The sequence below is a fragment of the Grus americana genome, chromosome Z, assembly GCF_028858705.1.
Source record: "Grus americana isolate bGruAme1 chromosome Z, bGruAme1.mat, whole genome shotgun sequence".
Lineage (NCBI taxonomy): Eukaryota > Metazoa > Chordata > Aves > Gruiformes > Gruidae > Grus > Grus americana.
The window spans coordinates 29,364,465-29,436,553 of NC_072891.1; the positions used below are offsets into that span (position 1 = coordinate 29,364,465).

General features: G+C 39.9%; 1 protein-coding gene across 7 annotated transcripts; it reads left to right on the forward strand.

Annotated features, from left to right (window-relative positions):
- Positions 1-11,930: 11,930 nt before the first annotated feature.
- On the forward strand, positions 11,931-49,750 carry ZNF366 (zinc finger protein 366). 7 transcript variants are annotated; one of them, XM_054810495.1, is made up of 9 exons: positions 11,991-12,072; positions 21,909-23,664; positions 25,031-25,238; positions 28,424-28,493; positions 32,752-34,079; positions 36,218-36,409; positions 42,114-42,288; positions 44,761-47,204; positions 47,275-49,750. In XM_054810495.1, exons 5-8 carry the CDS (start codon positions 32,781-32,783, stop codon positions 45,294-45,296), a joined length of 2,202 nt encoding a protein of 733 aa, XP_054666470.1. In that variant the 5' UTR covers positions 11,991-12,072; positions 21,909-23,664; positions 25,031-25,238; positions 28,424-28,493; positions 32,752-32,780; the 3' UTR covers positions 45,297-47,204; positions 47,275-49,750. The 7 variants fall into 7 exon arrangements, with proteins under 7 accessions (XP_054666469.1, XP_054666468.1, XP_054666471.1 ...); XM_054810496.1 differs by lacking the exon at positions 21,909-23,664 and having other exon boundaries at positions 11,981-12,072; XM_054810498.1 differs by lacking the exon at positions 25,031-25,238.
- The last annotated feature ends 22,339 nt before the right edge of the window (positions 49,751-72,089 follow it).

Here is a 72,089-nt window from a genome sequence, read left to right on the forward strand (position 1 = left end):
CTAGGACTATTTTCTGCAACATACTTACCTGGGGTTTTACCCAAAACACATTAACAAAATTCACTGATTCATTAGGGAATGCACCACAACGCACAATGCCCTACAAGCACATCTTGACAAAATGTAATTGTTTTGCTTTAGCAAACAAGGATATAAAAGGCAAAGACTGCTATACATGAACATGACAGTGTTCACTTAAGGCCATGCTTTTCAAAATGTAGTCATCATAACTATTTATTTAATGTTTACAGAGTGCTTGTTGCTCTGCAATAGCAAATAAAATCATATTTTAATATCTTTGAGCCAACATAAGAAAGAACAGACATGACAGAAAGGAATGAAGATGTTAAAATAACTAATTTGAGTTATTGCTGCTAACTTCCAGTTTTATGGCTATTGTAAAAGAAATAAGTTGTCAAAATGGATTGAGTGGAGAGCTGTATCTTTGTTGGCATGAAATCAGAAGGATTTAAAGCACAGTTTCCAGACTGTGCTGTTCCTGACATACGGCTCAGGCAATGGTCATGCCACGTAGTTGGCACTGGTTTTGGAATACTTACCTGAAATCTACCCCCTCAGAACACCATATAAGTTCTTGAAATAGTACTTAGCTCTCCTAAAACTGTGAGAGAGATGTTGCTAAGGTTGACCCCTACCATCCTCAGGTTGTTTTCTTTTCATTTCCAGGTATCATGTTTAGTCTTCATCTAGACAAAACTAGATGAAAGGTGAATATCCATTTATTCCCCCCCTTTCCTTAAATACATGTAATACAAAATATGATGTAGAATTTAAATCTGTTTTGGCTTGCAAGAAAGCCCATAAGGTTAGCAGGAATCATAAATAAGGAACACATAAGATGTAATATATAAAAAATAGATAAGAAAGCCTTGCTTTATTTGCAGGATCTGAAAATAAAGACCCTGAAAAATTGAGGTCTGACAATATGAGCAGGCAGGGAGGGGAAGTCCCTGCATTTCTATGGGCTGTGCCAAGACACCTAACAGCAAACTAGGAGTAAAGCTCAGGACAGGGATGAATAAAGACCAGTTCACTATAGCATATATATATAGAGAGAGGGTGGGGGTCCCTGGCCGTCCCGGGACCTCTCTTCACTGAAGGCACAGAGGAGCTGTCGACCAGAGAGCTCTGCAGGGCTGCAAGGTGGCCTTTGGATGAGGGGTTAAAACTTCACCTTTCCCCTTTCTTACCCATGCACCTTTCAGAATGTGGTTGATTCATGACTGTGGCTTCCTGACGTGATATTTCAGTGACAGAACCTGGTCAAGGTGCTGCTGCCATCATTCCCACCCTACGTTCACACCACATGGCAAAACTGTGGTTTCTGAGTGACCCGGCAAACAGAGAACATTCCTTTACTTTGGGATGGGTGAATCATTGTGGCAGACGGGACTGTTTACTCACACGGTCTCTACACCTCAGCACTGCCTCTGGGACCCTTCCTGCCCTAAGCGCTGCAGCCCTGTTCTGGCTTTTCATTCCCTCCGCAACCAGCAGCTCGTTCCTGCCCCTCCACAGCCCAGCTGGAAGAACGACGGCCAGCACTGGGGAGCCTGCTAGGAAGGTCACCTGTGTGTGTACAGCAGGTTCTCTCATGCTTTTCCTCATATTCCAGGGGGTCCCAGGGCATGGAGGCATTTCAGGGCCAGATGAAGAGGGAAGTGAGACAGCCATGAGAAAAGTGGGGGTCTTTGTGGGCCCAGCTTCTCCTTTGAACTGTGATCAACCCATGGGATGCTTCATAAGACAATTAGAGCTAATCTGAGGCAGCATTAACACCCAAGAGATGTATTCGCACTGTTTAATTTTAGACATCTAAGTGTGTGCGCTGACTAGTCTTCTGAACAGCTCTGTCTCTCTCTCCATTAGCTCTGCCAGGAGCATCCAGGCTGCCCTCTTCTGCATCATCTCCCACTGTTACAAACCCAAAGTGGCCTAAAGTATCGAGACCACACAGTTGCACAAGCCACAGCTCCACTTTCCTGAGCTAAAGCGCCAGGAGCTGCTAGCATGAAGCAGAACACCCCCAGCATGTCTTCTCCTGATGGACCAGACCCTGCCACGCATGAGGAGGGACCGGGGCTGACAAAGTCTCCCCGTCAGCGAGCACTGCTGAGCATTTGCACCCACATGTTCTCCACGGTGCTCACGTGGACAGACCCCTCTCCTGTGAACAGCCTCGCTTGAGCTTCCTCTGTCTTCCAAGGGAATGGCACAGGGACCCATGAGGCTAGGACTGTTGCACTGAAGGCATACAAAACACAATAAAAAGCTTAGCAAACCACCACTTCTAGTCTTTTCCAAGAATGGCTGATATTTTTATGAAGTGCTTAGCTGCCACTTTATTCTCTAATAGGATGTGATCTGTCTTGGAACTGCAAAGTGCTTCAAATCTTATCCTTTAGTGACATTGCGTTTTATGAAGCCTGTGAAAATGATGAGACATACCAGAGACTGAGGACTGTTTGCGTAGTGGATTACAGGAGCAAATTATTAGTGCTAACACACAAAGGATCTTTGTGTGGTTGATCTCTCCATGTATCTGGTTTAATGACGGATGTTGGCAAAGAAGATGAAAAGAGAATCTATGTTACAGGCAGCCATGGGGGAATGAAAAGAAAAATGTCTTCATAGCCTGTGAGCTGGTTTTTTTTTAGTTTTATTAGTGTATTAAAGAAGTTTTAGGAGTGTGCTATTTGCTAGTTGCAATAAAAATGTTAAAAGTAACAAATAGGTAATTCCAGTCCAAATTTTCCTGCTCCCAAAAACAATAAAATAAAGGATTACAAAACCTGAAGATTATTGAAATATCTTTCAGATGACTGTGCTACCAAAAAGATAATTTTTGCTCTGGATTTTGTAAAAACAAGTAAATGATCCCAAAACTTGATTTATAAGAATGGTATATCTGATTTATCTTATTTTTCTGAACTGAATGATGGCAAACACTGAGCAAATGTGAAATAATGAAAAATATATGGACTTGAAAAAATACTACTGAAATTCAAGAATCAAATTCTTAATCTGCCAATGCAAAAATGGTTAACTGAATTTGCTATGAAAATATCTGACTGTCCCTTGCTAGGGAGCAGGGTTCCTCATTTGCACAGACACGGGGTGGCATTCCTGTGACACCTGAGTACGTGCTACTTTCCACCCTTGACCATGCATGCTAGAGGAGTGATGCAGCCATTGTACGGTGTGGATGCAAGGAATCGGCGTGGCACGGGCAGCTCTCCGTCACAGACTGGGACCCTTCATCCCCTACCCACCCTGCCTAGTGCAGCACAGAGCTCATCAGTGATTCTAGCTGCTGAGGGAAAAAAATCACCTTCTTTGAGTGTTTTTTTCTTAATCCTATGCTGAATCACATTCAGTGTACATTCCTGAAAATGCCATCCTGTGGAAAGATATCTAAATTATGTGCTCTTACAAGCACAGTCCTTCTTCCCCTTGCAAAAATTTGCCTGATCTTAGCTCTACCCTGCCCTTGCAGAATGACTTGATTTGTATCTGATTTAAAGATCAAATTCTGATATTTTTCTTTAGGTACATTGATCCTGCAGATATTCAGATGGTATTGTGGAGACTGGATTTTGATCTTGTTCTCCTTCACTCAGATTTAGGGTATATTCCCTGCTGCTCTAAGTTGCTACGTGACAATTTTCACCCATGGAGAATCTGTTTCCTAGGTTCTGAACCAGAATCAGACCTACCCTAAACAACCTTGCCTTTTATTTCTGTTCTTAGCAGAAACCTCTCATTCTTCTCCTGGGACCTTCCCTCTCCCACATGCGAGACATTTAAAGCTCCAGGTTTTTTCCAGCATGACTCCAGAACTGGGTTTTTTTTCGTAGAGCAAAGAAAATCAAGACATAACCAGAATCAGGCATTCGGTTTCTCATTTGGTTTCATCCTGAAAGCAGACTTTGCATGAAAATCAGCCATTTCAGTAAATACCAGCTAGCTTTTTCAACATACTCTCTGCCTAGGCTCGCAGTTGGAAAAGCCAGGTGTGTTGCTCTGAGTAGTTACTAGCGTGCACACGAACTGGAAGATACTCAGAATAGCACAGAGTTTTTCAGTGAGCTCAATCTCTGTGAAAAGTAGACATCCAGACTGGCCAAGCAGAGATGTATCGTAAGCCTGCATATACATTCCTCTTGCACACAAAATCAAAACTCAGGCTATTGGTTGGGAATATATATGATTTAGGAGATGAAGCCTATATAACAACTCTGAAATTTTAGCACTTTATGTTTTAGCAGTTTAAGTTTAAAATTTTGTTCATCTTAGACTTAAAGACAAAAGTAATAAACAGAAACAATTTTATAAGTAAGTGCTCTAACAATTTTCCATAGAAAGCAATTAATTCAGGAGCCAAAGAAAACTTGGATTTATTGTTATTTCTGCAGTGTAAAATGGGTTTCTAATATCTGTAATTTTATTTTCTTAAAATGTGGAGAAAAACAATGGTTACAAGGAAAACAATTGGTGATGGTTTTTGCAATGCTCTAGCAGCACTGTAAATCAAAAATTACTGAGCAAATCCAAAATACTTTGGTGGACTTCACAGGATTCATGCTGATGTAAGCAATTAAGATTGTCTTCACACTTATATAGGGCAGGCTGGAACCAATCTTACCATGCATTATAAATGGCTTAATCCACATTGTAACTTTACATGTGGAAAATTAACGAAAGCAATATTGCAGTTGAGCATGAGAATTATGTTGCTACCAGTTGCACCCTGTTGTCAGCTATTTACAGTATTGTCTTGAGAGTGCTGATTCACTCCCACAGCCTGAACTGTGTCGTTAAGGTTATTAAGAAAAAGAACAGAGAAGAAACCCACTCCTTATGCTATTGCTATTTGTTAACCATCTGATTTGGAGCCACTTGGGCACATACTGTGCGGATATTACCTCTGTGGATGGGATGGCTGCCAAGCAGAGAACATACAATCTCTCCCCTTCTCATGCGCACTGCCTCGTGAACGAAGGTTGTCGCTTAACGCAAGCTAACAACCTTCGCAATGTAGGTGGTTTCAGACAAAGACAAGAAAGGCAAGCAGCATGTCTGAGGAGGGAATGACAGGCTTGTCTGGTGGCATCCCCACGCTGAGGGATGATTCAGGAGCTCATCTGGGTTTCTTTTCTCTTTCTCCAGCTTATTAATCCAGTCATTGTCAAATGCCTTATGACAAAGCGAAAAGGACAACACCGTATGCAGACTGACTGTTCAGTTCCTGCGTAGCTTTTTCCAAGCTGGCACCTACTGCAACAGCTCGCTGCAGTTTCTGTCCAGGGCACGTGTCTGGGTTCACTTTACTGCTGGGTCTCACTCCTAAGCAGAAAAGCAATATCAGCAGAGTGTGCCAGGGTCAGGGGAGCAGCCTGGGCAGCTGAGGGTGGAGGCTAGAGAACTTCTGCAGCCAAAGATTTTTATTTTCTCTTGATCTGAGACTTCAGTCTTACCTCAAAAAAACACCAACCACAAGAAAGGGAATTATGATCAGATGTTTTTGTCTAGATCTGATAGTGTTTTAGACTGAGAAGGTCTCTTACAAGGACAGTCCAGTGAGGAGGAAATGGTATAGCACCACTAATGATTCTTTAGTGGGCTAATCTATCCCTGTGAAAAGAACCAGTTGTGATACACATTAGTGAGAAAGGAGGAACCAGTCCAATGAAGTTAGGACATTTGGAACTGCATGAAGAAACCTAATAGCAAATTTTGTGAAGGATTTCTTCTTAGAAGGAGACAGCAAAAGGCAGCAAACGGTATGCAGATAGTCACTGTGAACAGTGCTTCTAGCTGCAGTCCATTTCCAATGCTCTACCTCAAGCAGCAAGAGAAAATGTCTAGCATTTCAAGTCTGTGGTTGGCAGGAGACAAAAACACTGCAGAAAATTCAACAGACAATCGTGCAAGCCTAACAGCCCAGAGAGAATACATGTTCTGTAACTGCAGTCTTCAGTTCTGCTCCACATTGTTCTTCCATCCTCGTTTTTAATGACTGTTGCCTAGGACTAAGTGCTGCCAGTCAAAAATCTCCACAGACTTTAAAAAACAAGTAAAGCTGCCCCACAAAATAGCACTGCTCTCAGTCACTGCACACACACGCACTCCTACCACACACACCACACTCCCACCTTCGCCAGAAACATTCAGGACCCATGCAACACTGTTTACTGAGTAATAATTTCTTTGAAGGGATATTCTGGCATTATACATATACAGAATGACCACCAGCAGCGTTGCATCAGGGTACGCTTTTGGTGTACGAACCAAAGTGAGCAGTCCTGATGAGCAAAAGGGAAATGTACAGCCAAAGAAATCCCAGTGGCAAGACTTCTAGGGTAGTCTGAGGTTTTTCCTGTAAATGTTGTGGGTTTGTTTTTTTTTTTTTCCTGTGCTTTAAGTTATAACCAAATGCTTTTCTACAAAACAATAGCAGTCTCAGCAAAAGTGTTTTGTTAAAATAAAAAAACCCAAGGACCAATGCCCAAACCCATTTTAACTTTTCGAAGAACAGAGGAAATCTAACAGACCTACGAGCTCTGCTTTTCTTTTCCCCTAATTATTCTTGGCTAGATGTCTTCACGCTCACTTTTCATTTATTGATAACTGCTCTGAAAACCTGTGAGCTCATGTGTCAATCCATATGCTCTGTCGCATGCAGTCAATTAGTTTACGTTGTCTGACTACTGGCTGTAGCCTTTAATACATGTGGGACCTAACACAATTATCTCCAGTTATGGGGAAGTCTTACAGCAGTCAGCAGGAGCATCAAATGAATGAGGACTGCAGGAGTGTTTGCTCTGCCTCGTATTTCCCAAGTGTCCAGGTACCAAAAAAACCCCCAAATACAGGAAAATCCAAATTCAAACCCAAAATAAAGAAACAAACACCCCCAAGCCGCCACCCAAACACAAGTGGAAGGATTCTTTCTTTCTTTCTTTCTTTCTTTCTTTCTTTCTTTCTTTCTTTCTTTCTTTCTTTCTCTAAAGCACAGAGAGTTTAAAAAAGCCTTAGAGACATGATTTATCATCATTCACACAGGTGTGGAGTACTGATTTTATACAGCCTAGCAGCTATAAATCAGATGTGCACTACTACGTAGCAGCAGTGGTGGGTTTTTACTATATTTATTTTACTCCCAGAAAGGGTCTTTTTGAAGTGCCCACAGCACTTCAGCTGTAGCACAGTCACTGAATACTTTGGAAAAATATCACGAACTAAAGGACAAACGCATATTTCAAAATCATAACTACTATTTACTTCATATAAGACACAGAAGACATTAGCTAAGTGACTGAAATAATTAAAATGAAAATGTCGGCAATTGCAGACTGATTACAAAAATTAGATAAATTCATATTCATTTCAGATTCATCTTGAAATATACTGTCAGGCTTCCAGAAGAAATACTGCCACGTTATCAGAGCTAACAAGGTAATAAAGTTGACTGCACAGGGAAGAATATGCAAACATGTCTTTTCCTGATATTTTCTGAAGAATGACACATTTTACGACATTAGATGCCCAGCCTAAGCCTGTAAACATGTTAAGCAGTCTCAGGTGTTACAGCACACTTAGTGGACATTTCAGTACGCAAACACTCTTAATCAAACAAAATCACCAAGAAAGACCAGAACAAATGCTGGATTAATTTGCCAGTCTAAGTAGAGGGAAAACTGCAGCATTTACTGCTGTCAAATGGCCAGATTTGAGAAAGCACCAAAAAACTTGGTGGATATTTTGGCAACTTTCCACATGTTACAGATCTTCAAATGTGACACCACATTTAAACATACTGACCAAAGCCAAGTTCTTATCCACCTCTGACCTGAATAGGGCTCACATTCCTGCTCACATAGCTTTATGTATGTTGAAAGATGAAAACACATCCTCTTAATCATACCATCTTATTTTAAAATAGCTTTTGATGGTATTGTTTTAATAAAGGTAGTTGTGATGATTGCATACAGGGTACAGGAAAAGCCTGTCTTTAAATGACTGAAGCCAATGTCATTTACCAGAAATTAGTTTGGCCCAGGATGAGTTATAAAGGCCACTTTAAATTATAATAAGGTGTTTATTGCTAGGAAAGCTCCCCTCTTTAATAGAAATTCCCACTTTTTTCTCCCCAAAACAATTGACAAATGTAGTTGGTCTAAAGCTTATAGTCTGCAAATGCTAATAGTTCATTGAAGTGGTGATTAGATATTGCCTGACTCAAAAGTAAAAAATAAGTAGATGACAGAGTAGTAAATCTCACGGTACAAGCACACAGTCGTGAGAATACTCTGATCATACTATGATCATGAAAGACAGGTAGTAGTGTAAAACCTTTGGAATATTTTCTAATGTTCTAATATTTTCTAATATTCTAATATTTTCTGATCTGAGAAACTAAATGAAATACGTGTAGTATGACTGCTATAATGAAAAAACCCCACCATAACTGGACATATATTACTGTGTAATAATGTATGCAGACTTAATGCATAGTGATACAACAAATCGCAATACATAACGAATACTGGTAACTAGGGCCACATTCTCCACATGCTGAGCACAGAAGGGGAGTCCTTCAGACTCAGCTCTGCTTGTCTCTGTCCCATTAGCATTCTGCTAGCAGCTCATTCCTGAATGGTCTACAGTAAACATGCAATGCAGAAGAGAAATCAGGAAAGCACAGCAGAGAGTGACTTATGGAAAACAAATAGTTGTCCTTCATTTTTTTTGTGCCTAAGTGAAAAGTGTATTATTTTTACTCAGTTAAAATGCCACAGATATACTGTAGACTGGAAGGAAGATATTATTTTTATTTTATCACAGATAGTTCAGATGTATATGGTTATTGTCCTAAAGCAATCAAGCAAACCAGTAAATGTCCCTGTTCTTTGCCTTTGTCTCATTTTCTCAGGATGAGGTGGAATACTATGGCTGCTGCAGTTACCTCTGTGTTCTCTCCTACCTGTGCTGATAGAGGCTTGAATTATTTTTGGCATGCTGAACTTGTCTATTTTATTCTTATTTTGAACACACAGGAAGCATCCCTGCTGTCATTGGAAAGAGCCTGTGAAACACAATTTATTCCCTACTGGAGTTAAAAAAAAAAAAAAAGGAAAAGAAAAGAAAAAGAAATCAAGGCCTTAACATCATAGATGCCAGTCTGCTTGAAGATCTGCTCTGATCATACAGACTGGTACTAGAGGAATCTTCTTGGTCCTCAGTACTTACCCTGACTATGACCATAAGACTGTTTTCTTCCTGGCCATTCCTTGCAGGAGAGTATGTACTGGACCTGGGAAGCGCTTACACTTCAAGTTCTTCACTTATCTGCATTGAGGCTGGCACTGTACCTCTCTGAATTTGTATCAGTGGCTTAATTTTCGTAACAGCACAGTGAGAAAAGGTTAAAAAAAAAAAAAAAAAAAGGCTAACACTTCTTCCAGAAGTATGTTCTGACAAACAGATGAACTTGTCCCTTAAAGCTTAAGTAAATATCATAGAGTCATCTGTTGTGACTTGGTTTGCATGACTCTAGATACCAATGATTTTGGCTGTGCTTTTATTTCTCCACAGTCAGTAATTGCATAGGCAATGACCTTGCAAGGTATTTTTCTGACATGAAAAATCACAGTTTCTGTGCCTTTTCTTCCTTGGGTTGTGATTTTCTGGCAGCGGTTGGGAGAAATTGGCAGAAATAAGAGCAAGTCAAGTACTACAGTGACTGCATGCTGGGAAGCAAGATTACTCTGCCTGGCCTTGGATGGGATAACTAAGCAAGTCCTTGAGCACTTGGGTGGTAGAAAGGCTGCTGACAATTGGATCTGAGGTAGGATTAGCAAAGACCTTACATCTCCTGCTCTCCTTGCTGAAGTAGGGGGGTCTCTCAGTCTCCTTTAGTCAGAATAGCAAAGTCTTATAGCCTGTTGAAGATGCCACATGGATGTTCGTGGCCAGCTTCTTAGCTTTGCAGTCCTCAAGAAAGGGGAACCTGTTGAGGAAGCACAGGACACCTGTGACAATTAAATCCTTCATAGAGGACTACATAGATTATCACATACCCTCAGCAACTTATATAAGAGTGATCCTAACTTGGTTGGTAAGGTGTTCAACTAAACTTCTCCAATGTGTTCCCAACGGAGAGAAATCAGGGTCTTACGAGCCTGACACACCTGGCAAATAAATAAATAAAACAAGCTTAAAAAGCCTGGAAGCTACTACCATCTTTAAGAGCTTGAAAAACAATTTTAAAACAAAGTCAGATTTTCTGAGCTGTTAGACTGAGCCCACAGGACAATACACTAATTTGGTGGCTTCCCATGCCTCTTTACTTGCCTTGTGCTTGGTATGCACTAGAGATCTGTTTGATTAAGGAGTATCAGGGACTTTATTTGCAGTATATACACTAAGTGCATTGCATTCTTTTGCTTTTAAAATTCACCCTCCTGTTAAGATTTCACCCATTCCAGAAAATACTGCTGATGTTGTAAGGCCAGAGATCACTCGTAGCACCTGCACTGCTCTGTGAACTACTGGTGTCCATTATCAAAGCTTTCAGTTTCCGAATATTAAAATAAAATCCTCTCCAGCCAAATCATTGCTAGATGCCTTCTGGAAATAGCACCAGGAACTGCATGAAGGAACACAGGTGCCAAAGAGCTCCTTCCTATGTTGGTTTGCAGCTTATCAATTTTCATTGTTGTACAATAAAAGAAATAATAATCTTTATGGCATAGCATATGAACTTGTCCTCCCATTAACACTGGATTTTCAGAAATAACTCAATTTACTTCAGCAGCATTCATCTAGCAATTGCTCCCAGAGCAAAGTCTGGATGCACAGTTTATAGAAGAGGGTAATTTGAAATGGCTTTTTGTTTTGTCTTTCACATAACTCAACCCTGAATTGCTCATCGATGAGCAGCCCCATCTTCAGTACCACATTGCAAGGCTAACTGAAAATGCAGCCCCAGCGACAGTGTGAAGGTGTTTATTGGCAAGAACATTAGAATGAAAAAAAAAAAAACAGTTGGGGAACAAAGGGAGCATCTAATCACTATAAGTGGATTTCAGATGATAGATAAAGTTAGGGGAAAACATACAAGCAAACAAAACCACAGTGGAGCATAACGGACTAAACTTATCCCAACTACAACTCCAGCCACCTGGCCAGTATCTGGTTGTCAAAATATGTTTAATGGGGAAAGAAAGAAACAAAATGTAGTATAAAATCTGACCTAGAACATAGCATATTGGTTTTGTTTGGATAAATCAGGATGCCTTCTATAATGCAATTCTTTGAGATAAATTGTTACTGCAACGCCAGTATCAAACTACTATCCTTGCCATTTTTGTGACCCCTTTCATCCCCTTTTTTATTTCACAGCATTGTATAAATATCCAATGTGCTATTTTCTTGTGATCGCAGTAAAGAGGAGTTTTAGGAATTTTTTTACCTATATCACCGTGGAAACAAGATACGTGTATACATCTATGACTGCTCCTTCTCTAGAGTAAAAGCCTGCATTATCTGTGCAAGCTTATGGCTAACTGTTCTGTATAAGATATGGGAGTCTTACTCCTACCCGCTACTTCGGAAATTCATTTCATGTAATTGCACATAGCAAGCTGTAAAGTAGGTTTTATGAAGCCAATAATGCAGATATAATACTTGAGGAATTCCTTTTGGTTTGGATATATTTATTTTTCCAAACATTTTGTTTGAGAGAAAATGAGATTGCTATCTGCTGTTTCCTTATTTTTTTGCAGGAAAGCAAAGGGTTGTTGACTTCCTCTCCCCTCCCTTCCTTCCTTCTTTCTGAAGGTACTGTACTCATCTGAAAAAAAGAGAACGCAATGATTGTTCCTGTTCTCTTTCTTAAGTCATTTGAAACACTGTCCCTGCTAGTTTTCTAAGTTTACTGCAATCTCTGCACGGGGGGAGGGAGAGAGAGACAGAGACAGACAGAGATTACCAACATGAGAGCAGGTAGAGAGTTTAGGGCAAGACTCCTTCCAGCGTCAACAACTGGTAAGTTAAGTAAAAATGCTTTTATGGTTAACTCTTTAGACGTGCAATATATATGTTTTGTATTAAGAAAAGGCATTAATCAGATACACATTTAACTGATGAAAAGATAATAACCATACGCATTGACAAGCAGTATATTTACGCTATAGATACCTATGGTCTGGTTTTTCAATACTGGTGATAACAGCGTACGGTTTAACCAAATTGGACAAGAAAGTGTTTTCCAGTGAGGCTGATCATATTCATAACATAATCTGCTGTGAGTTTTGCATATACAACTTCTGCTACCAGAATCTTGTTACAGGATTCACATTATCCTGAAGGTTTCAGCAAGATTCACTGGGCCATTGCTGAAATAAAGAGAGAATCTGTGTCATATGCAAATTGATGTATTTCATACATCATGTGCCACTACTGAAGTCTGCTCCAACCCACCAACCTGTGATATAGTGGGAGAAGAATTACTAGGGGTTTTTTTTTCCTCCTTCAAACTGTATTGTGTTTATGATTACACATGTTTATCTCTACTCATCTGTGTATATGATTAGTCTAGGAACAGTGACATTTAAGACATGTTAAGACAGTTCCAGGTTGTCACTTGAAAAAAGAAGTTCAAGTTGTGTAGTGTATAACACCACCGACGCTGATCCCCAGCACCAGTAATAGGGTGGACTCAAATGTTTATTTGTTGTTTGCATTGTTGTAGATACCAATAATATTTTTCATGCTGGGCATAAATGTATCGGAACAATCAGAAGTGGCATGTAAAATGAGTGATTGAATGCAAGAGTATGTTTTAAATATTGGAGGAGAAAAATCCGCCCCCCCCCCCCCCCAAGCTTTTATAAAAGCAGAATGCAGAGGTAGGGGGGAAGAATTAGGACAGGTGTCCATTTCTCTGCAGAAGGAGAGCTTGGTCATCTTCTGATCCCACTATTTCTTCAAGCTGCAGCTCTCTGAAGTGCAGGTCCTCTGCAGGATGCCTGGAGCCTGGACAGAGCGGCTCTAAATGGCAGGCAGGCATCACCCAGGGCCAGCAGGCAGCTCGAGCTGCCCCGCTCCCGCTCCCACTGGGGCACCTGGGCTGTGTTTCCGCCCTGGGACAGCCCTCTGCTCCCACCCCTCGCCCAACCACCTAGTGGAAAGGATTTTCTTCCCCCTCTATCTGGTGTCTTTCTGCAAGTTTTTCCATAGGAAGGAGTGACCTACTCCAAATTCAGCTGGATTTCTGGGTAAGTTGTAGATTCCCTTCGCTTTAGGAGCATCAGACAGGTTCTGCCAAAGGAGCTGGAAATAAATCGTTTCTTGAACTCCATAGCTTAACATTTAGCTGGGTCTAGTTTGGTAGCAATTATTATGTTTAGTTGGTTATACTTAACCCACACAGAATCCTCTCCTAATAGCAAGTAAGTGCCAGATGTTGCCATGAAAATCACTTGCCACATCTTTCACTCAGGATACCTGGGTTTATTTTTTACATGACTAAATACTGATTCAAATTAAATAGACGATTTGGACAGTTATTTTGGCAGTTACATGATAAACATCTAGAAAACCACTTTTTACTTCAAGTGAGAAGTAAAGGAGTCTCCCAAACATTAAAAAAAAATACATAAGCTTTGTATTTGTAGTGGTCTTTTGCTCAAACTGCAGTGTGTTAGTCTGGATTGCAACCACCTTAAGTTTTGATCGGGTTAGTTCAGAAGTTCAGTTTACCATGTAAGTAAGAGCCAGTTGCAGCCTTTAGGTACAGATTTTGTTTCTGAAGATCTAAACATTAATGTATTCTTAATCTGGACCATGTATACGATTCTCTAAGAGGTTGTCTGAAATGCATGAATAAGAATATGTCTGTTAATATTCATAGTAGGTGGCCGAAAGTAGTACATGCTATTTTTAAACCCATTCTCCAATAATGAGCACACGGAAAGAACACTTTAAAGGGAATGCTTAATAATTTGACAGTAAAAAAAATAGACCTTGCATTTTGAACTTCATTCTTAGATTTCACCTATCAGGTTTACTTTTCCTTCAAATAATACATCTTTGCAATCTTTTGGAGTTTGTTTGTTTTCACATTGTATAATTTATTGCTGCGATAACTGTAACATGGTTTAGTATAATGATAATTTGTAACACAGCTAGTATCTTTCTCAAGGTGTCAGGAAGAGGAGATTTTTGGCTGATGTGTTACCCTTATCCCGCATACAAACAGAGAAGTGTATAGTCTGAGGCTGGATTGAGTGCAGATCTATTACTGGCTTATGGCACAAATTAAATGTTTGTGAAATTAATTTTCAGTTATTCACCTCGTTACAAAAAAAAAAAAAAAAAAATTGAAGCAATAAACCAAGAATAACAAAGAGAGAATCTCTGTTTATTTTGCTTAAAGTTATATTGCTTCTGTTGCTAAGACCCTTATTTATGTATATACCGTACATAAGTAAAGGTCAGTCAGCGTATGTATTTTCCCAGAGAATTATTTAAAGCTATTATGTCCATTTGATTTGATCTCAGTTATAATGAAACAAAATATAGACAGATTTTGCTTTTGTTCTGAAAAATAAAAACAAAACTACACCAATGATGGCAAAGATGTTTCAGAAACAAGTTGTAGCCCATGGAAATCCCAAGCTAACATGTCTGATTCAAAAAGCATAGAAACTGATAGAAGTCTGTCTGTAAATGTCAATTGCTTTTTTATATTTAGGACCAGCTTCTTTAATGGCGAAAACTGTTGAGATTGTGAGTTTTGGATGCAGAATAGTAGCACTGAGTTATATTCCTAGTAACATTTTGACATCTCTGATATAGAATTTTGACCAGGAGATTTGTCAGAATCTTTGAATTTTAAGGAGTTTTTATTGGTTTTGCATTCTTTCAAACAAGCACATCAGTAAGAGCCTTACCTTGGGGGTATCTGGATGTAGAGCAGATATTGGTGGACTGAGAGGCATGAAGTGCATCTCACAGGTGAACATATTGGCATGTCTTTTAGATGCCATTTCTAGTAGCACCAGATAGATATGCAGGATTTAGAACGGGAGAAGCACAGGGGGATGAATCATGGTAGCAATCCTCATATACAGAGTCAGAAGAGTATGGATTAACCCAGAAAGCGCTTATATTGTTTCCAACCTTTGATATTGCAACGCCTCGATGATGCAGAAAGACATCAATCTGAATGGACCACTCCACTCAGCCAGACATGTCAGCAGAATACCACCCTGAGAAACAAAAGCAGTAACGACTGCATAAGGTAATAGGGTTTTTCTGTGGCCATGGTTTAAGGACATAAGTCAGGCAAAGGTGTGTAAGGAAAAGTAGCTTCTTATTAGTTTGTAAGAAATGATCCATAGCATCTGAGCACTAATGCGTGTTCCCAGTAGTAATTGATCCAATGAAACAAACCGCTCCTTCAAAAAGACCTTACAAATGCTGTGTAGACTGCAACAGATTGTTGTAAAATTATTGATTTGTTTGATGGACTAATTTTATACCCCAACCAATTTTTTAGAAGTAGACTGTCTGCTAAAACCAAATGAGCATTTTCTTCTTAAATGCAGTAGTTTTCCCCATTCTGGTTTATCATCCCAGAAGATCACTGAAAAAGAAGGAATATCAGCTTGGAGAAGAAAGAATTATAGAGAGATAAGTAACGTGAAGCCTTTAAAAAGAAACAAGTCTGGAAAAAAGATGACTTGGGATTATCCTCTTTCTGCTGAAAAGCTGATATTCTGAAACTGACACCACAGCTCTCCATTGCTGTTAAAATGCAGTGAAATTTTATGGATAACATTCAGATTTTTATCCAATGAAGAGACCTAAGTTAATACTTACTGGCTCTTTAAAACATGTATTGAATTGCATGATGGATGTCTGATTTGTCTTTATACCTATCTGGCAGAGACTAGTCCTTCTTGGCTAGCTTCTAAAATACCAATAATCCAATGAAAAATAGTATTTAATCTTTAGTTTTAATTCCATCTGAATTTAATACCTTTGTGGCTTGCTTTTGTAAAACAAATAGTTTTATACAGGTGTTACCCTGATCTTGATGAGCAAACCACGAAATTTTCCTTCTAAACCAACAACGTTTAATGTATTGTGAAGACTTCTAATGTCACTGGTAGTAATTAAGCTAAGTAATCATATTTTAAAAGAAAATATTTTTGTGCTCTGAAGGTTATGGGAAGAAATTATGTGAATATTTGCCTTTTTTTTTAAACTTTCACTCCTTATTTCTTGCTTTGTATGTTAGAAAGACACATTATTAATTATTTGAATGAAGGATGAAAAAAAAAATTATTCTTACTTTCTATTCCTTCCCTCTTCTACTATGAAAGGTAAAACACCAACACATTATCCTTCTACTTTGTGGGTATGCATGAATTCATGTGATTTAAAAGAAAAATCTTTGGATAAAAAGTGTGTTTCTTGAAAACCTATTTCACCCCTGCCAATATTCATAAAATGTAAACCTGAAACATGCAACTTTGCAGCTGCTTATGCCCATTAGCAGTACTAGAATGCAGAGAACACTGAAAAATACAAATACTCATTGAATCTGAAGGTTCATTTAGTTGCAAAAAGCTACAAGGCAAACCGAGTCTCACACATTGATAACATCACTTTTCACTAATGAATTAGAGAAAAGTGCAACTGATTTGAATTGAAAGCAAGGCTATGAGAAGGGTCATATGTTTTTAGCTGTTATTCTCAGGCAATGCTGTAGTACAAGGAATACTAATGCACAGCAAGCAGGCATTACCCACGCAGCCCTCTGTCTGGAGGCCTGATGAAGAAGAGAAACCACCTAATTTCTTCACATGGAAAGAATTTTGCAGGGTGGTGTTCCCAGGGTGCAGGAGCAGGTGTGGCGGCTCTGGGATGGGAGCACGTGGCTTCGCCTCTTCTCGGGGAGCAGTTTATTCTGACACCAGGCCCTCTCATGAGCCACAAGTGTGTTGGCTGGGAGGGACGAGATGACTTCCAGCCTTCCCTTTCACTGGGTTATTGCTATTCCTGGCTGTCCAAAACCCACTTATGCTTTAAGTCTTCTCTGGTTAGGGTTGCAATGTAACTGTTGGATTCTTTCTGCAGTGATGAAAGACCTTTTGTTTCGTGGAGGGCTCTTCACTGAATCTACTACTAAAGACTTTGTAAATTGGAAAGAATAGGTGCTCTTAACAACACCCAGTACACTAGATTTAAACCAAACTTAAATATACCTGTTCTAAAGATATCCAGGAAGAACACATCGGAGTATAGTTGCTGTTTTGGGTTTAGTCCTCTCTCTGAGGTGCTTTCTAAAGCAAGAAGTGTTTCAGCTCCAGGTAGAAATTATTTGAAAGCATTATTTGAAAAGGCCGTGTCTTTCATTCAGTACTTCCAGGTGTATGACATTTTTCTACCTATCTACATTTTTCTTAAAGTATTTAGAATACATGTGCGATGAAAACAATACCAAGAGGTGAAAAGGAAAGGGATGACCTGTTTTTAGAGCATCTGTCAGCATTTAAGAAACAGCAGAACTTGTTTGAACCATCTGGTAGGCACCAGTCCATGCCGGGTTGGTTCCCCAGTGCAGGTTTCTGAAGCTATGAAGAGTGTCCTGTATTTGTCCAAAACTATTGTTCTGTGATAAGAATTCCAGAAAACTATAGAGGACCTCCTGGAAGAGCAAGCTGACAACAATGTGCTTGTAGGTTTACCAGAAACTAAACCCATCCATTTATAAAAGTGCAGGAAAAAAAAAAAAATTCTGCAGCACCACTGCAAGGAATCACACCAGGACAAATGTTACACTAAACAGTTTTTCTGCATAATGCTGCACTCACAATGTGAAGTCATCAAGGTTTCACAAATAATTTTATACATCTGTAGGTAGCATTTTGTCGGAATGCTATGGAAGCAGTCACATGCATCAGAGGGAAGGTGCTGACCAACACCTCCTTTGCCTCTCCTCTTACCTCTGCCAGAAAAATCAATATACTAATTAAAGCCTTTTGATCCCAGGTACATTAATTTCTTTCTTCATGTCCCACAAAAGGGGAACCCTCCTCTAAGCTTAAGCCACAGGTGAAGAAATGCAGTTGAACAGATTGCACTGGGTTCTGTAGGCAAATGATCAGGACTCGGGATTCGCTCTAATGACTGCAGTGAGGGTTTTCACTAGCTTGTTCACTTGTTTCACAGAAAAAAATGCATGAACAGGCACCCAGTGGAAGACACTGAATGTGGTTCAGACAGTAAGCCAGAACAGGATTCACATGACTATTTATCCTCTGGGTAATGTCCCCCTGCCCATACCACAGCCTTCCTCCCAAAACACAGCAATAATTTCTATAAAATGTTCCAGGGTTTTTTACATGGCACTTGACATTTTTGCAGGGAAAAAGCCCTGCCAAAAATGATTGGGTGTGTGGGTGTGTGTGTGCGCACGCATGTGGATTGGGAAAGTGTTATACTCTGAGAGTTATATACACTGAACTGAGTATCCAGAACAAGCCTTTGGCATCACTAATAGTGAAGGATTAGTACTAGAGAGGTTTTGGAAATGTTAGAATTTCAGATTTCAAACTATATTGAGTTTCTTCTCACTTTTTTTTTTCCTTTGGCAAAAAGTAATTTCTTATTTGTTTGTAGCTCTAGTCTCTGTTCCAGTATCTGCTGATGACATTTGGCTAAGGCTGAGCTGCCGTTCCCACTCCGTATGCTAGTTTATTGAATTCAGTAAAACTGGCAGTTTAAATCTGTTTCAGTTTAAAATAATTAACCTCAAGAATTTTTCCCTCTTAGTTGATTTACATAGAGATTTATTTGCCAATTGATCAAAATCACAGAAGCAATATAAAATTTTTTTAAATTTCAGATTTTCTTTAATTGTGGTAACAAACTAATGCTTATTCTTAAAACTTGCTAGAAGTTAACAAAATAATTAAAACCAATATGCAGTATACATTTGGAGGATCAGAGAGGGAAAGCATTTGCTTTTTTGCTGTTCAATCAAGGAGAAGATTCAAGCTTGGCATTACAGGTAAGGAGCAAAGCCAGAGAGAAAGTTCCTTGCAGGCACTTCATATGATCAGTCAAAACCACTATTTCACACTGGAACTGAAGAACTAAGTACATTTCTTTTTAAACAAAACTGTTTTTAAAAATATGAACCCTCATTTGAATGCAATTGTGAGATGTATATGACGGTGATAATTTTTCTGAACAATAAATACATGTTCAGCATGGTTTCAATGCTTTAGCACAGATTTTATGCTCTGGCAGTCTGGAAAGCAGAGCTCCCTCATCACAGTGCAGGTATATCAAAAGTAGTTTCCTCCATTGTCCCAGCAATTTGACTTAAGAGGCATTTTTAACTCTGTCGCATTGCTCATGATTCTTAGACTTTTCTATTTGGATATCAACAGAATAAACACAGGGGTGTCCTAGGAATGGCACTGGCATCTATAATTCCTTTGCTGTGTTTCCTGTTGAACTTGTGTTCAGAGGGAAATGTCTAAGTCACTAATGAGCCAGCTTAATTGCAAGTGAGTAATAGAGGTTAATAGGGATTAATCAGTCTTTTCAGCCAAGCAGCTTTTCCAGCAAGAAGTCTGCTGAAACTTCAGCTGAAATGAAATTTATTCATCTTTCCTCAATGATTAGGAAAGCATAATCTGGTAATTACTTTTAATGAGCTGAACACCAAGAGAAGTGTTCAGTAGCAGTTATATTTTTCCTAATTCTGTCAGTTTCTGGATGAAAAAAACTCTTCTTTCAGTTCTGGTAGGTTAAATATCTTACTGGAACACACAATACCTACCACTTTAGCAACCTTCAGTTTCACTATGAGTTTTGAATTGTGTGAAACAAAGAATTGAATGCAAAATAAATACAAAAAGCAATGGTCTTTCTGAAGACTAATAATACCCCCCTCCCCCCCATGTTTAATTAAAACTGGACTTTCCTTAAAAAACTAATCTCTTTTGGAGACTTTGTATGAAAACTCTCCCATACAATCCTCTTCTCCTTTGGCCCTCCTCCAAGGGTACGTGCACATTTTACCTGGTATTTCATTATTTTCAAGTACTTGTTGCTTTACACACACAACACCCAGAATTGCTGATGGTGTAGGAGGATGCCAGTGGGCTGGCTTGAAGAACCAAGGCTGGAGGTGGCCCTTAGCTACCCTTTAAGATAACAAAGAGGTGGAAGGAGACCAGACCATCTCTCTGGCCTCCATAGAGGTGATAACGACACTGGGACTACAGTAGGAAGGAAAGCTCAATCTATTTCCTTTTTAAAGGTCATGAAAGCTAGTGAAAGGTTTACTTTCAAAACAACAGCCCAAGCAGGACAGCATGAGGGTTATGGAAGGGCATGCTTTTTTGATCATTCTAATTCTGGGTGTTCTGCATGGCTCTGTTATTTATTTTACAATAATACTACTGCAGAGCTCTGTCTCCACTCTATAGTGTTTAACGGTTGTGCTTTGTAGGCGGAAGATATGTCCAAAGTGTTCTTTCAAGGACTCCATACTTACTCAATGTTACTATTTTACTACCAGATCCTTCCTTATATTTGCATTATTTATTGGATCTTCTGTTCACCCTGTCTCTTACAGTATCTGTATGGTGAGGAAAAAAAATCCTAAACGTGTGTTAGTGTTATTTGATAATTTTCCAGAGGAAAAACTATTTAATACATAGGAGTCCTGTGGTGCCAAAAATGTACTATTTTAATTTGCAGTGGCAGATATGGAAGTAGACAGGAAACAGGGATGGAGTGATAGGACTTCTGCAAACAGTGATTAAAGTGACTCCACATACTTTATAAAGGCAGGGCCAGATCCATGGTTCCAGTCTTTGACATGAGAGCTCCTTATCCAGCTTTAAAAAAGGAAGAAATTTGTCTTATTGGCATCACCTCATAATAGCCAAATCCCAAATTTTGTTCTCAGCTACACCCCAGATTTTCCATAATGATTTCAGTGCAACATGGATGATGTGAGGGAGAGAATTAGGACAGTTACTTAGGATGAATTACTGCCATTGTTTAATTGAGTAATTAACTGAGCTGGCCAACCCATCGTTAATTCCAATAACTAGTGAGGGCAGGATCAAATTGCTTTTCCACTAGGTCTGCTGGCACCAGTTTTGAAGCTCTGTATGTGCTCCCAATGTCACCATCACAGCCAATCTGGTCTTGTCAGCCCTGACCTCTGGGCAGGGTCTGGAAACTCAGTATACCTATGCCCAAATGCTCTCAGGGACCCAGTCCTGTAAGAATATTTATATGAAACTGAATATACACCAATGACATCAGACTTAGTGTGAAATAGAACAGCCTCAAGGTGGGAGACACTGACTCATTTCCCTCCTTCCCCCTGAGGAGTCTGGACCCACATCCCTACCCTCTTAAGGGAGTGCCCTGACTAGACGCTCCGAGGGTAACCCTGCTCTCCTGTGGCTGGAGCCAAGGGGCAGGGAGCGGAGAGAAATCAGACGGGGTAGTCAGGGGCTGCAGACTCCATACCTAGACATATGTCTGGGCTTCCCTCCACGTGTCGCTTCTCCAGGCCTATTGAAAGTTAAAGGCACTTCGCCCTCCTGGGTGATTGCATTTATGGCTTGGCTACTGTGTCAGGCTCCTTTTGGTTCATTCCGCCTCGTAACCCCTCCTCTGCAGTGCCAAAGCTCCAGAAGAAGGGACTGAGGGTCTGGTATGAGTGAGTGTAATTTGTTAAGGGCCATCTTCAGCCTAAACTCAGATCTGTACTTGTTTGCTGGACAACAGCTCTCAGCACTCTGCCTTGCCTTTTTGTTTTCTTTTCAAAACAGGTGAAACTAGTCTGGGGTACCAAAGGACAATTTCTTCTTGACACAAACACAGAAGCACCTTCAAAAGCGGCCCAGTGCCACACACTGAGGCAATAGTTCAGCCCCACATATCTTCCAAGATTCTCTTCAGAATATGAATGTATTTTGCTTTCCTGTTTTTGTGGAAAAAAACCCCCAAACAAAACAGAGCCATGGTACATTTTAAAAAAAAACCCCTAACCAATAAAGACTGCGCAGTTAGACGGTTGTCAGTGAAAATGATCCAGCTTTACAGTGGCAAAAACATTGTTTCTAAAGAGGAGAAATTGAAGCAGGACAAGGTCAGCTGTTCAGGGAGTTGGTGGGGAGATGGAAAGTGGGCATGAGTGAAATAACCTACAGTACAATGGGTTTCAGAGGACTTGAAGGAATAGAAATTGAAGTATTTTGGGGAGACGTAGATTGAGAAAAGTGTAGGTGGGCATCTCTCCTCCTGCACAGTGCACTCTCACTTCCCTGGCTCCTCTCTAAATCGCTGGAGGTACAAAACCCTCCATCAAAGCACTCAAAGACATCTCACTTCCCCAGCACACAGTACCTATCTCTGTACGCCCCTCAGCCCACAGGAAACAGTTGTCTTTCTTTGGATTTTTATGTTAAATAACTTTTATCCACATCCATCCTTCATGGAATAAGAAAAAAATCAGAATACAACATCTTTGGATTAGGAAAGCTCTGAGCCCCAGACAGCTGGAGGCCTGAAGACAATGCTGGAAAGTTGTCATGATACTCTCTCCTGTTTATTATATCCTCCACAAGACCTCAGCTGATATGGCTGGTTTTACATCCTCCGTACCTCACCAGCAGCTCAGTTTCAGGGTACACTTAGCAAATTTCTGTGGAGAGAAAGAGAAAGGCAAGAGGTTGGGCCAGAGCCCATCCTGTGATGGGCAGAGATGGGGCAGGGTCGCGCTGTGGACCAGAGGTAGGGATCTGCCAGCAGACACCTGCTCCCTCTCCCCTTCCTCCCCACTCTGAAGGAGCCTTGAATTCCCTGTTGGTACCAGAGAATCAGGCAGGTAGAAGTGCTCAGCTGAGGACATATAATCTTTGTCCCCTTACACACTTTTAGATTGGATAATTTGCTGTGCCTTGCAGGCTCCCACTGCGTGTAGCTGTGGTTTGGGGTGACTTTGTGTAAACAGCTAACACTTCAGAGCCTGTGGACTTAACATCCACTTTATTATCCAGGTTATCTCTGTGTTGCTGACCATTTTAGCAGATAGAATAGAGAAGCAGAGAGTGAGTGAACCACAGATGGAATAGAGAAGTGAAGAGGGAAGGAAACATAAGAGAAGAACTAAGAAAACTCACAAAGAGGAAGAAAAAAGAAAAAAAAATGAGAAAGGAGGATAAGAAAAAGAGAAATAGAGCCAAAACAGTAGCAAGCCTAAACCGTATTCAAAGGGCACTTCATATGTATACTGAAATGACTAGAAATGGTCCATGAGGCTTAAGTACTGCCAGGGGCATTACCAGTAAGTCCCTGTTGCAGATGTTCAGTGGTTAACCCAGTCATACTGCTCTGTGACCTCCAACTACTGTCTTGTTAGGCAACAGAAAAGTAGTGAGAATAATAGCACAGGTTTTGCTAAACTAAGGACAGAGCACACATAAAAGCAATGAGAGGAATAGCAAAACATTTTGCAAAACTGAGAACATGGCACTAATGCTGGAGAGAAGAAAAGTATCCACAGCTACCTCACTACAGCACCAGGTAAATTTTTTTTTCATCTAATCAGTGCCACCATTGAAAAGCAAATTACGCCATAAACAACTACATAAGCACATCTGATGCCACAAATAGTGCCCCAACTTTGGCAGCGTGGGTGGTGGGACTGCTCTAGACTTTCAGCAGAGGAAATGTCAGAACCTAGTACAACACTTTTAATAACTATCAAAACAAAAAAGGTCTGTAAGTTAAGGAAAAATGAATGTGCATTCATTTTGATACTATTTTAAGCATTTTCTCTGTTACAAGAAATACCAAAGTAACTATACTCCCGTAAAAGTGCTTGTAGTGTCTTGCTCTCTGAAAATTGAGTAGAAGACCAAGTTACACATATATCCAAGACAATTCCAAAAGCCACTCTATAGGCAGTACAGGCAAATTGGTATGTTTCCTAATCTTCTGTATTTCCCAGCTAAAATAAAACAAAGATGATGTAAATTAAAATGTTAAAATTTGGGAATAACAAAGACAATGCAAGGAGGATATTTCTATTGCACAGTTTTCTGAGAGAAGATCCGTTTCTTTGTATTGGTGTCATTTCCCAGACAGTATTAATGCAGCTACACTGCATAGGAAGCCCTTAGAGCATAAAGAATATCTAAAATGATCAAAATTCAAACACGAACAGAGGAAGATGTGACAAAAAAGAGTCAATGAAAGAAAAACAAAAAGATTATTTAATATATAAGATATCTTTGAAAATGTGTCATGTTAAGCTGTTTAAATGTGTCAGATTTTTAAATCAATTTAACTTCTTTGGTGTATGATCATATGATTTCCATTAAGTTTGTCTGCAACGGTTACCATCTGTTAACATATTGTCTCAGGATATAAGTTATTTTTTCCATATGTATACAATATATTTCTCAAAAGTATAAATTTTTTGTCATGGCATAGATGGGTTCATATCTCATTGAACAACAGAACCCATAACAAAGAACAAGGAAAATTGTGAAGGATTAGTTTCAGAGTTCATTGGAAGTCTTTCCACAAGCCTTAGTGAGCTCTGATTATGCCCTTGGAAGAGTTACCAAGGTTATCAGTTTTCCTTTACCAAGCATTCGCTGAGAAAAACCCCCACATTTGTTGATGGAAAGAAGAAGTTTTATCCTGAAGCCTGATACCAGCAGATGAAGGTAATTTCCTAGGGAGAAGTGAAAAGACACGGAGCTCCTCAGTACTATCATACTAATGTAGGAAGAAAAAGCCTGATCTGGTCCACTTCTTGTTTTCAGTCATTCCAGACCATTTTCATGAACAATTGTTTACTTATTTCCAATTCTAATTCTATTAATGATGGTCATCAAAAAGAGAAATAGAAATATTTATTGCAATATCTTTATCTTGACAGTGTTCTCCAATTAAGCAGACATACCTGTCTCATAAAACACATTGGACAAGAAGCCTTATCTCGGAAGACAAGCTGATGGTTAAATCATGGACTTCATTTGACACTAGGTCAACATGCATGTGTGAGAGAGAGAGAAAAGATGTATTTGTAGAAATGGTATTGGAAAAGATTTTACTAAACTCCACAACAGCTATTATTCCCAGCTCAGGTCTGTTTTTTTAATGCTTCCCCAACATTTGTGTCTCTCTAATCAGTATCTGCACTCATTGATTTTGGATACTTTCCCTAACTCCATGTTTATTTTTGCAAGGTAGTCCAAATTTCTTTCTTCTCGCAGTTCCACACTGTGGTAGCAAAAGTTCTTTCTTCATTTAAAATGTAAATAATCTGTTAGGTTAGCTTCCAATAATGTAGCATAGGGACTTCAAGGCTAATTTGGATCTATTAACATATACTTGTTAACATATATATATTCATATATAACAGTCTATATACTTAGCTTGAGTATATTAACATGCAATCACTGTATGTTAATGGCGTCTATTTTTCAAATCTGTGTGCTTGAAATGTGGATATTTATGCCTGGAGAATATGGATGGAAAACACACCTTGCATGGACTTCTCTAAAGAATAAGAGATTAAGGGTGACACTGATTTTAGAGAAGTTCTGGTGTAAGTTTGGACATGGTCTTTCATCTTCTGCCTCCCTCTAATGACTACAGTCACTCAAGCCTAGAGTAAATAAAATACCTTAATTTGAAAAAAAACCTACAGAAATAATCCATTATTGAATAACAATGACAACTTGAGTCTCAATCTAGTGAACCTAGTACTGAAATAACTCTAAAACTTTTAAGCGTATTTAGAACTTCTGCATCATTCACCAAGATAGCACTTCTAAACAAAAATCTGACTGTACGAAAGACAATCAGGTGCACTGATATTACACATATGGAACATTATTATCATCTAGTTCAACTTCTTACTCCAGACAGGCCATAAAACCAGCAAAACAGACAAGATACACTTGAAAATTACAGGTTAAAAACACCCACATGATTGTTTTCCAACTCTCTGAAACTATGAAATTCCCAATAGAAAAGGAAATGAGGAACAGCAACATTATCACACAACTTCACTCACATACTGGAGGCAGCAAGAGAAAGAAAAAAGTGGCTTATCAAGGGTTCATGCTGTCATTGGAAGAAACTAGCAAGGAAAATTGTAAGGAGGGATCAGATGTGTACTAACTGAAAATACTTGGTTACCAGTAATGGATACATTCATCTTTGTACAGATATTCCTGGCATTTTCACAGTTTGACAAATAACTCAACACAGTGTAGATTTGGTAAGGAACACTGCTTTGCTGCTGAAATGAGATGAATACATCAAAGTAAAGCCCCTTTGGTCAGATCCTGAGACTGATGTGAGTTTTGCATAAATAGCAACTGAGAGAAAACTAAGTAAAGAATTTGTTGCTTAGTTCAACAGCTGTATGACTGAATACATTTAAATCCAAAACCTATTTGGAAGTGTGAACTGAACAAAGGACATCCCATTGAACATATTAAGATAACCATAACCATCACTATAATAAGAGTTTACAAAAGTCAGCAATTGAAAAAACCCAACTGGTTAATCAATAAGGCTGAAGCTCTTCAACTGCTCAACTTTAGCTCAAGAAATGTAATAGTGTGTCATTTGTCACTGATCCTCACCATATCCAACACACAAACAGCTGTTAGATTTCATTCTTTCCTTATAGAGGCCAATGTTTCAGGCCCCAGGAGGAGAGCAGAAATTCAGTCTTACAGGGTGTGGTTTCTACAGTCATACATGTTCACTTTAACGTGAAATTCCTCTTCCAGTCAAGAGAAGCTGTTCAGCCTATGCAGCCACCTTTAGACTTCCTACACTTCCCTCTGCTTCATATTCTTCTGAAATAGCAAACACAAGTGCAAATCTAATAGAGTAGTCCATTTCCCTTTGTCTAAGAGTACATATCACTTTCACTCATCTTGGTCTCATTTCTGGTTTTATGGTTGTGCTGCCCAAGAGCAAAATCAGTAGTAGTCAGTGTTTAAGCTTGAAAAACTTCATAACCTCACATTATTATGGCTGGGCTTATTACTAGTCTATAGACAGAAGGTACTTTCAAGCGGGAAGCAGAATCTTGGTTCTAATGAAGTCTAAAGAGGATTTGCTTCTGACTTCAGTACAGAATCTTAACTGGAGACCATTACAGTGCATATGTTTGTAGAGCGAATAGCATGATTTACCTGCTTTTTTAATCCTTTGTCTGTAGAAACATGATGAGTGGAAATGAGAAAGCAAATGGTGATTCATATTCTGTATTAAACTCCCTTCCTCTTTCATGGAAGTTACCAACATTATTAGCTGCTGCATAGATATTCAATTTTGGAAATACTTCAACAGTTATCTGAACTCACTGTAGCCTTTCTTTTCCTTTTTTTGAAAGGGCAAGCAGAGGGCTTATTTATGGTTCTATTTTTCAAAATAGTGTATTTCCAAATATACTTATTTACATAAAGAAAGAAACTGTGAGGATGCTTGTCTCTTCTAAAGAAATTAACTTTTTAATAAGCTCTTTAATTTTTATGTTTAAGTACCAATACAGCATGGAAATCTCTGTCTCAGTGAGCCTTCCAGACCAAGTTTTCAAAACTGAGGAGCCGAAATGCTGTTGATAAAAGCTAGAATTTTAATGTCTATCCAAGTTTAAACTAGCCTCAATGTTTAGAACCACATACCGCTGTGCTACATAGCATTACATTTTAAATACTACATGCTGAAGAAAGAAAGAAGTTTTAAAGTGTTTATATAGGAAACACAACAGGTCCCTAGGAGATATTTAAAATAAAATTTTTTAAGTTCACCCTCCCTTATTTATTGTTGAGTATTAAAATGAGATCAGCTACTCCAAAGTCAGATAGCACAAAATTATTGGGAAACTGTAGTATTAAAAGCTTTAAAGTTCTCTACTGATATTATTTAAAGAAGAAGGGACTACTTCTTAACTATTTCTTGCATGGTGGTCAAATCTGTAGTCTCTTCTACAATTTCCTCAGGACTTAGATTTTTATAGAATTAAGTTCTGGTCAAGGTGAAGATCATGCCTCCGTTCAAATTAGCAAGGGTTTGCTACCTACATGAAAGGAGATAAGAAGAGAAGCTACATTTAATCTTTCCTCAATTAATTTCTACATCATGGGGTTTGGCAGATTGAAGGGGAAAAAAAAAAAGCAGCAAAGTGATCCATATTTAGACTGCAAATCTATATTTTCCTTCCACTTTTGGTGGTTTTTGTTGGATTATGTAGCACCTCTCTGACTGTGCTGGTCTCTGACTGTTCAAACACTTTCCCTCGTAGGCCTGATCCTGTGATGTGAGTAGCCATGGACAGCGGAATAAACCCATATGCTCAGTGAAAGCAGCCGAAGGTTTGTAGTGCAAGGAAATTATTTCTTTCTTGTAATTTCAAGCAGTTCTATGTCCTCTGCCATAACTCCGTGTTCCAGAAAGATTGAAATTTTGCATAAAACAAGCTGTGGAAGAAGGGAGTAACTGGCAGCCAAGAGACAAGAGAGCAATTAGACATAACTCACTGTCACTTCTGTGTATTTTTGGCAGCATTTCAATAATCTAACAAAAGCAGTAAATAACATAGCTGGGTTCTTAATTGCTATGGGCTTTCTGAAGCATTTTATACCCATATTACTGGGAAAGAATCAGATACACAAGATGAAAGTTATTTGAGGGACAGGCCCATACTTTGAAGGGAAGATTTTCGCCTACAGGCATATTTTATGTTCAAATTGTGTGAGTTTAACTTTGCTTAGAACGAATTTTGAAAAAAAAAAAAACCAAAACCAACCCAACACTTTTTCCCTTTTGGAAAGAAGTGGAGTCTTTTTTTTTCTATTCAGAAGATTCCCTTCCCCTTCTCACTTATTAAAAAGTCAAGCTTTTGTACATAAAGAGGCTTCAAGATTTAACTGTTTTTTATTTTGCCTAGGGAGTGACGGTGACAAGGAAACATAGCAGAATGCGTACTCCCGAACAATCCTTCTGATGGAACATACACACGTATATATTACATATAGATGCATACACACAAAAAATATAGTGTGTGTATGTATATATATAATGTGTATATATATGTACACTACTTACAGTCAATGAGCTAGGAACTGAAAATCACATCCTGGTATAATTACTAGATACTTGTCTCAGTTGTAAGCAATTATTTTTTAGCCTTTTCCACTATCACAGGTGTTTTTGAATCATCAGTTTAGAGATCCTACAATTTTTGCTTCAATTACTACTCCTTCTTTGTGCATTGATCCCTTTGTTGAAATTTTCCATTGTAAAGTTTTGTCAATGAGCCTCTGGCTTTACACAGTTTCTCAAAGATAATTCCACAGTCTACCCTGTTAGAAGGAAATAATCTGTTAGCAAGCAGCTTTTTAAGATGCCTTCTCTTGTCCACAGCCTAACTAGGTCACAGAGATGTGCTTTTATCTATCTTTAGAAGCAGGTTTATCCAGCCTGAAGCTTCCTGAAAAAGAAACAGGAGTGTCTTTAGTACTCCAAACACCTTCATGCTCTCCACCCAGCAGTTCCGAGAATGGTGTTATAAATAGCATCAACATGTCACAGGTGACAGGGGGAAAATATGTCTAGTTTTCCAACCTAGCCTCTGCCTGGCTAGATACATGCATGTACAGAAACACACACACATATTCAGATAAGTGCATCCCTCAGGAGGACTACAAGGATGTTGTAAGGTTATGCAGGAAGAAAATTAGAAGGGCCAAAGCCCAGCTAGAACTTAATTTGTCTATTGCTGTAAAAGACAATAAAAAAATGTTTCTATAAATACATTAGTAACAAAAGGAAGACTCTCCATCTCCATCCAAAAAGAATCTCCATCCTTTATTGGATGTGGGGGGAAACACAGTGACAAAGGATGAGGAGAAGGCTGAGGTACTTAATGCATTCTTTGCCACGGTCTTTAGCAGTAAGACCAGTTGTGCTTGGGGTACCCAGCCCCCAGAGCTGGAAGACAGAGATGAGGAGCAGAATGAAGCCCCCATAATCCAAGAGGCAATCATTAGCAACCTGCTACACCACTTAGACACACACAGGTCTATGGGGCTGGGTGGGATCCACCCAAGGGTACTGAGGGAGCTGGAAGAAGTGCTCACCAAGCCACTTTCCATCATTTATCAGCAGTCCTGGCTAACCGGGGAGGTCCCAGTTGACTGGAGGTTAGCAAATGTGACACCCACCTACAAGAAGGGCCAGAAGGAGGATCCGGGGAACTACAGGCCTGTCAGTCTGACCTCAGTGCCAAGGAATGTTATGGAGCAGATCATTGTGAGTGCCATCACACGGCACGTACAGGACAACCAGGGGATCAGGCCCAGTCAGCATGCGTTTATGAAAGGCAGGTCCTGCTTGACTAACCTGATCTCCTTCTATGGCCAGGTGATCCCCTTAGTGGATGAGGGAAAGGCTGTGGGTGTTGTCTACCTGGACTTTAGTAAAGCCTTTGACACCATTTCCCACAGCATTCTCCTGGAGAAACTGACTGCTGACAGCTTGGTTGGGTGTACACTTTGCTGGGTAAAAAACTGTCTGGATGGCCAGGCCCAAAGAGTTGTGGTGAATGGAGTTAAATCCAGTTGGTGGCTGGTCACAAGTGGTGTTCCCTAGGGCTCAGTACTGGCGCCAGTTCTCTTTAATATCTTTATCAGTGATCTGGACGAGGGGATCAAGTGCACCCTCAGTAAGTTTGCAGATGACACCAAGTTGCATGGGAGTGTTGATCTGCTGGAGGGTAGGAAGGGTCTACAGAGGGATCTGGACAGGCTGGATCGATGGGCCAAGGCCAACTGTATGGGGTTCAACAAGACTGAGTGCTGGTCCTGCACTTGGGTCATAACAACCCCATGCAACACTACAGGCTTGGGGACGAGTGGCTGGAAAGCTGCCTGGTGGAAAAGGACCTGGGGGTGTTGGTTGACAGCTGGCTGAACGTGAGCCAGTTGTGTGCCCAGGTGGCCAAGAAGGCCAACGGCATCCTGGCTGTTGTATCAGAAATGGTGTGGCCAGCAGGACCAGGGAAGTGATCGTCCCCCTGTACTCGGCACTGGTGAGGCTGCACCTCGAGTGCTGTGTTCAGTGTTGGGCCCCTCACTACCAGAAAGACATTGAGGTGCTGGAGCGTGTCCAGAGAAGGGCAACGAAGCTGGTGAAGGGTCTGGAGCACAAGTCTGATGAGGAGCGGCTGAGGGAACTGGGGTTGTTTAGCCTGGAGAAAAGGAGGCTGAGGGGAGACCTTATCACTCCCTACAGCTACCTGACAGGAGGTTGTGGCCAGGTGGGTGTTGGTCTCTTCTCCCAAGTAACAAGTGACAGGACGAGAGGAAATGGCCTGAAGTTGCGCCATTGTGGGGAGCTTTAGATTGGATATTAGGAAAAATGTCTTCACCAAAAGGGTTGTCAAGCATTGGAACAGGCTGCCCAAGGAAGTGGTGGAGTCACCATCCCTGGAGGTATTTAAAAGAGGTGTAGATGTGGGGCTTCGGGGTATGGTTTAGTGGTGGACTTGGCAGTGCTGGGTTAACGGTTGGACTCGATGATCTTAAAGGTCTTTTCCAACCTAAATGATTCTACGATTTGATGATTCTAGAGAGCCAAGGCAAAAGGTAGCAGCCTTATTTAAGATGAACCGAAATTCATACACAATATTTCAGATGAACCCCAAATTCAGGAGAAGATCCCCATATGATCAGTGGAACACAACATTTTGCCAGAAGAAAATTATTAATCTGCCTAGTCAAACTGTATCACTAGAGCATTCTCAGGTGTCAATTACTCTGGAGACCTGGGAGGTTGTTGACATTAATTCTATATTTAGTTTTATAGTGGAGATTTTGCCCACCTATTTAGAAACAACCTCCCCCCTAGATTAAGTCTATAAAACTGAATGTAATTTGGAGAGTCGTCAAAGGTCTTTCCTCCCCCAAACCTGCCAGGTAAATATCTCTGGGATTAAAACAAAGAAAATAAATTAATCTCTGCCTTCTTATTACAATACAAAGTGAGAGAAGCCAGGAAATACGGCACAAAACCTGATGGTACACGGTGTCCTTAGATCACTTGGCCATTGTTTTCTCTCACAGTAGCACATGTTAATGATACAAAGAAGTTTAACATTTTTTGGCTTAGGCTTTTCATGTCACAACTATAATAAATGTGCACATTATTGTTTGTATTGCCACATCCTTTAGATGCACCGCCAACTTCTAGAGCCTGTGCATGCAGAGCCAAGGACAGGGTTTTGCCCACAAATAGCCTGGCTGAATTAAATTAAGCAGAAACACTGCCATACAGATTCAGCTGCAAAGTAGTGTGTCACGGTACAGCATGTCTATGTTGCAAAGATGTTGTATGGATCAAACTTGATTTAACCCACCAGTTGTACTGCAGGAAGACCAAAGCTCCGTTGTTCTTCACTAACCAATTTAATTCTGCTTTAGAAGGCCTTTGTTTTATACGGGCCTAAGACATTCTCAGTTGCATTTAGTTAAAAAAATGCAACAATCTCCAAAACAATGAAATAGACAATAAAATGTTAAACCCAGGAGAACAGGAAGAAGTAAAGAGATTTGTTTTTTTCTTTCATTTAAGGAATTTGGGCAACACAGAAAAAGTCAAATATGATGAAGAATGAAGAAACAAGTTTTAATGTGGACAGTACCCGAGCCTCCCCCTTCTCCCACTGCCTGCAGCCGCTGAGCCCTGTTACAAAGCCACACAGAACAACTCCATTTGGTGAAGAATTCAGACCGCACCTATCACATTTCCGCTATGGCCCTCCTCCTCTTGGAGACATGGAAACATTCCAGGGGTCCTTGGAAGGAGGGTCTCGGAAACGCAAGAGCATGCCAACAAAAATGCCTCCTTCTATTGCCCTTGAGGGTTCCTCATCACCACCGGACAGACCTGAAGATCACAATGACATAGGCTCTTCCAATCTCCCCTTGGTGTTCCAACAGCCAGCACAGCCCAAGTACAGTTCCCAGATGATCGACCTCTGCAACTTTGGTTTTCAGTTTTACAGAACTCTGGAACACTTTGGAGCCAAGCCCATCAAGCAAGAACCAGTGAAGTCTAACATGACATGGCCCAGTAGCCCAGCATTCATGCAGGCTCCTTACCCTTATTATCCTAAAGTCCACCCTGGCTTAATGTTTCCTTTTATTGTGCCACCAAACTTTCATTTCAGGAACCCCTTTCAAATGAAAAGACCTCCAGATCTACCCTTCAGGAGGGCTGAAGTAAGAGAAAGTGGTGAAAATAAACAGAAAGTGGAAAGAGTAGATGTCAACCTTCAGATAGATGACAGTTACTATGTTGATGTGGGGGGTGAACAGAAACGTTGGCAATGTCCCATGTGTGAGAAGTCCTATACATCCAAGTACAATTTGGTGACCCATATCTTGGGGCACAGTGGCATTAAGCCACATGCTTGCACCCGATGTGGCAAGCTTTTCAAGCAGCTGAGCCACTTGCACACACATATGTTGACACACCAGGGCACTCGGCCACATAAGTGCCAGGTGTGCCACAAGGCTTTCACTCAAACCAGTCACCTTAAGAGACACATGATGCAACACAGTGACATCAAGCCTTACAACTGCAGGATTTGTGGCAGAGGTTTTGCCTACCCCAGTGAGCTGAAAGCACATGAGTCCAAGCACGAGAGTGGCCGAGAGAACATTTGTGTGGAGTGTGGTCTGGACTTCCCAACCCTGGCCCAGCTGAAGAGACACTTAACAACCCACCGTGGCCCTATACAGTACAATTGCACTGAATGTGATAAGACCTTCCAGTACCCAAGTCAGCTGCAAAACCACATGATGAAGCACAAAGACATCCGCCCGTACATCTGCACTGAATGCGGCATGGAGTTTGTGCAGCCCCACCATCTCAAACAACACTCCCTCACTCACAAGGTAAGCCAGCACGGGCTGTGCTCTCACCTTGCATCAGAAGGTCACGCAAGGATTACAGGCTGTTAAAAATACACATATGTACATCCTCAGAAAGAAGGTAATTAGGCTATGCAGCCTCATGCTGGCCCTTTGCCAGCTGGAGAGATCTGTGCAGAGCAAAAGCCCCAGCAGCGCTGGCAACAGTAGAAGCTAGATGTCTCTGTCAGTCTTAAGAAAGTACACACAAAACCCTCCTTGTTATAAACAAGAGTTCAATTATACCACCTGTATTACTTCCCAGAACTGTATTCACATTTCTTGGTTTCTGGGTTTTATCTTCAGAATGATCTTCTGTAACATAACAAAATTTTGTAGAGCTGTATAACACCCCCAAAAAACTTTAACAGAAATTTTCTACTGAAACCCAATTGTATTGCTTTGCTCCCTTAATTGGGAAGTAGGTGTATTTGCAGTAGACTGTATGTATGCAGCAAAAGAAAGTATATTATTACTCATCAGGTTTTGAAGAATCATTATCATGAGACATTTAAGGAAAAAAAAAAACCTAATGAAAGAAAAATTCCCCTTTGTGCATAAGTTACCCAGAATGCCAGTTAATAAAAGTGTACAAGGAGGACCGTAATCTCAGACAATTTGTATCAAGTCTTGCCACTGCTGACAGCAATGACAGCAAAGTCAGTTTAGACTAGGAGCAGGCTTTGGAAGACATCCAGAAAGATTGCTTTCAAAAATAGGAAAAATGTAACTGTTCCATTCAGGAATGTTTGAAATTGGCTTATCCAGCTTTACAAAAATGTTAAGACAAGTCAAAACACCACACATTTTATAAAAATTTGCTTCCAGCTTTGCATTTTTTCCCTTTAACACTTGAATTTTGGCTTTCATATGAAAAACATTAAAAATAGAGAAAACTACAGCATTTCAGTCTTATAGACACATTTTCTTTTAAAAACCAACAACCTCTACTTCCACATTTGCTTTTTCTTCCCTACTACATGGTTATAATTTCTGCTCTTTTCGGAGATTCCCTGGTGTTTGGATTTACCATGCAAAATTCTACTAATTTAAGACTTGGTAGTTTTTTGCCACAGGAAATGCAATGTCCCTGAGCCTTTAGAGAGCTTCTGCTTCTTTGTCCACAGCTGCAGGTGGATTCAGCTGTGAACATAATTAACATTACTTAGCTGACCAAATGCAGCCTCACAGCAGATAGGCAGGCACTTAGAGCCGCTGTTGGTGTTTACAGTTAGCTTTGCAATTACCTGTGAAAACCACTGACTGGCAAGAAAGTAGAGATTGTTTCAAGTCTTCTTGACTGAAGGAGGAGTAATTGCTCTTGGCAATTACTACTAAATCCTCATTACCTTCAGCAAGTTATACTCAAACTCTTAAAGTGTTTAGTGGTAAATTAATTGATTTTCATAGCATCTAAATGTCTTTTTGAAGACCTAGTAGTTAGATCACATGGGTGTGAGCAAGAATATTGAATTATGCATTAGTAAATTAACTGGATGGCATAATGGTCTGTAATGGCTCTGTAAAAACCAGATCAAATTATTAGGGTTAGTGCAAGTCCCACTAAGTGTGAACAGTTCTTTCTCTTCATTGAATATAACATGTATATCCTTATTTGGTGATATTGCTTGACTACTTCTCAGCTACTTCAGATTATTTTCTATAGCTTTCTTCAAAACAGGGCTATGCCTTTTTAGAAGCTGATGACATTCAATAATCAAAGGCAAGCACTACTTTATTCTCTTAACTAGTTAGCTTTTATTCTTGGTCGATAAGTGTACACGTTTGACCAATACTTTACATAAGCAGCAGATTAGGACAGAGAAGCTCTGCTAATGACTACGTCTTGTTGATTTGTAAACTTACTGATGAAAACAAAACTCATTATTTTTTTAAGCTTACATTTTGTTTTCCTTCTCTGGTTCTCAGGTTCTTGTAAGAATTTGCCGGGAAAAACATACATAAGTATCTATTACTTGAGCAAATGATGATAATAGTGAAATAATTTTATACCTGCTTTGCTAATGCAGAATGAATAATTCATATATTGCTGTACTAAACATGAAATGATCTAAAAATTTTTCCATCTATAGAATCTTCTGATTTTTTTTCTTTTCTTACAGGGTGTGAAAGAGCACAAATGTGGAATTTGTGGCCGGGAATTTACTCTGCTGGCCAACATGAAGCGCCATGTCCTGATCCACACCAATATCAGAGCCTATCAATGCCACTTGTGCTTCAAGAGCTTTGTGCAAAAGCAGACTCTGAAGGCCCACATGATTGTTCACTCTGATGTCAAACCCTTTAAATGCAAGGTAAGCGCATTTGGTGTCAGAGGCATTAACCCACTGTGATTTTATCATCTTGTGATATGGTAGAATTAGAAAAACACGACTTGGTAACACATATTGCAGTTGCATATTAATTAGCATAAACCAGCCTGGTTTTCTTTCTTTATCCAGGTTCTGCTTACGTAGCACAAAATAATGGAGGTAAATATCTGTGGTTTACCCCCTTCCCCTTCAATATCAGTAACTTTCATCCTCAAATATTTTTTCCGCTTCACGGGCATTTAAATGCCACAGCGGTTTGAGGACAATAAACATACCTGACATTTGCTTAGTACAGCCATCCAAACAGAAGTCTAAGTGCTTAATAGCTTGAAACACTGACTAAAAACATAGATCAAGTTGTGCACCCCACAGAGGACCATGGAAAAGCAGCAGCCAGGACTTCACACAATGATGCTGTGAGACAGTTCAGGGAAAGACTCAAATCCTTGGCAAAATACAGCTGCAGAAGGGATTTGAATGGGCCCAGAGTAATTACCAGACTGAAATTCAGAGCAGGACATCATTATCCTAACAAAACGGCGTCTGAGACCATCTGGCTTTTTTAGGATCCTGTGCGAACTCCACTTTGCTGCCTCCCTTCAGCACACTGGAGGCTGACATTCCCTTTCCATCCTCTCCTCCCCTCCCTCCCCATAAACCTTTGAGGCTTTGGATTTCTTGACTGTGCTCATCTCTAATATCTTCCTTATGAATGAGTCATGTTTATAATCTTACTCAGTATCGGACACTACATCTGTTCCTTTTGCTACCTATCTGGTTCGTTACTGTAGTCATACCTTGTGAAGTCAAAGACTGTAGGTTTTATTCCCACTTTGATTTGCTCTATGAGGGCTATAAATACAGAGTGGAGCATATTACCCAGTTTATGCCGAAGTAACGTAAGACTGATCTGGAAGCAATTTCTAGAAATCTTTCATCCAGTATCTTTATGGAATTAAATATTTTCTTAAAATGAATGTTTCATCAAGAGGGACAGCTGGATGAAAAATCTTAAATGGAATGATTTTCTCTTGAAAAATGTAGAACTTCAGCATGTCTTAGGAAAATATGGCATTCAGTGATAATTTTAAAAGGAAAATGTCAAAATGAGTATTTTTTACTTCCTCGTTTTGCTTTGATAACTTTGAAGCACTTCACTTTGAAAAAATAACAGCAAAGTCTTTCAACTTTAATGATTTTTTTCATTTTAATTTATGTCCTATTAAAATGTTATTTTGTATACTAGGACTTATGTCATTTTATATTGATAAAATAATTTCTGTTACTGAAATGCTTGGGTAGTTTGATGTCAAGTCTGCTAGAGACTTTCATTCTTTGAGAACATATGCAAGCTTGTCTTTTTGTTCCTGTTTGGTCAAAGTCCTCCTCTGACTCCCTGAATTTCAGAAAAGAAACTCAATTGTTTGATCAGCTGTTCTGGATGCAGTATCTGGACTCACACAACTTTTTAAGTATGTGCAGATTAGCTGGAAGTTTGTGTTCAGGTTAGGATTTGATGATGACAGACTATTAAAACTTGGAGATGGCAATAGTTTGAACCGGGAACTGGAGTACCACCAGTATGTTTTCCAGCCAGTAACAAAAGCTCTACAGGAACACCTGTTTTTATTATTTTTTTACTTCTTTGTCCCCACCCAATGTTCCTAGGAGGAAAGAAACAAGTAAGCACAGTGAACCAGTTTCTCGTATGGCTGAAGGGGCATGAATCAGTACCACTGCCCTGAGCAGAGCGGAGATTGTAACAATAAGCAAGGGGAGAATCAGGAATTGCTCTATGGCGTTAGGAACATCCCTTGCCTCCCTGGCAGAGCCCTTGAAAGACACGAGCAAGTTTTTCTGGCTGGTATTCAGAGGGTTAAGGCAATGACCAGATAGCAGCCTTTTGGCACCAAGCTCCTCCTCAGCAGAAGGAAGGATATAGCTGTATGAACAGCCTGCTTAACAATGGCTCACATGTCCCCGGGGAACCGCCTGCAAATAGATTTCATCTTGCTTTCTCTTGTACTTTTCAAAGCTTCCTGTTTTCTCACGGTCCTTTTGGACAGTTTACAGTCTTTCTCCCTCTCCCTCTCTCTTTGAGGAAAGGAACACCCTTCTTATGAAGGAAAAAAAAAAAAAAGAAGAAGAATGCAAGGGAAAAAGAGCACAGCAGTAGCCTTTCTACTTCACCACATGCAATGGTTTTCTTTACCTTTTTCTCACAGCAAAAGAAAACACGAGGCTTTCCTATGTGTCTAATCACAGCGAAGCACAGACTATCTGAAGTGAGGGAGTAGCAAATAGTTGTCCCTTCTGTTTCCTCATCCAGCTGCAGCCTGGATCTGTGTTTGATTTTTCTCTGAAGAGTGAACTTCTCTGTAGCATTTAAAGGCCAGAGCCTGTGCTGCCTTGTTTATTTCTGTTTAAAAAAAACCAAAACAACAAAACACCACTGAAGAGTTCTGAAGGCATTGCACCAACTGGTACAATAGTGCTAATTCTGATTTGTAGAGGAAGCTTCCATGACATTTACAGTTGCTTTTACTGCTGAAGTAAGCTATGTTTCAGACCTCCAATAAAGAATGCAATGAAGTTTTCTCCAGCCCAGCCAAATACACTTTGCAGCAGATGTTTTGAACTCCACTTTTTTCCCATCTAAAAGCATGGGTTTAGATCAGGACTGAAAAACAAAGAATAAATGAGAGAGAAGTACTTTGGGAAGAAACAAAACAGACTGACAAATCTAGAAGGGTGATACTTCATGTGATGGCTTAGGAAGACAAAATCTAGTGTTGAACTAATTCAGCTTTTTTAGCAAACTGTACTGCAGTCCATTTCACCAGCCAGTGCGACAAAATGTGTTCAGCAGAATTGCAGCTGTCTTTCTCTTCAGGGCTTGAATTTTATTTTGTCTAAAGTAGGCAACCTAACAAAAGGTCCACAAGTAAACCACCTTGTTTCTTCCATCCCAAGATCTCTTGCATGAGATTTGCATCTCTCTGAGTGCTAAGGTGCTCTGTGGTGAGTTCTGCTGGAGCTGCCTCACATGCAACTGGCTCAGGGTCATCCTTCACACTGGGCTCATCAGTGCTCACACCCCTGCCCTGTCACAGAGAAAGAAAATCTTGTACACCTTCCTGGTCTGGTCTACAGACTTGGCCTGTGCTTTAGGTACTAGCTATGAGCCCCAGCTAGCTCTGAGTTGCTGCCTTCCAGCACATGAACCCAAAACTCTCTGGATCATGGACATTCATCTGAAAGTTGTCTTGTGCCTTTTGAAAAGGATAGGTTACCCAGAGACCATGCCACACAGAGCCATCGCTCTGAAAAACAATTTTCATATCTGCATTTCTTTCATTTTCCTGCCACACCTCTCCGCTCTAGTACCATTTCCTCAGGTTCCCAGAGGAGATTTCAGGGCAAGAACACATTACATATCCCTAAGACTGTGCATGACTTTTGGAAATGGAAAACCCACTCCCTTTATTCAGACACACAAAACTTCCATGCTGTAAGGAATTATCCATTACAAAGTCCCCTGTCTTTTTGTTATGAAGAAAGAGAAATAGACATTGCATTGACAGAAATTAAATAAATGCTCCTACTATATCCATTCTAATACTCAGTACCTTAAAAAGATATAGATTTGCATGAAGTACTCTGGCCACTCACCTAACCTGATTTTCCTTGATTACCAGTTTAGATAGGGAAGTAAAGACCTAGCTATCAGAAGGCAAAAGCTGGAGAGAGCACAGGTCAGCCACAATATAAGCAGACAGCCAGAAGCCTTTTGTTAAGAGGTATTAGAGAGGTATTATTATTGGCATTCTTGTAGTCAGAGAAATATTGACATGTCATGGGTCGTTCCAGCAGCTGTCAAGATATAATCAGCTGCTGTTCTTCCTTGTGATTTTTCTGTGCTTATCTGTGCTTCTTCTCCTCTTTGCTTCCTCCCAAAACTTTCACAGTGTTATTTGATGCATTCATTTCCCTGAATGTAAGTCATCTGGCATATTAGCTTACTCTGAATGCAAAGAAGAGGCAGTACTCTTTCGTAAGTTGATGGATGACCTTTGGAATCAGTTATCTTACTTTTACAAATTAATAACTCATTTTCAGTGGCTATTTCCCCCCCACACACACACACACTGTCTTTGTTAACACTTTGCTGATAAATTTATTTGCTAGAATGTTCATTTTAGCAAAATCACAGTGAGCTAATCACAGAAAAGAACTTACGCAGCTGAAGCAAATATTTTTTTAAAGGCAAGTGGATATTTCCAGACTCTTTCTTTCTACAGCATTGACTCAGCTCTAGTTTTTATTTAAAAACAATACCCCTGCAAATTTTTATATTAACAAACTGCTTCCTTCCATTTTGCCTCAAGAGATGGTTTTAAATGTGAAGGATACAGTACTATTTCACCGAAGATCATTCCACTATCTACATTTCCTCCAGATATTCCATGTGATGGCTTTCTGAATTTGAATTAAAAAGTACTGTAGTAGACCTTCTGTACTACAAAAATAAATTAAATCAGAAGTCAAATTAGACAAAAAATTTGGTGGAATCTCAGTAACTGTTTTTTAGTAATTTTCTCCCAGATGAACACACTGCTTGATGGAAGTTTCAGTTATTCATTAATGGTGATTCTGTCTCATACAGTAATAAAGATCATTAAAAAAAAAAAATCTGATCATAAAAGTATTTGTCTAAAACCACTCCAAAAAAAAGGAGCTGAAGTAGAAAGCAACAACAGAAGTTTGCAGAGCATGGAAATAGCCACTTGAATGTGAATAAAATTATAAATCCTGATAAGGAAAGACCAGAAGACAAGTAAGACTAGAACCTTGTAATAGTGATGTCAAACTCTCATGTCTTGAGAGTTGATTTATAAGGGACCAGACTACAAAAGGACCCATCTAGATAAACAAAAACAATGAAAAAAACCCCTTTATTGTTTCATCAAAGGGAAACTTGCACGATCAATGGCTTGAGCTGGCAGGAACATGCTTCAGGGAAAGCTGAGTCATTCTTCAGCCCCATGACTGTTTGAATTCCAGCTTACTCACCAGAGACACTGAAACACAGAAGTTGGTAAACAGAAGATAAGAGGATCAGAGAAAAATTGGGGAGCAAGAAACAAAGAAAAAAAAGAATTGCTTTTTCTAGCTTTAAGCAAAATGTGCAGCCGTTTAGTTTCTACTTAAGGAGAAGTAATACTCTGCTTGACTGTTTCACAGAAACCCTTCGTTGGTTTTATTTTGTATCTCCATCTCTGCCTGGTGTTGTTCTTGATTAAAGGCTAGATTTATAAAGTACAACAAAATGGTTCACCAGGGTAGAAAATTATACTTTGAATTTCATTCAAGTTAAGCGCCTTCCAGGTTACGCACTTAAGCCTCTCCCCTCCTTACAACAACATTCCCCGCTTTCGGGGAACCCTTGACTGTGTGTTCTAGTCACCAAATTTAAAAAATGGCGGCAGCGCAGAAGGCCCTAGATAGATCAGACTCAACCACATATTCTTGTCTATAGGAATTTTGCCTGTATCTTTGAAAAACAAATGGCAACCAGAAGTTGCCAGGGCTTAAGTTGAGAAGAGTAGGCCCTATTTCCTTTTAAAATGTTCTCCTTGGAAGTACCCCTTTGAACTAATCATTTTCATTTTTACCGTTTTTGCAGCTATGTGGAAAGGAATTTAACAGAATGCACAATTTAATGGGACACATGCACTTGCACTCGGACAGTAAGCCTTTCAAGTGTCTCTACTGTCCCAGCAAATTCACCTTGAAGGGGAACCTAACCAGGCACATGAAAGTCAAACACGGGGTCATGGAAAGAGGATTTCATTCTCAAGGTAATATTTTTCAGCAAGGTTATTCTCTGAGAGATTTGAAGATGCATATCAGTAAACCCAAATGGGCTTTATACCACAGATCCACAATCTGGTACCATAGATCCAATGCTATTGGAAATGATTGAATCCCATAAGCCTGGGGGGCTGTTATTAACTATCTGTATTACTCCAGTGCTACAGATTAGAGATCCCCAAGACAGTGACCCTTGTCTCAGAGACCTTTCAGACTAGATATCTGATGACACAGAGGTACAGACTGAGACGGAGCTGTAGATGGAGACAAAATGAGACAGTATTTATGAGCACAAAGTAAATAAGTTAAGTGCACTAAGCTGCTGTTGTCAGGTGTTAGGGAGAATATGGTCAGTAGTGTGAGAGCAGAGGACTTATCAAGACATGCCAAATGTTCCTGTACTCAAGCACAGGGCTCCTCATCCACCACTGTGAGAAGGTGTGATATCCACAGCACCACAGAGCTTCTCCCAGCACATGGGTACCCCGAGACACAAATGGGAGCAAGCTGGGGGAGATTCAGCCTTAGTGAGGTGGTGGCATGTGTAGTTGGCCAGGGGAAAGACTGGATGACATGATCTTCCAGACTGAAGATGTAGTTTCTGAATAAATGTTACAGTTTCAAAGGTCTTGATTCCCAGAGGCTGACAGACCACAGCCTAGCAGCCATGGACAAGCAGACATTTTTCCCCAGACACATCTGGTTAGGAGTTTATAGTTTTTCTCTCATGTTTGAAGTACATCGTAAATCACAAATTCATTCAAAGCTGACAGAAGCAAAAAATGTAGATGATTTCATGAATCTTGCTCACTGTTTATTTGATTCCAGTCTGGAATGGAAGCCAGAATAGCTCTATGTTCAGGATCCTTGTTTTTTCCATACCATACTGACATAGCTGACTTTAGGCAAAGGCCGTAGGCTCAGGACACAGTTTACAAAGAAGCATGTGAACAGGAGGAGACACTCCTTCCCCATCTCAAAGTATATTGATTTTTGACTACCTAGATTATCCTGCAAAGCATTACCTATCTCCCACCTACCACGTACACTTCCTAAAGTCAGCCTCGTGTGTGCACACATGCCAATGCTACCTAAAGAAGCGGTGGAATTCGGGAGGATTGTTTTGAGAGTTTGAAAGTAATTCTTTCATGGGCAAGATTTCTTGGTGTTCCTCAAATTCAAGCTTTAGGACAGCCTAGCACATATGTAAAGCAGATACTCTAACGGCATTTGGCATAAAATTTACAAAGATCCTAACAGGTAATGAAATAAATGGCTCTTTTTTTTTCCCCTGCAAATCTCCTACAGCACCATGCTAGTTATACAATTACTTGTAATTGAAAATGGCCTAAGAGCTTTTTAGTGTACAGAGATTCTTCAGCCCTTGAGTCTTATCAGGCACAAGACAATTTGTAAGGGCTGCCACCGGCTCATGAACCATTTTAACAAATACAACCTGTTGCAAAGTAGCAGCTGTATCTAGGGAGGCTGCATAGATCCTGCAGAAACTGGATTCAGTTACTGAGGAAAAAACCCAAATCAAGGCAAGTAAAATAGTGGCTTTTGTAGATACTTGCTATTAGGTGAAATCCTCACACCAGTACTGTCACTATTATTTGGATTAAGATGGACTATGCCTGCAGTGTCTGAACCTTCTGCAGTGCATCCCAATGCTCAGAGTGTATTTGAGTCCACAGATGCCTCCTGGGTAACATCTGGATTTCCAGCAAGAGAGAAGACACTCTGACAAATATTAAGACAAACCAGACCCAGGACTACACTCAGACTTATACTGCTCAGCTCAAAATCATTTGTTTATAGTGATTTCCTCAAGCTGAAGCACTATTTAGTGCACAGAGCTTTTCAGTGGCATGAGTGGCTTCTCAGTGGGTGAAAGAGGGAAAATTAAGGAGAGTGTAGGCCATAGACTGCTGAGACTTGATTGCTTTTTCATTTATAAAGAAGTAGTAACTTTGAACCAAAATGTCCACAGAACAAACACATTAACATGTTTTTAATCTCTTCCACTCCTCTGGAAAAAAACTTACAAAACTTGGGACTTTGATTATGGCCTGTGATGCTTTAGATCAAAGTTTTCATTTTTTAAAAAATAGGAAGGAGGAAATGGGTAGGTTCACTGGCAAAAATAGTTTACAAGAGGCCAGGCCACTTCACTTTTATTCCTAGCTCCTTCATCAAGTGTCTGGCATGTACAGCACAACGTTTTGTGTGTCCTGACGTGGCTGTGGAGTGTATACAATAGTACTTCTTTTAACAGCATCTCAAAGGAGATACCATGAGATGTAATCAGTAAAGTACTTGGAGAGAGCTGGGTGGAAGACAAAGGTAAAGTATGAAATGGAAGGCCACCTCATATTTTGTTTTTTAACCATGTTTCACATGGTAAAATTTCTTATACATAAATTGTTCCTTTTCTCCTCCCCTCAAACTACTGTAAGGTTTTGGAAGAGGAAGAATTGCTCTGTCCCAGACAAATGTCATGAGAGGCTTGGAACAGGAAGAGCCCTTTGATCTTTCCCAGAAAAGCCAAGGGAAGGGAATCTCATTTCATTCGGATGGCGAGAGTGCCAAGGGAAGCTCATGCCAGGAAGAAGAGGAAGACAACTGCTATGAGGCAGAGCGGTACAGCCCTGCCATGTACCACCATGACAACGACAAGCTGTACGTGGCTCAAGATCTGTCTGGCAAACCTGAGTGCATGATGAAGGACTTCAGAGAGTCCTACTGCAATGAGAAGGAAGAAGTGCTAAGTGAGGGAGGACTGGAGGAGAGAATAGGAAATTCAGACAAGCAGGAGAGCCAAGGAGAGAGAGACCTTGCAAACAACAAAGAACACCTCAGCTTTAGATCTTTTGAAAAGGCGAGACTTGGTCACTCTCTCTCTGATTACTTGTATTTCAAGCATAGGAACAAGAGTTTGAAAGAATTGCTGGAAAGAAAAATGGAAAAACAAGCAATGCTTATCGGCATTTAAAATGGACGTTTTAAACAGCTTGAAAATGGGAACCAGATAGCTTTTAACATGAACTGTAATTTACCAAAGCCTGGAAGTTTGTAGTAGTCTTTAGAAATAAACAAGCCAAATTAATAAAAATAATTTAAGGTAAAACACATACATTAAAAGAATAAAGCAGTCCAAGGTCACCAAGAAATGCAATAGATATTGAATAATAACATTTTTATACTTATCCATTTGATGTATAAGCAGACAATGGGGTGGGTATAGAAGTTTATTTTCCTTTATCTGGGGTGGTAGAGACTTATACACAATTTTCTAGTTATCAAAAAGGAACATACTTTAACATTTGATTTGTAATCTGACTGAGTATATATGAACGCTTATAACCGTATGTCTCAAAAAATCTGAAAATACTAAGTATTTCGCAGTATAAGCAAGAGTACTATTGAACATGGTGTGCATGAAAGTGCTGTCACTCTCAGAACTGACACAGTCCACATACTTCAGTTACTGAAATGACTGTTAGTTCAACCACTTACAATGAGAAATGGAAAACAAATTAAGAAGACATACTAGTGTCTTGAGAGATAGTGAAGGGCAGCTCTGTAAGGCTTTGAAAGGAATGGAATATATTATGGTCACAGAAGCTTTTCCTGTGGCATAAGGAATGTTCGTGTTTTGCTATGTTTCAGTCAGTATGGGAGTATTTAGCAATTCTTCAAGTGAAATAGCATGGACTATGTTGACATTTTGTTCCACGGTCTGCTCAGACCAATACATCTAATGAACAGCAGCTGAGTGTAGCATTTGCAAGTCTCACTGTAATTACAATGAGTAATATGAGTAATTTCATTGAGAAAGTGATGCAATTTTGCCATTTATCTCTTCAGTTTATCTTGGCTAGCAAGGATGATTTTGAAATACACAGGTCTGATCAGATTTTATTATTTTTATTAGAAGGTATGCCAAAAAAAAGAGCCCTTACAGGGCAAGCAGTACCTCATAGAGGAAAAATGGTTTTGGATTTCCTCTTATCGGAGTCAGAAATTTTCCCTTAGCAACACGGCTTGACTAGTAAGTTCCACACCTTTCAGAAGAATTCCACTCATGCTGGTTTTGCTGAGTCATTCCCAGCATTTTGCCCTCTGATTCCCATACAATTGTATGTTCATAGCAAAGATGTTAAAAGCACATTCCATTAAGCACATTCCTTTAATTGCATGAATAGTTTGACCAACACCTTGATTCCTGCATCTTCAAGATAGATGACAAACAGCCCCACACCCGCTATTGCTTATAAGGAAATAAAGATTTTGTAAGTCAGTGAATTAGTCCTATGTCATTCTGACATCCCAACTCAAAAGGTTAAAATCCATATATATGGTACATCTTTTCCAAATATTACTGCCTTCTTCACTTACCTGCCATGTGCTTGATTTGAAATACCTTGCTATCATGCTCAATATATAGCAAGTTATAATTAAATAGAGGCATATACTTATGGCTTGCTAAGGCTAGAGTCATGTAGCTGCAGCTCTCTGCATTATAAGAAACCACTCACCTTACAGAACTAATGATTCTCACACCTACCAGTTAATCAGTATTCACAGGGCAGCAGCCCTTATTCATCATATAAAACTGGGTTTCTGTTGTCTGAGGTAGCAGAAGGTGGTTTCATTTTTCAGGGCTCAGATATTGCATAATAAAGATTCTGAATGAAGAGCAGAAAAAGGTGTTCATAAAAGAAGCTGTAACACATGGGTGAGTCTTCTAAATGTAATTAACTCTACAGCTGATGTACATACTTTTTAAAATAAAAAGGGTATACCAAATTGAAGTGGAATGTAGGTCACTTTAGGCCTAGAATTAATGATGTCTTTAAAAATGAGGTGTATTTCAGAGGTACATAGCCATGTTTTTTCAGTGATGAACTGTTTTATCATATGCATTCAACTTCCTTGCGTCCAGTGCAAGATAACTCCTCTTGAAAAAGCAGCCATCTTTCTTTCAAGAAAGTAATTTGTGGTCAAGCAGAATAATCAGAAAATTTTCAGTCATATGTGTAACTGTGTTCTTTCTTAAACTAGAGGGGAAGTGATCAGGTAGAAATTCAGCATGGCCTAGGAAATTGTCTCTTAGAAATGGGAACATGTCCTTTGGTTACCTTCTTGGCAATACCTTGTCTCTGCCACACAAAAGCTCCTATTTGGGAACACATATAGCCAAGAGCTGGGAGCCACTGACTCTTAGAAATGTCTCTCTCAAGGTGGTGTAGTTTCCAGCTGTGTGTGATTCAAGATCAGCCCACTCCACCTTTGCAGCCGTATTAGTTCCTATGATAAGAGGAATAAGCAAGGAACCAGTAACGCGGTTGCAGTTTCTAGAATCATCATGCAGATGAGTTGAACTTAGCAAGTTCCTTTACTTCTGTGGTGGATAAAGCCTAGAGGCATGCAGCCCTTCCATTGCAAAGCCCTATTTATGCATTGGAGAGTGTTATGGGACAGCTAGACAATCCTTATCAAGAAAGAGACAAATTATTATATACCAACAGCACTCCAGGCAAATGGAGCAAAGAAGACATTTTTAGCAGAGTTCAGCTCCCAGTAGATAACACTGTAACTACAAAAATGATGTCTACTGGAAGTATGCAGTCCAGAGTTCCCTTACAGACCTTGTAAGGGAAAGTGCCAGACGTGTCCTTAGGAAAGGAAATCACTGCAAACAGTTCTGAATGGTTAACCCAAACGCTTTCAACCACACCATCAGCGCAGCCAATTTATCCACTTCTACAGTCCCACTTCTCACTGGAGCAAAAGCAACTGCCAACCACATACAGCCAGGCAAAAAGGAGCAGATGTCCCCATAATGGCAATGCTATTTGGGAATAATTTGTAATGTGAATCCCTTTTCTTGCATTCTTCCTAGAAAGCGGAGAATATTCCATTACAATGAGGCCTTGAGACTGTGCCCAGCCATGTAGTCACACTAAGCTAATTCACAAACACCCAAGCCTAATTCATGTTAGAATAGTAAAGAACTCATCTAAAACCGTAAGTCAGCAGTCAGAGGAGTTGCAAACAAAACTATTACTGAGATAAGGAGACAATGCCAAGTGACCCAAGCTAAGAGGTTAGGAGATGATAGTCCTCCCTGCTGCAGAACATAATGCAGCTGGGTCTAAGACACTTGTTACAAAGAGGCCCCAAGGGACAAATTAAAAGTGAAATAACAGCCTTCATTGTGAAGCACCTTGCTTTTCAAACATAAGTTAGTTTCATGCTATTTATATTGGCACCGTTTTGGGAACAGACAGTAACCGCCTTTGCTTTTTAATAGCTTTGAAAATGCTTTATAGAAATTTGCTCTCATAATAAAGTTATTTCCCATTTCTAATTTTCGAGGGATTAGCTTCCTTGTTTTGCTTTGAATAGAGGCTCAGAAGTCCTGTAGAGACATTGCCTGTGTCCCGGACCTTGGAGGACACATTTTCTTTTTCTTCCTCCTTCCTAGTCTGAGTCTGTCTACCTTCTTCCTGCTATGTTGTGGGGAAAAAAAAATGTGTTTATCTGACTCTTCTCTCCTATTTGGGTTTTTAACTTGTGGTAACACATGAAATTAAAGCCCAGTCTCCACCACCTCTATAGTAAATCACATCCACACCATTTCCATGCATTATTATATGAAGCCTAACATCACCCTCTTGGAGAGCATCAGAGCAAATAAGAGTGGCCACAGACTTATACAACTGAGATGTTTCAAGAAGTCATGGTGAGGAAAGGTAAGTTGGCCTCACCATAATGAGTCTGAGCAAATGAAGGCATGTGGTTTGTTAAATTAGAGGCTTTTCTGCTGTTAAGGGCAGCAGAATTCTGGAGAATTCTGCAAGACACTGTACAGAAGAGAGTAGGTGGATGAAAAGCCAAAAGTTGGGTTAGTAAAATCTGAGATAAGGATAAAACACTTTATGATAATATTATAATCTAAGTTTATCCTGTGCTGTGTCCTATAAAACAAATTACTGGAAAAAACAAGTAATGCTACTGCACCCACCTTTTTACAACTCTGTGTTGTCTACAACTCAGGTCTTCTAGCTGTTCTCCAATTTCTCTCTTCATGTGGTGCTGCTGGACTCTGCTGTTATGAGTGTAGAGTTAAGAAGTAATATAAGTACTATATTTATTATTCCAAGAAGTTTTTAATAATTATTAACAGTTTTGAAAATAAGTCATGTCTGCTTAGCTGAACAAGATGTAATAGAGCTAACATTTTGTACTCCTAACAGATTTTGCAAATAATGTGGTGTATATTTATTTCACATAGAACATTGTGTTCCTATTTAAAGCCCCAACTCGAAAAATGGACCAACTATCTGTGAATATTTAGTTTTTTGCTTTCTATCTCAATAATAAAAGCATGTATGATGTATTAATTTAAGCAAATAAATATGTACTGGAGAAGCTGCTGTACTTTGTATTGGAATGAATCTGGAGTTCTTGGCACACTGGTTATTGCATGGGGCTCATCTGACGGGATCACGCTTCACTCAGCACCAACTGAAGAGTGGTCCTTGTAAAGGGAAGCCTAAATCAATGGTGGAGGACTAGTTAGAAGACAAGGACAGTAGGACCTCTGAGGTAGAGCCATCACTTTATTATTACAGACTGCAGGGAGGACATAAAGAGTGCTCTGGAATTATTATGGTATTTATTAACCTGGCCTCTGACAAGCCACAAAAAGAAAGATGCAATCCTTATCTTAAAAATGTTTCAAAGATCTGCATCATGTAATGATTGCTTTATAACTTAAGGAATCAGCAGAAGACTCTGAAATCAGAGGCTCAGATTTTCTTTTTCTAATGGAAAGCATCACTCTTAAGCGCTAAGTAAACTTGGATTTTTTTGTTTTAATGAGATCCTGATGGAATTGACATCATCAGACTTCACAAAGAAACTTTTAAGGTGTTTTTGAGCACAGAGAGAAAGCAACTGGAATGTTGGTTATAAAATAACTCAAGTGATAAAAAAAATAGAGATATCTAGTTTCTAATGCTCAGAGGTATATACATTAAAAAGTGCAAGAAGGCTTATACAAACACTAGAAATACATGTAAGAGGCTAAATGAAACAGAACTAAGTCTTTTTTGCTTTCCTGCTTTCTTATTTTCTTTTTTACCCTTTCAATTCTGATTACAGGTAACAACCACTACAAAGATTATAAATTAGCTCTACATGAGACGGATACGTTGGGGAGTGACCTAGTTCATTCCCATGTGACTCAGTATCAGTGAATCGCCAAGATTCCCATTTGCCAGTCACAAAAATATAATTTAGAAAAATATACATATGGTCCTTTTCACAAATTTCCTTTTCATTTTTGTTTGAAAACTGAGCTATGCTCATTTATGTCTTCAAACAAGCAGAAATGAAGAAGAGAAAGAGAGCCTCTCAGATGTTCCCGGGGGCTTTTCTGTGCCTGTAGTGAAATGGTGAAAAGCCCAGTATATCTAAAGTATTTTCATGGAGACAGCCAAATTAGTATCGATGATACGACAAAAAGTGGTGAATCATTAAAAGGAGAATCAACCCTAGTTAGATACAAATGATATGGGATATCTCTGAGAAGAGCAAGTCACTGTCAAGTTGCAGTGTATTAGACCTTCAACAGATTAAAATCCTAGTTTAAGTAACAAGGCTGCATATGCAACCTCTTGCAAAATTTGTCTCATTGATACACTCTATGGCTTGTAGGGTGTGATACAGCTAAATGTATTTGCCCACTGGTTCATGATGCAAAAATCTGATCTAATAACACATGCAGGGTGTCAGTCATTTCAGCACTTGTAAATGATGAAACACTAAATTGTGATCACTGCTAGTGCTGTTCCCAGGTATGATATGATGGTGTGTTGGATCATACAGCAGTGATCAGCCTGCAGTGAAAGTACAGCTGAACGGAGAACAGCCACTTTGTGAATAAGTCCTCTGGGGTCCTATCATTCTGTTTACGCTGTCTGAAAAAATGCTGTATATCCAGTCCAGTCATATGAATGATTTAATTTGGATGGAGCCAGACACCATTCCCTTTCAGTTAATTACTTCCTGGATTGAAAAATCTCTTGTAGTGTGAGCATTTTTGTTCAATGGACCTCTGTCGATTTACATCAGTGGAGAATGTTGGCTTGTGTTTTTGGAGCTGCGATTGTCTGGTTGTACTGTACTTTTTTTCAGTACTTAAGTACCCTTACAGTTCTGAATGGAAAATTGTTAAAGAATAAATGATGATTGAGACATTAATTAGCCAACTAAAAGACGGGTTGCAGTAAAATGAGAATGATGAAGTTGTGTGAAAACAAGAAATGTATTTCTACCGTATGGAGAGATATTATAAAATTAACAGAGATGGGAACAGTATAAAGATGACAGACAAGGTGTCACAGAAATGTCTCTAAAAGAAATATAGCCTAGCAAGATAATTGGCAGATATAAACCCAGAAAAATATCTAGCAATACTGAGTGATATCTTGCCAGGGAATTCTGTAAGCTGCTGAATTTTTTACAGAACTTGCCGTTTTCTACTACAAGCTATAGGACTTTTCTAGAAACACTAACTCTTGATCTTTTTTATTTGTTTCATAGGCCAAGATGATTTTTTAAAATCAGTATAAAAAGCATTTGTACAAGGGAGAGAATCAACTCTCCAGCTAGCCACATAAAGATAATGAAAACCGACAACAGTGGTGAAGTCTTGCTGTGAAGAAAGTTACACTAAAATTGAAACAGAACCGTACCTAGTACAATCTATCTTGGAAGTCTATAAAAGCAGCACCAAGACCAGACAGGTCTGAGATGATACAGATCTGATAAATTCACATGCAAACACTGCCTGGGAACTTAGAAAGAAATGTGATCTCACTTAAGGGAAAAAAATTAAAAGCTATCCCCTAATGAGAGTTTTTGTTAAACTGAGATTAACTAGATTGCAAGTTCTAGAAGGATTGTATGCGGCAGACTTCACATGAGCAATCAGCTGAGAGTAGACACCAGCAAAACTAATGCCACTCTGAAATATTTCCTACAGAGATGTCTGACGTTGCTTATGACAAGGGTGGCTCATAGATGCTTGTTACCATCACTCTGCAGGAGGCAACCACCTCGCAGCCAACCAGCAGAATGGATCATGAGAGAGGATTGTGCAAATGTCACCCACTCCAGTGCAGTTAGTCCATTTTAATCATATCATCCTCAGGTTAAGGAAACCGGCCTAATTTCACTCTGAAGGGGGTGAGGTGAGCTCATGCAGCCTGTTCCACCCACCCTTCTGTGTAACATGCAGATGTGGGACAAGCACATTTTAAATAGCTGCACCCATTTTACCAACGAACATCTGATGAGGACGTCCAATAACATGCCTGATTTCAGCAGAGACATCAGTGGTCCTTCTACCTGAATTGTGTTAGCAGATTCAACCCCTGTGCGCCATGAAATCACCCAACTACTCATACTCCATTAGATAATGTAGAGCTTTTTCATTTCCATTACCTCAATAGTCTCATCGTGGGAGTCTAATAACCTTGCAGATAGTTTGACCTGCTTCCTCAGTTTATTACAATCACATACTTCCAGGTTTATTTTTCCAGGGCTTTAGTTCTGCAATTTTAGGCTTCCACTTAGAACCAATTTTTGTGTAGATCTTATCATGCAAACTGAGAAGAGTAAGTGCAAGTGATTACTTGCATGCATTTTTGACAGATGGTAGCAAACTAGCAAATTATATTTTCTTATGCTTCTGCTTTTTTATTTTGTATTGTTAAAAAATGTTTCCTCTTTTTCCATTTTACTTTTTCCTATTAACTCTTCAAGACCCTAGTGCATAGACCACTGATCAGGGGACCCTAGTTGTTCAGGGTGATCTACTCTGAGACCATTGCTGCAGAGCCATTTCTATCCTTTTCTTATGAAATACTTGAAAGAAAAAAAGAATACCCGAGTTGATAGACAAGCAGACAGAATGACAGACCCAGGTGCACTTGGTATTGTTTCCAAGAGAGAGGACCGTGAGTACAGGACATTAGTCCTTGCTTCTAAGCAAGATCACCATTCTGTGATTCTATGAGTCTATGATCACAGAATCACAGAATCACAGAATCACAGAACCACAGAATGGTGGGGGTTGGAAGGGACTTCTGGAGACCATCTAGTCCAACCCCCCTGCTAAAGCAGGATCACCTACAGCAGGTTGCACAGGATCGCGTCCAGGCAGGTTTTGAATATCTCCAGAGAAGGAGACTCCACAGCCTCTCTGGGCAGCCTGTTCCAGTGCTCGGTCACCCTCACAGTGAAGGAGTTTTTCCTCACATTGAGATGGAACTTCCTGTGTTCCAGTTTGTGCCTGTTGACCCTTCTCCTGTCACTGGGCACCACTGAAAAGAGTCTGGCCCCATCCTCTAGACACCTGCCCCTTAGATATTTATAAGCTTTGATGAGATCCCTTCTCAGTCTTCTCCAGGCTAAACAGACCCAGCTCTCTCAGCCTTTCCTCACACGAGACATGCTCCAGTCCCCTCATAATCTTCATAGCCCTCCACTGCACTCTCTCCAGTAGTTCCCTGTCTTTCTTGAACTGGGGAGCCCAGAACTGGACACAGCACTCCAGATGTGGCCTCACCAGGGCAGAATAGAGGATAGCCTCCTTCGACCTACTGGCCACACTCTTCTTAATGCACCCCAAGTACCATTGACAACCTTGGCCACAAGGGCACGCCGCTGGCTCATGGAGAGCTTGTTGTCCACCAGGACTCCCAGGTCCTTCTCTGCAGAGCTATTTCCCAGCAGGTCAACCCCTAACCTGTACTGGTGCTTGGGGTTATTCCTCCCTAGGTGCAGGACCCTACAGTTGCCCTTCTTGAATTTCATTTGGTTCCCCTCTGCCCAGTTCTCTAGTCTGTCCAGGTCTCGCTGAATGGCAGTGCAGCCTTCTGGTGTATCAGCCACCTCTCCCAGTTTAGTATCGTCAGCAAACTTGCTGAGGGTACACTCTGTTCCCTCATCCAGGTCATTCATGAATATGTTGAACAAGACTGGACCCAGTACTGACCCCTGAAGTACACCACTAGCTACAAGCCTCCAAATGGACTCTGTGCCACTTATCACAACCCTCTGAGCTCTGCCACTCAGCCAGTTCCCAACCCATCTCCCTGTCCACTCATCCAACCCACACTTCCTAAGCTTGCTTGTGAGGATGTTATGAGAGGATCTGTCAAAAGTCTTGCTGAAGTCAAGGTAGACAACACCCACTGTTCTCCCTTCATCCACCCAGCCAGTCATGCCATCAGATGCAGATTTAAACGTTTTTAGATTCATTTTAAAAACTTATTTCAGTGTTTTGGGGTTTGCACTTTTCAGATTATGGACTGAATATGTGAGTAATAGCAGTGAGTGGGAACATGCAGATTCACTCATAGTGGACAAAGATTGCTAATCTCCCTTTTATCTTTATATCCCATGAATTAGCAGTTGAGTCAGCCAGAGTATATTTATAGTGCAGCTATTTCCATGTGTGAGTTCTTTCAAAGACACATGAAAAAAAATCCCTTTGGATTGACAACAACCATAAAATCCTGCCAATCAGGATATAAAGGGTGGTCTCATCCCATTCATATCATCCCAAAACAACGGCTTCATAAAGCAGCGCAGTCAGCAAACCTAAACTTGCTCCTGTTGTGCGAATGTGGGTTTCTGAGCGCACAGTTAAAGTTCCCTTTGTGAAGGGAACTGCCACCTTCTTTTCTGCAGCTCAAGCACCTCAATTACAGTCTTGTCAAAAGGAGAGGAGCATTTGCTTGTACATTAGAAGAGTTTTTCCATTTTAATTTTTTGTTTTCAACTGTCTTCAACTTCTGACCTTAAACTCTCAACCTGAATTGGCATCAGTCATGCACAAAAAATTAGGGACGGGAAAGACAGCATAATAATTTTGGAGATCTAGGTTGACAAAAAAAATATGTAACCTTATTTTAGGTTATTAAACACCTTCTAACCTGTATATGAAACATCCCTAATATTTCTTTTGTTTTAGAGCTTCTTTATGATGTTAACATGAAGATGAGGCCTACTTGCCCACCCAGTAGAAAACTATCCTAGGCTGTTCAAACCTGAAAACCCTCCAAAACCACTTATTTAAATATGTAGCTTTTCAAGCTGTACTCTGCAGGTTTTTTGTTATATTGTACTTTTACATTACTGACCCTTCCTTCTGCTTTCTGAATCAGTTATTCAGGAGCATGCCTGGAGGCAAGGCCGTCAGAGCAACCATACGTGCCTCACCCTGCAGCCCTGTCCTCTCCAGCCAAGGTGTCTCCTTGGCTGGTACCTCCTGACCACTGCATTTTACAAGCTGGTTACTGAGCAAAAGCTTTCCAGCTTGGTCTTTGTGGGTTGCAAGCCATTGTAATTGGTTTTGCAGGAGAGACATGAGGTTTTTCCCCATCATGTTAGAGGGTGACAAGCTTCAAATGGACCCAATGGCTCCCAGGGCTGAAGTGGTCACACCACAGCTGCCAGGGTTGCCCAGTAGCCCACAGCGAGATTGGGGCACAGGGATCAGCCTCCCACTGGTGGGAGAAAGGGATGCAAAAAGTGTGCAAAAAAGGACTACACTATGTGTGTCACAACTACTGTGGATAACCACTTATACTTTCTCTCATAAAGCTCAATCTGAGTGGATGCAAGAGAGAGGGTCTTGTTTTGACCTGCTCCGTGCATTTTAAAAAATGAATTATTTTAAGAAACTCCTGCCTTTCAGGAGAGTATTCATACTCTTGGAATCAGCCAGATCTGTTTAAAACCAGCCCCAGAGCTCATCAGGGTAGAACCATGCAGTCATAACTGAGACGCAGTTGTGTATTTCACTTCTTCTATCTTCTCCTTGCACTTACCCCTACCTCCATTTTCCAAGGTCCTTCACCACTGCAAGGTACAAGCCCTTCTCATAAACACCTCCAGTAACCTTCTGACAAGGATAGCCAGTCCTTATGCTTCTCATTTTTCACTACATGTTTCCAACACCTTTAAAGCAAAGTTACATATAAAAACTTTTTCACCCAAGCACTGGAGAAAGAGGACTTCTTCCCTTCGGACCCCCTGACTGCCTCTCTCCATCTCACTGCTTCCACTGATGAATCTCCCTCACTTGAGTGGATGAGATTACTTGGTTTCTATTCTGATAGAGGTGCTCAAAACCATTCCTCTCCTGGTCAGAACCTTCCTCCTGCTACCTTCTTTTTTTTGTCTTCTGCTAACCTTTGGGTGTTTGACTTTGCAACATGAGTAATGTTCTGTTAGGGTATATATTTTGTTATTATTATGGAGCTCTCCTTTGTGAAAGGAGAAATAGCATCATTGGCCTCAAGTGCTGTCAGACTGTGCTCCATGTCTTTTCTAGCAATCTTTTTTTCCTTTCTGCTGTTTCTTCCTTTTGCTGTTTTTTATTCTTTCCTCTAGGAAGATGCAATTGGCACATCCTCTCTTCAGGTGGGAAGCAGTAGATGGCTATGTTAGCCAGAATATAAGACCAAATGAAAATATAGAGCAAAAGTGCATGGTGCCCTAACTGCAGCTGAAGCACATGTGAAGGTTCACTATGCAAGAAAGTAATAGTAGCTTCATATTTATGGCAGATGCGATTGCACTCTCCACCTTCAAATGGAAGTTTTAATTCTCTTGTCTTTAGACATCTCAGGGATGTTGTTTTTAAAAGAGTACATTTTAAAACCATGATCCACAGGAAGGTTGAATTGACTTTCAGAACTTTTTACTTTACCACGAAACAATTGTAACATACACGAGAGTATGGAGCCAGTTTAGCAGGCATGAATGGCATCCCAGGTCTGTTCCCTTTCTTTAACATGCAGGAGATTGGGCCTGACAACCAGAGCAGTGGCTGCCCCATCCACTGTTGATGTCAATATCAACCTGAGCTGTGTGCCCATAGGCAGGGCATACAGGCAGAATGTACAGATCAGGGTAGTCCGCCACACAGCTGAAATGCATAACATCTTTAGCTATCAGTTGAGTCTGATGCCTGTTGCTTATGCTTTCAGCCCATTAACTGAGGAAAGGATGTACCTAAACCAGGTGCCACTAGACCTTTCAACTTTGAATGCCTGACCAGCTGCCAGTTGGCTATTTACAATAGAAGATAACACAAGATTTCTGACAGCCAAACTTCCTTTGCTCTCTCTTCCTCCTCCCATGGCTGAGCAGACTCTGATCCCGAAATGTTCCTGTGACGGTGTATGACTAGACAGGATTACCCTGGTAAAGTGCAAACCTGACCCAGTTTGACTTGGCTGTTTAATTTCGAATGGCACACAGCCAACTTGCTACCAGTTGGGTTATTCATGCTGCAATAGGAAGCAATCTTCCTGACATGCAAACTTCCTTCTTCTGCCTGAGCAGCAGTGCAGGCAGTCAAAGATGCTGAGTTAGATAAAGAACAATTTGACCCTGTAAAGATATGGGTCTTCACCCAAGGCTGTACTTCAGCTTTGTTGTGCTAACCATGAGCAAAAAAAATCCCATTTTTACCCATGGTAAATCCTGTAAAGACAGAAAGGAGTTCTTGCAATAGAGAATTGCTATTACAGCTCTTATAGCAGCACTTACCCCATATTCAGATGCAAATGTGTGATCTGGAAATCCTTGGTAAATAAAACGGGCCAAGGGAGCTGGTATTCTAAATTGGAATTCAAGGTGCTACTTCAGAGTTTGATTACATTCATCTTGCTGTCAAGAATGCTAACCTATGAGAAAGGACTTCATCATCTGCAGGTTAAAGTGGTTATATGAGATCACTTCCTCCTGTCCCTTTCCATCCTCATGGTAACTCTTAGTCCTATTTTTAAAAAAGGCTACATCAGCCTGCAACGGGTTTCGCTGGTCTGGTCACTTGAGCTAATGCACGATATTCTTCCTAGATGACAGCAAGTTAGTAGATCTGCCCCATCTAAGAACACCAAGGCACCTACACAAGTCATGTGTTTGTAGGCCCTCCTTAGCTCCTTATATGAAGGGTAAGGAGAGGCTTGGGATAGCAGGAGTAAAGAAATGGACAACCTATATTTTAGTTTCCAACAGAAACGAAGATGTTCTGTTACTGCACATACCCTCACACTTACATAATTTTAACTCATTCTCACTGTTTGTTTACACCATTATATCACAGGTGTAGCTGTGGGACTGGTTTATACTCCAACCCTGAAAGCAAGGTGCTCGATGTTGGAAATCTACCATACCGTTCAGCTGAGTAACTGGAAATCAAAGTCAGTGATAAGCATCTTTCACCTCTTGCTGATCATTCTCATTAGTTTCCCAGAAGACCAAAAGGCAAGTTCAGGCAAGGAGAATTCTCACAAAGCTGCTGTGTCACAGAGGAGGATGTGGGTTCACATTGGCTGAAAACAGCCCAAGCCAGCACCCAGGGAGCTTCCTGTAGGAATGAGGACCTTGTGCCAACCATTCCCTCAGCAAGTTTGTGGATGGCACCAAATTGGGTTGGAGTGTCAATCTGCTGGAGGGTAGGAAGGGTCTACAGAGGGATCGGGACAGGCTGAATCTATGCGCTGAGGCCAACTGTATGAGGTTCAACAAGGCTGAGTGCTGGGTCCTGCACTTGAGTCATAACAACCCCATGCAATGCTACAGGCTTGGGGACGAGTGGCTGGAAAGCTGCCTGGTGGAAAAGGACCTGGGGGTGTTGGTTGACAGCCAGCTGAATACGAACCAGCAGTGTGCCCAGGTGGCCAAGGCGGCCAACAGCATCCTGGCTGTTGTATCAGAAATAGTGTGGCCAGCAGGACCAGGGAAGTGATCGCCCCCCTTTACTTGGCTCTGGTGAGGCCGCACCTCGAGTGCTGTGTTCAGTGTTGGGCCCCTCACTACCAGAAAGACATTGAGGTGCTGGAGCGTGTCCAGAGAAGGGCAATGAAGCTGGTGAAGGGTCTGGAGCACAAGTCTTATGAGGAGCGGCTGAGGGAACTGGGGTTGTTTAGCCTGGAGAAAAGGAGGCTGAGGGGAGACCTTATCGCTCCCTACAACTACCTGACAGGAGACTGTAGCCAGGCGGGTGTTGGTCTCTTCTCCCAAGTAACAAGTGATAGGACAAGAGGAAATGACCTCAAGTTGCTGCAGGGGAGGTTTAGATTGGATATTAGGAAAAATGTCTTCACCAAAAGGGTTGTCAAGCATTGGAACAGGCTGCCCAGGGAAGTGGTGGAGTCACCATCCCTGGAGGTATTTAAAAGACACATAGATGTGGTGCTTAGGGACATGGTTTCGTGGTGGACTTGGCAGTACTAGGTTAAAGGTTGGACTTGATGATCTTAAAGTTATTTTCCAACCTAAATGATTCTATGATTCTATACCTTTCTGGGGGTGTGTTCCACATTGCCAGGAAGCAGTGCAGGGAGAGAAAGATATGGTGACTTGTTGTGCTATTTACATCAATGCACAATAATCAAGAAGGGAAACAAGTAGTGTTTAGATTCTTGAATTGATCTTTTTTTCTGTGAAAGATCGATACCCACTTGTTGCTGTACAAAAGAAACTGAGGAATAGAGTTAACAAAGGCAGCGGATTTTAGAAAAACAGTTGCTATTAACCAGGTATCAAGGACCCCAGGCATCTATTTCTGCTTTTAGCCAAGACTCTTGATGTAAAACAAGTCAAACCTGGAGAGTTTGAGATTTGGGGGAGGGGGTGTTGCTCTCTATTTACAAAGAAAGTACACAGAATTCTGTCTTTTTTAATACAGTAGGGACAAACAACAGGAGGCAGTTTCTTTGTTCAGAAAATCAAGTATGTTTTAAGCCAGTACTCTGTCCAAAATTGGAACTTTCTCTCCCTCTGTGGATTTCCTCCAGGGCCATGCTGCTAGTTCTTCCTTGGCTGGACCTGGCTCTTTTTTTACCTCATTCACTTCACGCTCACACATATGTACCTTTATGATCTAGTCTGAACTCATTGTCTGTGTTTGCAAACTGTCCCAGAGGAAGCTTTTTGGCTGGTACAGTCCAGGCTTTCCTTAGCACCTTGCTGGTCTGTGACGTGGGTAGCAGTTTCTACTGTTTCATTTGTTGCTAAGCAAAGGGGTATTTTATTTAATTATTTTTACAGTGAATGAGAGTCTACTAGCCAGCTATACTGAGATCTGAGATCACCAATATGTCAAAATTATGAACCCTGACAACTACCAGCATCTTCCAGCCTAGAAGTGTTGTATTTATTAAAAGAAAACAAGTTAGAATATACAGGAATTAAACTGGCAGATTGACAACATGATCAGAATTGAGAAGATAAATCTGAATTATATAAAGTTGTGCATTTAAAGCAGATCATTCTTACAGCTTTAGATTGTTAGGTGCTAAGGTAGCATGAATTTGACTTGATTAAATTCCCCTTGAATTCAAATTAAGCTACATAAATATTTAGTTCTTAAAAACAGTATACAAAAAGGAATTAAATGCAGTTAACCTAATCTACTTTAAAATGTATTTGGTTTCACATCCCTGAGGGTCACCTTGTATGTCTAAAACATAAATATTACCTCCCTGCCTCCTTTCATGACATCCATGAAAATGATGTCTGATCAGTGTAATATAAATATATACTGACATGCTTCAAGCAGTATGTAATAGGCATTCAGTATTGTTCTGAAAAATAACTCCAGCTGATGATATACAAAACAGAAGAGTATAACAATGCAATCCCTCTGCCAAATTTGCTCTTAGCAGCAGCAGTTGTTAGATGTGACTCATGAACACTGTGATTTAGTAAATGCTTTGCTGCTTGGGACTGTGTCATATCTCTGGCTAGTCCAGGTTAGGAATCAAATAGGAGAGTTGGCTTAATTCCTCAGTAGGAAAGGGGTATGAGCAAGCTGCTTGGTTGGTCCTAGAGCTGGCTGAAATCCACTTTAATGAGAGTGGCAGTTTGATAGGTTTTTTTAAGTTGTTTGTGTGACTGTAAAGTAATTTGACACATTGCCTTAGAAAAATGCTTTCCGAGCTCAAACTTTTGTAGGATTCCCTTTCAGCAAATGGAGGGCAGTAATTGTCTCAGCCTCCAAATTCAACTCTCCCTGTTCTTGTGAATCACCATCGCAGAAAAGATGGACACTTAACATCTCTTTCTGCTTGCTATGCAAGGAGACTGGCTTCCTAGCGAGCAGCCAACTTACCTGGATAAAAGTAAGTAACATGTATACCAACTTGTTCTCCCCAAAATGTTTCAGTATAAATCAAATCTAAGTCACATATTACACTAGACAAATGAAGAGCTAGTGATGTCAAGAAGCATAAGCTAGCAGGTGCCCAGAAACATTTACAAGCACAACTTACCTTACATATGTAGTATCATCTAATGACATCAAATAACTTTTTTTTTTTTCCAGAATAGATTTGGAAATGCAATCTGAATCTTTTCTGAAGTAAACCCCTTTCACACTGCAGAAATTTTCACGGAAATCAATACAGATTTGCAGGAGAGAAATATGTGGATTTGAAACAGCTTTTTCTGATAGAAGTTAGTCAGAAAGTGTTTCTGAACTGTAGCCACTCCTGACCTTATAAAAACTTCAACTGTTCTCTGAAACTTGAAAGCTGTGATGGTTACATGTGCAGTACTGTGTTCCTTTGACTTTTCCTCTTCCTTTAAAAATGTAACCCCATGACAGATCCATCTATTTGTTTTTCTTTCACAGTACAGAGCCATACACGTTTCTTGTCCTATACAAATGATTAATAATGTCATGACTTTTTAGCCACTGACCATGAAGAAAGACTTTGCTTCTTACCCTCTGCTTCATAATTTGAAGTCTCCCACCCCCATCCATGACACACAGGTCTGTCATTCTCTTTCACTGTCATTTCCTTCTATTTTATCTAAGTGTTTCAGAGTTTTCCCCAGGAAATTCTTTTCTATTCATTTTTAGTGTTTTTAAGGGAGCAAACAAGATGAAAGCTTAAGGAAAAAAATGTTGCCTTTCTTGACATTGTAAATATAGCTGATGTTTCCCTTTTTGTAGCTATGTGGGATGCAATCTGAAAGCTATTAAGGTAAATAGCAGATAGTGAAGCCTTCATTTTACAGCATAGCAGACACTGCTGAAACTGAGTATCTTTCTAAATCAGTTAAAAAAAAAAAAAAACAACACAAAGTCAGAGCAATGGAGTAAGAAATTTCAGTAGATATCTAAAGCCTAATTGCCCTTCTCCACTGCAAGACATCTTAAATGTTTAACTATTTATTGGTTTTTATTAGTGGTTTTAAACCCAGGAATATAACTTGATTGTCCTCTTATGGTGAACTTGATTGCCTTCTCATAGTGTAAATCAGGAATAACTCATTCGAAGTTGGGTTGTTTTCATGTGGGAGGTTGCTAACCTAAAGCAGATGAGAGTAGTTTCCTTTTCTCTAGCTACTTTTGTGCAATAAACAACATGCAGATGATTAAATGTCTCTCCATATTTTTTGCTGGCACCAACAGCCACTATGCAGACAATTTGCTGAACATTATCTTCCAAAATTCCCATCTGACAGAGTAACTGAGTAGTACAGCATGGAGAAAAAAAAGATAAACCTATAGTAACCAGGAATTACTCCACCTTCAGTTAGATCTTCTTAAAATATGGTAATCAATCTATCAAGTAGGAAAAATTGAGAAAGAGGAATTCCCCTTGTTACCATGGAAATTACAACTTGTCTGACTGGCAGAGGAAAATAGATTTGTTGTATTAATAACTTCAGCAGCTGAAGAGAACACAATATTTATAGAATTGGAGAATCATAGGATAACTGAGGTTGGAAGGGATCTCTGGAGGTCATCTAGTCCCACTTCTTGTTCAAAATGGGTCCAACTACATCAGATGGTTCAGAACATTGACCGACTGAGTTTTGAGCATCTCCCAATGATGGAGACTCCACAGTGTCTCAGGGAAACTTGTTCCAGTGCAATGGAAATTTTTCAATGAAACGTATTTCTTATTCCAATGTTCTCATTTGTGCCTGTTGCCTCCAGTCCTGTCACTGTGTACTTCCAGGAAGAATCTGTCTCTGTCTTCTCTGTATCTTCCCATGAGGCAGTTGCAGATAGCACTTAAATATTCTCTGCAAAGTTAATTTCCAACCGCTCATCCCACTCTCTGTAGTGTTACAGGAGGTTATTCCCTACCAGAACTTTGGACTTGTCCTCGTTAAACTTTCTGAGGCTCCTGCCAGTCCATTTCTCCAGCCTGTTGAGAATTTCAAGTTTCTGTCAGCATGCCTTCCAGCATATCTACCATCCCCTGGCTTGGTATCATTGGTAGGCTTGCTGAGGGTGAACTTCCTATCATCCAGGTCATTAACAGAGATATTAAACAGTATGGGTCCCCGTGTCTGTCCCTGAGGGACACAGTGAGTAACCGGCCAAAGGTTGGACTTGGTACTCATGTTGCGCAACCCAGCAATCCTATTCATTTTCCATCTACTTGATCATCTGCATATCCAATCCCTAGTTCACCAGTTAGGGTACTAGGATGCTATGTCAAAAGCCTTGCAAAGGTGGTGCAGTCATCTCATCATAGGAGTCAGTGGGTTTAGTGGCAGTGACCTTTGAGCTGCTAAAGATTCATATTGATTTATTGATTTTTGCCTGTTTCTTTTCAGCCAGTAGTTTTGATCCAGTATTTTTACTCAGTTAAAGCTTCTGGTTTCTGCTGTGCAGTTGACCTGGTACTGTTTGAAAACTCAAAGATCACGTCAAATAAGTGAAAGGAGGAACAGGAGTCCATGCAAGGAGACCTGTGCTGTCTCATGCTCCTGCTAGGTGGTACAGTACAGTCTTGTTTGAAAAAGATTTTTCAGTCAGAATGCTATTTTTCTTTACTGGCCAGGATCTCTAGCTGGCTGAAGCCTCTGGGAAGGTACTATGTGTTCTCCTCCTCTGAAAAGAAAGAAAATTATGTATTGTGCTTGCAGAGATAAGACGTATGATAGAAGATGTAGTTTATTCATTTCTGATAGACAGCACTTTGCAAAGACACCATTCAGAAAACAAGTCTTTAATTTCAGCTGAAATATAATAAACTTCAACCACAAAGAAAATCTTTACTGATTTCAAGGAATTCCATGATTTGGCTAAAAATAAAGTTTATTCTTTTTCATGGAAGGCAGAAAATCTTTGGAGGAAAGTTTCATCAAAAATTTGTTTTTCTGCCAAAGAGCAGTTTAGCTAGAAAATATTTCCAATCTGTCAGCTAAAACTAGGTGTGGTGAGTCACTGGAACCTAGCTGAAAATTAAGTCCTGTCATTTAAAAGATAGAACTAACGACACTTATGTACACTTTGTAAAATGCCCCAAGTCACTCTAATAATAAAATGCCTACTTGCAAGCCGCTACTAAAACTTTTGTTGAAATTACTCAAATAAACATTTAAGTGTATGTTTGAATACCCAGCATAAGGTATTATTATTATTATAAAACACACAGAACAGTGTGGATAGTCCATTTTTTCCCTTACAACATTCCTATAATGAAGGAGAGCTACACAGTTTTACAAATGTTAACAATAGTTGTGTGATGTTAGGGGGTTCAAGTAAAATAATTGCCCCAAATCTCTGGTTCATTAGATATCAGAGCTGTTTGCCCTGTCTCCAACATCCATATGACCTCATAAATGCCTGACATGCTCTATCAAATCTCCATTGCATTGTCTCTCAGGGTAATGTGGTTACTTCCTTGTAGTTTGTAGTAAGAGTGTTAGAATAGTAGCTCATGTATCATTATCCTTGCATGACATCAGTTCTTGTAAATATCTCTTAGCACATATCTAAGTGGTTCTCATTTGAATTTGTGTAAACATTTTGTACTATTGAACTAGAAGTCACTTATTTTTGCACCTGTCCCTTCCTCAGTTTAAATAATACACACATATTTCTCCTTCCTGCTATTGTTCTCCGATGTAGGAAAGTAAGAAGATCCAGGGTGTGCAAATTGTAAAGGAAATTACATTAATGTATATTGGAAAAGCATATTAATAATAAATGAGTTAGCAAGTGCTGGTTTGCTATAGAAAAAATCCAAGCCTTATTATCAAAAGCATTTTTCCATAAATTACAGGTATCTATTCTTCTTTGCATGTAGTTTACATCCAATTTCTATTTCAGCCAATGGGAATGAGTTTGTTTTCTTTCTCCGGCACTGACAAAATCTGTGAAGAACAAGTGGGCAAATTACTTACGCATTCTGTTTATTCAAAGTCCTTATGTATGTCATTAACCATGAGGGATTATATACCACACGGATGAGAGGAGGTTTGAAACTGTATTTAAATCAATAGTGGTGGAGCTGTGGGAGATTCAAAGGAGAGGATCTCTAGACGCAGAGAAACATTTTGAGGAACATAATTGAAATGTGGCACTAATCAAGATTAAGTGGTTGACACAATGAATTGCAGAGTCTCAGTGCAAAGAGATCTTGATAAATTTAAGGGCTAGGCCAACAAGTAGCTCGTAAGTTTCAATAAAGAAAAGTGGAAGAAGCCCATGCACTGTTACAGCTGCGAATGGACTGGCTAAGAACACTCTTTTTGCACATCAGGCAAACTTGGCTGATGTGCCGGGCTACTTGAGGACTATAGCCAGGGGGTCAAGGAAATTTATTATCACACACTGTTCTGTGCTGGTGAGGCTGGCTCTGGAATATCGGCTTTAGTTTTATTCATCCCCCTTCAAGAAGGATGTGGACAAAACAGAAAGGGTCCAGTGGAGGGTTACCAACAGCACCAGGGACCTACAGCACATATGCTGTGAAGAAAGGCTGAAGTATTTACTTAACCTGGGGAAGAGAAGGCTAATGGGAGATCTAGCAGCTACCTATCACTACTTGGAGGGTAGTTACGAAGATGATAGATCAGTTCTTGGTAGTGCTAGATGATATAACAGAGACAGTGACCAGAAATTGTGGCTTAGGAGGTCTCAGTTGTACATTAGCAGCATTAGAAAGCATGGTTTTGCTAGCAAAAACTAGTGCAGCACTGGAACAGGTTGCCCAGAGATGTCTCTTCGTCCATGGAGGTGTTGGCTAGAAAAAGTTGTGGCTGATGTGACTTAGTTTGATAAATAGTCTTACTTCAAGTAGGAAATTGGACTGAATGACCACCAGTGGCCCTTCCAGCCCACATTTCTAAGCTTCTGCGAAATAGATTGATCTGAAATCTGTCCACTCTAATGCCAACAATAAACCCAGACCCGGAGGAAATGTAATAAAAGTATGTTATTGATTAGCTGCAAAAAGAACTGAAATAGTTCATTATGATCTTTTCTAAATGTTGTAATAGATAAACAGCTAACAGCATGCCTCGAAGTTAGAAAGAATGAGAAAATGCAAAATTTGGGCACATAATCAGGAATACTTAAAGGTTTTTTCATGGTATAATGACAAATTTCAAGATTTGCTCTTGTGGAGGCAAGTAGAAATAGTCAAAGTGCCTTGGTGTCTATTTGCCTTTTAATTGGAAAAGGATGACTATTTATTTTGCATAGCTGCTTATTTTCAGGGAAACCACCTTCCCTCCAATCACATACATCAGAGGAATAATTTTAAGAGGACAAGTTTCAAAAACTTTATTTTCAAAGTACTGGTAGAAAGTGGTTGGAACGGTTAAGCTTTTTGTCGTGGAATCTAAAACACCTCTAGTTGCCGTGGTAGAAAATCCATGGGAGGACACCAGTACTTGCCTAGACAAGCTGCAGATTCCACTCAACACTGCTCTTCATGGATGAGCATCTTAAATATATTGGAAACATAATGTTTTAATACCATGATGTAAGATCTCAGAGAGAGCATAAGGACCATCAACTCTGACTTTCTGATTTTGCATTCAGTGAAGTTAAGTGTCAGTTGTGTTCACTGTAATGTGTTGGTGCAGCATGTGGGCATTTTTCAGAAATTTCAGGAGTTTTTCTAAATATAGCGTTGTTCAAGTAATACTAGACTTCTGGTGACTGAGGGCCATGAATCCCAAACATGGGATACGGATACAAAACAGTATAATATATATTCAGAATAGAAAATTCCATCATGTTTAGTAAGTATGATGGGATATTTGGTTTTTATTTAGCAATTTGGTAATGTGTGTACTGTAAGTCAAGAGTGGAAAATATCTTTAACCACAAAATTCTTCTAATTGTTCTTTTATGTGTAGGGGTGGATGGATGAAGGTCACTATGACCTCCAGGGCTTCTTTGAAATCATACATAAATAACATCAGCATTATTTCATATTTCCATTACTCTTTGAAACCATTCCAAAGATGCAATCACTTTGATAGAATTATAGTTTGTGAAGTTCTTGAGAGTTAACATCTCATGCTGAAAATGATAGAGGGTATACTTTTATTGTATCAGTGTCACAGTAAGACAAATTTTAATTCCGTGAACAAAACCTTTTACATAACAAGGTGTTTCCTCAATGTTATCTCTTCTGATAGCTGAAACTAAGGTCATAGTCAAATGAAGTTGCAAAAACAGTGGTGGAGCTGAAGCAGAGCATCTCTGAAGTACATGCAAGTTCAGTGTAGCCAGTAGATGCCTGGTCTATGTAAGAAATCCAGCAAGTGCAGTACAGAATTTAGCATGTATAATATGAATCAAAAGTCATATTTATTTGCAAACAATCCATAAGAGAAATTTTCTCTTGCAGGTGTTGAACACAGAACAGAACTATGTTGAAAATACCTAAAATATGTCAAGTTGTTGGACTGTTTACCTAACAGTGCTTATGGGGTCAGTGTCAAACTTGCAGTTCTCCTCCTAATACATCAGAAACATTAACTATATACTTCATTACATCCACAGTATGTAAGGAATTTATTTTGTTTATGTGTCACACACAATGGTCTCAGTAAATTTTAAATAACTATGGCCTAGGTGAAACATTATCACCTAGTAATAAATTAATGTTTTCTGCAGTATATTAATAGATTTTGTTTTGTAGAATAGCAGCATAACTAGCACTTGCTATCTAGATCCCCAGCTGCAGGAGGTGTCTTCTATGTACATAGAGTTTTCTTGAACTTGCCCCTCTATATTTGACATATGGGATTTTGAAATACAGCTCTGTTTACAATGCTTGAAGTTCTTGCTTTATTTTGCCTTCATTTGCCTTCTGCTGTTGCTGATTCAGCATGATAATATCTGTATTACCAGGTCTGATTCCAGCCATTAATGCTTTGTAACACTGTGAGCTGATCTCACATTATTTCTTCTACCGTGCTTCAAAGTGCATGTGCAACTATCTGGTCCCATGAAACAGCAAAATACTGTTCTGTGTATTTGCCCAGTTTCTGTCCATGCTGCTGAAATTTATAGCCTACAATTACAATATACAGTTTACGCACACAAAAAGTTGTTCTATGCCAGAAGAGCAGTATCACATTTATCATTAGTGAGAGGAAATACACAAAGCACCAGCTGGCTTTCAATGGAGTATGCAAGCAGAATTTTTTCTTTCCTCAGAAAGCCCTTTGGCCTTACTAGTTTTCAAACATTTGAATCCATTCGTAAAAATAATTGCAGTCTCACTCTAGCTTCACAAACGCAACATAGGTGGGTCCCGATTTAGCAAGACATCTTCACCACCATTTTGCTGTAAAAATGGCGAATTCAGAGTCTCAGCTTATTCCATAAGAAGCAATAAAGAACGGCTGGAGCTACAGGCGGCAGCAGCAGTCATGAGATGCACAAAGAAACATCTGTCTATGACAAAGGTAAAGGTCCCTGCCTCCTGCCTTACCTGGCAGAGCATGAGATGTGTGCTCAGTGGTCATACTGCCCCACCTGAGAAAGATAAAACTATGTGCATAGATAAAGATCAATACAAGCACAATGGCTTCCTTGCAGGTCAGGGCATACCAAAATAACCTTGCTAATGACGAGGCATGAATCTTACAAAAAAATGTGGGGTTTATTCACACACACGAAGAAGAAAGTAAGTTAAATTAGAAAAGGCAAAAATTAACTTTGTGCAATAAATTGCAAATCTCCTGTGGGTTCTTCTACACTTCTGGACTGAATTTGTCTCTATTACACAAAAAGGCATTTTTAAAAAATGTCTGATATTCTCAGTTTTATACCTTCATTTTTTCCCTTAAGGTCACTTAGGGAAACAGGAAGCATTCTCACTCATTATGTTTCTGCTTATTGTTTAAACAACAGCATTCTCTGAGCTGCCCTTTTAACCACATTTACAAAGTCTACAGACCTGGTGCTTAGTGTTGGAACCCAATGGAAAATTCTCTAACAGCAGAAGTAATCAGAGCTGAGCTGAAGCAAACTGACACACAACAATTTATACCAGTGGAGGTCTGGCTTCTATATTTTCCTGAGTTTCCACAGAAGCCCAGGAGCTTCACATATCTGAATGAAGCCTATTGGAATGCTGCAATACAGAAGTAGTTCTATTCCAAGATAAGGTATATTTTATGGAAACATTCAAACACCTTGGTTTTTATGATGTTTTTCAGGTTAATTGTGCTGGAATTTAAAAAGTCTCAAGATTTCAGGAACTTTGGATTTGCAAGGCGTGTAGGAATAGTACAAGACCACATTGCTTCCCATCATCCTCCTGCACCTCTATTTCTGGCACAAGGAATGGCTTTGGAAGTAAAACAACTTGGTTAAGAACACATACAGTGGGCATGTGACTTGACTGCCAGGAGCTATAAATTCATTTCACAGCTGGAAGTCACTGAGATACCGTATAGCTACCAGCCAAAACTGTCAACAACACTTTTACAAAAGGTATCCAGTCTGGGGTGCCACATTTCTGGGACACCCTACCTTGAACCTGATTTTCTGAGCTGCCAAGCAGCACAGAAAATCCCTGTGAAACAACATCTGAATATCAGTCTCTACATGTCCAGAGACAATCTCTCTAAAACTGAGGCAAATATCAAAAGCCTGGCTATGAGTACATATTTGTCCATAAAAATACATGGAATAATCCCATTACATAAATTTTGCTTCTTAGCCTCTCAGTCTTTCTGGATAGCAACTTGGGAATCATGTTGGCTAAATTATCTGAAGTGGTCCCAAGGAACAGATTTCAGTTCTCAAATGAGTTGTTGATTATGGTCATTGCAGCATTCAGAGGATATATCTCTACTTGTGCTCAGAATCAGAGAAAGATGGCAGTCCCTCATGCCATTCACAGGAAATTTTCTAAGTTATTGCATTGCGTAGTGGAACTGAATCAATTATTCAGCATTACAGTCATTTTCTATGTGTTTTCTTTTTAAAGAATGTATTAATCAGAAGCATATTGGGCTATTTAATAGGATATCATGGGTGTTGAAACAGCTGGGAAACATTCTTGGCATACCTATGAACCAGCTGATTTGTTACTACACTTCCTCATTTCTCTTATTTGCCCTGATTCACATCAGGAATTGTGACTGCATCCAGGATAGGAAAACAGCTCTGATGAAGTAAACATGCACCGATGTATTTTCTTCTGATACGGAGAAGCAGCTCTCACTTCACACCTCTTCCCCACCTCTCTGTTTTCATGGGTCTCCTTTCTGAACATGCAAGTTTAAGGAAAAAATATTAATAAACCATGCAGAAGATCAGCACAGTATGACTCAAACTTGCAGCTTCCAGGCTGTCCACATAAATGTCCAGACTAATTAAATGACCAGTCTTGCTTAAAACACACACTAATGGCCTGATTCACTATTTACAAGACTGACCTTGAATATTTATAAGACAAAAACCACATGTGTAAATTATTCCCTGCACCTAGCAGGAAGACTAAACATTTCTGCAAGCAAAATATTATAATAACACACATGATATTCTCATTGGCAAATTAAACACAGCATTACACCTCTTGCTAAATGGTAGGGAAGGAACAGGACTAAGCAGAACACAATGGGGAAAAAAAAAATGACACCTGGCTTTATATGTGAGCACAAGGGAGAAGAAACATACACTGACATGTCATCCTGGGACCACAGAAAACGTCTGACTGCTGAAGCTCACTTTGGGAAGAAATCAGCTTGCTCTTTGGACATCCAAATCTGAGCAAGGGAGAAGAAACAGCACAGCAAGTCCTGTATTGCTTATAAGCCTTATACACAACATACATCTCACACAGGAATAATCAGAGCCACACTGGGATATTGCTTCTTATTGCTGCTATTTTGTATGCAAACTCTTTCTATGATCTGGATATTTCTAGGTATGTCATCAGGATTTGGCAAGAGGTCTTTTGACAAATATCCTTGGGAAAAATATCACTACCACCCCCATCCCTAAGACTTATAGGAGATAAAAGTGGCTAATTATATAGGTACTCCATGAAATAACTGACATGGGAAGTCCTGACTTGGTTCAGAAAGTACATGCACTCTGACCCAACGAAAAAGGCATTTAAAAGAACAGTGTAAATATAAAAAGAACATTAATGAAATGAATGGGACTTTGAATTGTATACTAGTTGTTAGGAAGGATTCACCTGTAGTAGAGGGTTGCTGTTTATATTTAGCCAGTAGGTAAGAAATAGGCTGTGGGCAGAATAAAATGGTGTTACAGCAGTGTGATATTTAAAATCATCTGTCAAGGGAAGAACACTTCTTTGCTGCACTCTCTGGAGGTCAGAGGATATTTTTAGGCACTGCTGGTTAGGAAGAAAACAATAAAAGCTAGGCACTAATACAAGCCTTGATTCAGAGAGGTTCTCAGGCCCTGGTTAAAATACTCTACTGA

Bases quoted from the DNA above. Each gene is read 5' to 3' on its own strand.
- ZNF366 (XM_054810493.1), top strand. From the start codon at position 12,021: ATGAGAGCAGGTAGAGAGTTTAGGGCAAGACTCCTTCCAGCGTCAACA. The intron at 34,080-36,217 runs GTAAGCCAGCAC...CTTTTCTTACAG, and splicing joins AACACTCCCTCACTCACAAG to GGTGTGAAAGAGCACAAATG. The intron at 42,289-44,760 runs GTAATATTTTTC...AACTACTGTAAG, and splicing joins AAGAGGATTTCATTCTCAAG to GTTTTGGAAGAGGAAGAATT.